Here is a 72,089-nt window from a genome sequence, read left to right on the forward strand (position 1 = left end):
GGTGGTACATGTTATGAAGGGAATATAGGCGCTATGAGATTTTATAGCAGGAGCCCTAACTTATTCTAGATAATGAGAAAAGCCTTTTATAATCAGGTATACTTAGAGCTCATGCAATGCATTTGGAAGAAGGCAGTAGGTTCAGTCTGTGGTCTTAAGTGGAGATGATTTCAGCTACCATGATCAGTTGGAGATCTATACTCAATTGTTCAAAATAGCTACATTGTACCAAGGCCATTTTAACTTTACTTAGTTTGCTGCTCTAAATGTGGCTATGTAAGTGCATCTGGAAAATAACATCCTCGCACGGTCAATCACCCTTCTCACTGACCTTCTTTGGAAGAGAATGTCCCTTCTTGGAGGCCATTTGCTGGAACCCCACCCTTCAGCATTTGATGTATAGTGTCACTTTGGACCTAGTTAAGAGGATACCAGGAATTCCAGGCTGTATGCACAAATGGATACAAAAAGCATCTGATAGGTTCTTTGAGTGGTTGTGGCAAAAAAAAAAAAGATGCATTATGATTTATGCACTGTACATTGGGAGATGTCTCATGTGAAGCCAACTACTGAAATCGAATGAATAATTCAGCAAGCAGATCAATTGCATCATCTCACTTGCCATGTTATTGCTATTTTTATGTAATTGCAAAGTGAAAAATAAATTGATGTCATAAATAAACAACTGTCATTTTATGTGATGTAGACCCTAGCATCTTAGACATATTCTATTTGGGGGTACTAGTCTGATGCATTTTATACAATTAAAAATGTAGCCTTATTAAATTATGGAGAGAAATATCTCTACATGGTATTTCAATGTCAATGTTGAAAGAAAAACAATGTAGTAGATGAAGCATCAGATTGCTTCTTCTGGAGCATGTTCTTCATTTCTGGTCTTGTTCTGGAAGACATTACTCAAGAGAAAGCTCTAAATGCCCATGAGATAGTGTGATAGTATACTTGACTCAATGCAACCAAAACAAAACAGTTTAATTCCTTTCATGTTGGCTTTAAAGTAGGTAGAGATAAACGGACTTCATCCAAAGTCCTACTTTCCTTCCCCATGAATCCTTCCTTTGTGGGGAGCAACCCGGACTGGACTGAGTTACTGGAATTAAGACTTATTCTATGCATCTGCTCTCCCACAATATGGCGCTGGGAGAGGAGAAAACAGCTTCTACGCAGCTGCCTCTTGCCAACTTGATAAGCTGCAAGAGCCGCTCCTGATTGGAGGAGAGCAGCGTACTCGGCGTGTGGGCAGCCGAGTTGGGATTGGTGGAGGAGGACTATAAAGGAGGAGAGAGACGGCATGCACCAGGAACATCTAAGGGGAACATCTATCTGAAGGAACACCTGTGCAGCCCCCGAGAGAGCCGGCCGGCGGTGTGCCGCTCCCCCGCGGAAGTGGGGAATGTGGCAGGGGGAGCGACATAATGGTGCCGTGACTCGGATATGAAGCCTAGGCAGGGTTTAGTGTCGTTCCTCCACGAAGAGGGGGAGCGACCTCCTTGAATAAGTAAAAGATAATAACAATTACCTTGTCCTTTTCATTTTATGCTTCTATAAGAAACATAAATACCACCTAGGTAAATCTTATATCATCTCTATAAATAGTCATATCATGTCATAATTAATATTGTAACTAGTACTTTCAAAATGCTACTGAAAGTCGTAAATTTCACAATTAGTGGCCTTTCCATTTTTCAGGTTTTTAAAATCAGTCTTGCCTTCCTTGATCAGAAAGGATCAAGGATTATTTCTTGCAAGTATTAATCGAACATATTTTCTGGGTGAGACTAAAAAGTATCTGAACTTCAAAATTTCTATTAAAAACTAGAAACTCACTTTTATTTACTTACTGTTGATTGAAGGATAAGCTCTAACTTGAAGTTTAGTCTTAAAAAACATGTTTTCTGGGCCGGCGCCACGGCTCAATAGGCTAATCCTCCGCCTGTGACACCGGCACACCGGATTCTGTCCCAGTTGCCCCTCTTCCAGTCCAGCTCTCTTCTGTGGCCCGGGAGTGCAGTGGAGGATGGCCCAAGTGCTTGGGTCCTGCACCCCATGGGAGAACAGGAGAAGCATCTGGCTCCTGGCTTCGGATCAGTGTGGTGCGCCAGCCGCAGTGCGCCGGCCGCGGCAGCCATTGGAGGGTGAACCAACGGAAAAGAAAGACCTTTCTCTCTGTCTCTCTCTCTCTCACTGTCCACTCTGCCTGTCAAAAAAAAATTTCTTTTAAAATATGTTTTCTGTGAAATTTATGAACTTTCTATCTTAGTAGTAACTGTGTTGGATTTAACATATTATATCTGAAGTTCTTTGAACTGCATTCATTTGAACATCAATTAGATTTCCATCAAAATTTGGTTGTTTTAGAATAGAAACTCTTTCAGGATCAACCAAGTAGGCTATCTGTATAATATATCTTGTCTAATATACTAGGTAGTATTGGTAGTAATAATAACAAAACAACCACAGCATGATTTAGAGAGCACAGGTTTTTCTTTGTCTTGTCATACTTCTCTTTATTTCATTATTTTATGAAGAATTATTTATTTTTTGGAAGTCAGAGAAAGACAGAGACAGAGAATCTTCCATCTACTGTTTGATTCTCTAGACTCCTCAGATGGCCACAATGGCCAGGGCTGGGCCAGGCTGAAGCCAGGAGCAAGGAGCTTCATCCAGGTCTCCTACATTAGTGGCAGGGGCCCAGACACTTGGGCCATCTTCTGCTGCTTTTCCTGGGTGATGAGCAGAAAGCTGAATCAGAAGTGGAGCAGCTAGTATATGAGCTTGCCCCACTATGGGATGCTGGCATTGCAGCCAGGGGCTTTACCCACTATGCCATGACACTGGTCTCTTTCATTTTAGAATTGAAAATATAATGGGGTTTATAAAGCCAAATATAATTTAAAATGAACTCTTCCATACTTCTTTTCCAACTCAGGTTGGAAAATGGACAGAACCCAAGTAGGAAAGAATGAGAGGTTTTGAACTTTGTGGGGGAAAAGTGTAGGGAGTCTGGATGCTTCTGTTGTTTCTCAGCTGGGCTGGGCTGGGCTAGGCTGGGCTATCATCATTAATGTGTAGATGTTCTTAACCGTGTCCTACAAAAAAGTCAAAAATATGCAGCCAAATGTCATTTCATGGGAAAAAGAACAAATTCCATTTGATGAGATTTCTGGGGAAGAATGAATCCAGGCTGGGTGAAATTGACAAAGTGCACTGATGAAAAAACTTTTTTACATCTGGTGCCATATACCTGCCATTCTGATGTCTAAAGGTGACTGTTTTTAGAAAGATACTATGGTTTTAGCCGGCGCCATGGCTCACTAGGCTAATCCTCCACCTTGCGGCGCCGGCACACCGGGTTCGTGTCCCGGTTGGGGCGCCGGATTCTGTCCCGGTTGCCCCTCTTCCAGGCCAGCTCTCTGCTATGGCCAGGGAGTGCAGTGGAGGATGGCCCAGGTGCTTGGGCCCTGCACCCCATGGGAGACCAGGAAAAGCACCTGGCTCCTGGCTCCTGCCAGGATCAGCGCGGTGCGCCGGCTGCAGCGGCGGCCATTGGAGGGTGAACCAACGGCAAAAAGGAAGACCTTTCTCTCTCTGTCTCTCTCTCTCACTGTCCACTCTGCCTGTCAAAAAAAAAAAAAAAAAAAAAAAAAAAGAAAGATACTATGGTTTTTACCTCAGACAAAGCAAATTATCTTCCCATTTCCTATTAAAACTCCATCTTAGTGATTAGAAAGGAAAAAGAATCTTTGCCAGTGCTAAATGGCTGAGTATTAGTAACATTGACTGAGCGAGTTGAATTCATGGGATATATTCAACACTGTGTATTCAAAGGAACATCATGACTTTGAAGCATGTATATGTATCAGATCCTATCTTGTAGAAGCTGGCATTGGTTTTATCAACACTAACCTGTAGGATGTTTGTAGCCTAGAGTGAGGTGTGTGGATAGATGGATCCAATGCTAGAGAATTCACTAGAGCAGGTGGAACACTACACACGTTCTGCACAACATCCCTCACTCAGCCTACAGTATGAATGTTTCTCCACCTTGAGGGAAAACGCAAGACCTTTATAAGAGTAGGTGGCATCCTGAACCTGTCTCCTCTCTCAGATCTGCTCTACTAAGTCACTTGAGTGTTTCATTGAACATCCTTCAGTGCGAAGATCCAAAAACATTGTTTAAAGTGATCAGTCTTAACAAGAACCAAATGATAAACACATCCATTGTATATTAGTACCTAACTATGTATACTTGTTGAATGAATGACATCGTCTTGCACATGTAAGTGAATCTTTTTCATTTAGTTACAACTCTGTGGCAACAGGGATTCTATCTGGCGATTTGGTGAGATTATTTCTGTAAACTAGTTGTAGGCTTTAGTCCAGTGGCTGAAACTTAGATAACATTAATTTAATACTTGTTGAATAAAATTTAAAAGTATAAATCATCGGGCCGGCGCCGCGGCTCACTAGGCTAATCCTCCGCCTAGCGACAGCAGCGCCGGCACACCGGGTTCTAGTCCCGGTCGGGGCGCCGGATTCTGTCCCGGTTGCCCCTCTTCCAGGCCAGCTCTCTGCTGTGGCCAGGGAGTGCAGTGGAGGATGGCCCAGGTGCTTGGGCCCTGCACCCCATGGGAGACCAGGATAAGTACCTGGCTCCTGCCACTGGATCAGCGCCGTGTGCGGGCCGCAGCGCGCCAGCCGCGGCGGCCATTGGAGGGTGAACCAACGGCAAAGGAAGACCTTTCTCTCTGTCTCTCTCTCTCACTGTCCACTCTGCCTGTCAAAAAAAAAAAAAAGTATAAATCATCATGTCATTAACATTTGTATCTTATGCATGTGGGAACTGAGTTCAGAGGAAAGTGAGGATCCACATGCCCAGGGGTCTGAGACATGGTGTTGCATCCAGCCCTTGGTTTGGGTTCTTAAACTGCATCAGATCATGGGAAATTTGCATCTTTGGACTACTCCTTTCTGATCTAAGTACGAGTCATTACTTTTAACAAACTATTTTGAATTCTTGCAGTGAGTGATGCTGAGAGAAATAGCCAAACAAACCTCATCACTATTTATTCTAGAGATTTTCTTGAGAATACAGATAATAGCCTACTTACAAGGACTCGGAAATTTTTCTGTCTTTGAGCTGGGAAATGTTGGCTACTCCTGAGCAACTGATGGCTTCTCCATCATATAAACAACATAAATTTGTAACTGAGTGAAAATTCTTTTTGCTTTGTCCACTTAGGAAGTCAAAGCCGACTGTGGAGGTGAACTTAGTGATCATATACTTATGTGTGTTTTTATCTCTGGCATCATTTTATAAGTCTAGCCCTCTTTTCTCATCATTGTGCTTTTTTACATAGTTTATGCTTTTTAAATTTTATTTAAGTTACATAGTTTTATGTATTTCATATTTACAGTTTTAGGAACATAGTAACACTTTTTCCCCTTACCCTTTCTCCCTTCCATGCTCCAGCCCTTCCTCCTCTTCCCTCTCATATCCCCACTCTTAATTTTTATGAAGATCTATTTTCAGTTTACTTAAAGATCAATAGTTAACCCTACACTAAGTGTAAGAGTTCAACAAATAATATGAAGGGAAAAAAAAAAAAAAAAAAAAAACAACGCTGTTCCTCAACTGAAGAGACAGGGGCTGTAAACAATCATTGAATCTCAAGATGTCTATTTCACTCCAATACATTACATTTCAGGTACTCTGTTACTTACCTCAGATGAGGGAAACGTATGGTATATCTTTTTGGGACTAACTTATTTCACTAAGTAGAATGGCTTCCAGTTGAATCCATCTGTTGCAGAAGCCAGGATTTCATGGTTTTTTTTAACAGCTGAGTAATATTCCATAATGTATACATACCATAATTTCTTTGTCCAGTTAACAGTTGAAGGACATGATTCACTCTTATTGTATGTTAGCATGCTATGACATACTGTCTATACTTGTATTATTTGTAAATAAGAATCTATTAAAAAAAACTCCAATAGAGGCAAAGGTTGTGAGAGTGATTAAGAGTTTAAGAAACCCTGAATTCCAATGCCAACTCTATTATTTGCCATTGGTGTCACCTTAAGTGAGTTACTTCACCTCGGTTTCTTTATTCATAACATAACATAGGATGCTAATGCTATAAGGATTTGTTGCCAGGATAAAAGGAGATGATGTATATGAGGCACTTAGCCCAGAGCCCAGCACACACAAAGCACATTATTATTTTTTTTTTATTTTTTTGACAGGCAGAATTAGAGAGAGAGACAGAGAGAAAGGTCTTCCTTCTGTTGGTTCACCCCCCAAATGACCACTATGGCTGTTGCACTGCGCCAATCCGAAGCCAGGAGCCACATGCTTCCTCCTGGTCTCCCATGTGGGTGCAGGGCCCAAGCACTTGGGCCATCTTCCACTGCCTTCCTGGGCCACAGCAGAGAGCTGGACGGGAAGAGGAGCAACCGGGACAGAACCCGGTGCCCCAACCAGGACTAGAACCCGGGGTACCTGTGCTGCAGGCAAAGGATTAGCCAAGTGAGCCACAGCACCAGCCTGCACATTATTTTTGTACTCTCTTGTTCCACTCCCTGTCTCTTCCTCTCCTACCTACCACATACACAGTGTTCTGTTGTACAGCTTCTCCTACTCAGCACTATTGACATGTTGGGCCACATCTTTCTTTGTCCTGTGCAGCAGAGGGTTTTTGGCAGCATCCCTTACCTCTACTCACTAGATGCCAGTAGCTCCCCCTCAGTTGTGAAAAGAAACAAACAAAAAAATGTCAACAGGCATTGCCAAATGTCCCATTGAGGGCAGGATGGTTTGTGGTTTGGAACCACTGCTTTAGAAGTCTGCCGCTGATGCAGACCCTTCTCCCCAGTAATTCTATGTCAGGTCAGTTTCCCAGATCAGTTGACATGCCACTGGTTTTGTTTGCTTTTTAAATCCAAACCTAGTGGTCCCTTAGGATCCTGTTCTCCTCCAATCGTGCGGTGAACACTTATTGAATATCAGTAACGGCCTTTGCCCTGAAGGAGGTGTTGTCCAGGGAGGGAGTTTGACTGTGTCTACAAACCACCATGTACAGCTCAGTGAGTGCTAAAAGCTGGAGATAAGTAAACTCCCCTACTCTGTACTGTGTTATCAAAATGATAATTCAAGACACATGCTTTGACACCAAATTTTTTAGGGGGCAGTTACATTGCAATTTATATGAAATATTATAAATGCATAAAAATAAGTAGGTAAAAATTCAATGAATCACTCTTTTGAGAAGAGTAAAATTAGTGCCTAGAAAAACTGAAACATGCAATGACTATCAGAGGCAGTGATTCATTTTTCTAGAAATAGATGATCTGATTCATAGTAAGACAGTGATAATTGATAAAAGGTTAGGGTGATGTCCCTTTCAGACGCCATTTGCGTCTTAATGCAGGACTGTCATGTGCTTATTGTAAGTGTGAGTCATATGGGAATGATGTTTGTAAAAATGGAACCTGAATACTTTCTGTAAACTAACAAAGGGAAAGCTATCAGGGCAGGAAATTTCCCTTTCTTTCTTTAATAAAGAAAAAAGAAACCATACACATATTTAAAAACAAACAACCCAGTCCTGGGTCCCTCATCATCTTGGGGACCTGCACCAGGAAACGGAAAACACTAGAGCAAAAAGAGCTTGGTATAAAATCAAATAAGATTTGGAGATAACATCTTACAGCTAATGGTGGTGATGAACATGATACAAATTAATGATAGATAGAAAATACCTTGGCAATATTCCTCATAATTTTTACTGAAAAGTAAGTCAAAAAAGCGTGACTTTGTCCAGATTTCCCTCTCTACTTTCCTCTTTGCATTGCTGGCTGCTCAACCTTCACACAGATGAAACCACCCATAAGTGTACCATCATTTTGATGTGTACGGAACCATTGTGGAGTTCATTGTTTTTACCAAGCTTGGTGCTGTTGATCACTCAGTGTTTCCTTATAAAATTTCCTCCTGATGACTACTATGCTTTGTGAAAGGTCTGTTTCCAAATACAACTACCTCCATGCACAATGGCCATTGGTAGGTTTTGAAGACAGAGGGAAAACAAGAGAGAAGACAAACTTTGCTTTTTGAGAAAGGCCTGGCATTGAGGTTCTTAAGTCAGTCTACTCAGTTAAGTTACTGAAGAACACCCATACCAGTACACAAATGTATTTGACTCTGAGTCTTAAGAGCTGAATAATCAAATTCAGGGACCAGGTGAGAAGGCACTAATAGAAACCAGAAATTCATTTTCATTGTGTTTTCTAAAGCTCAACTTTGTACAGTCTCATGAAAAGCACAGAGATACTTCCCCTGTGTGTATAATAGGGTCATTTTAAGGACACATTTGTTGGACTTGGCTCTCTTGGCGTCAGTTCAGGACAGCTAACAAAAGTCAGTTGTCTCTTACCTTCTGAACACCACCTCCTCCCCCAACACACAAATCACCAGCAAATTCCACTTGCTGAGTGTCCTCCTATTAGCATAATGGTGTGTTTTAATTTCGAGAAAAAGCATGTGTTTCCTATAAGAAAGTTGTTTTAGGTCTTTAAATGTCTCTGTCAAACACTTTCTTTTTGTTTGGAGAAATAATTACAGATCAGTACTGTTGAAACGAAAACATCAGAGAAATTGCCTGTCCCAATGTTTCTAATTTGGTGGACGTCTGCTCGGTGAATGACAAAAGTTTAGCTTGGCCATGCCAAGAAAAACATATCCAGTTTGACCATTGCAAATGCTGACTTGGTTATAAGGGATGACAGTCGCTTTCCTTTGGTTGATTTCCTCATACTCCAGGGAAAGCGTTTTCCTTCTACAAGGGCACATCTCTTTCTGCAGCTTCAATAATGGCAGACACCAGGTGAAAATGTGATGGTTTTCTTTTAATAGCATTTCCCTGCTGTTTTAAAGAAGACATTTATGTTCTTCCATGGATACTCAGGACCACTACCTTGATATCTCCCCTGTATAAATATTTCACCTTGGACTTTTCCCAGTCTTTGGTTTTTGCCATAACCAAGATGATAACTGCAGTAAGATAGTTGTGCACAACAAATAAACAAAGACATGGAAGGACAGACACTGAAATGTGATCATCTAGGTACGAGATCATAGAAAATTACTGTTTACTTATCTGCACTGGCTACATTTCTTAATCTGGAGTAGTTATTGTATCATAGGGGAAAGAACTCATATGTTTAAAAAAGTAAGTCATTCTGTCTAGGAAAAGAAAACAATGTAAATATGGTGACAGTATTCAGGCAGCACCTACCCTCTGCTGGCAAGCACTCCATTAGAATATCTCAGACAATAACCCCATAATGGGAGTGATATTTCTCCATTTAAGTTTTCTTTAAATTTTTATTCCTTTTGCTTTATTTAAAAGACAGAGGGACATGCAGGCAGAGTGAAAGAGATATCTCTCATCAGCTGGTTCACTGCCTACCTAAATGGGCCTGGGCGAGGCCAAGCCAAGAACCTGGAACTCAAGCCAGATCTAACCACATGGGTGATAGGAACCCAATTACTTGAGCCTTCATCACTGCCTACTAGGGTCTTAAGTAGCAGGAATCCAGTAGGGAGAGAGGAGATAGAATTTGAACTCTGGTATTCCAGTATGGGATGCGGAGTCCCCAGCAGTATCTTAGACCACAATGTCAAACACCCATCCCCTCCATTTGTTTAGGCAAGAACTAGGCAAGAACTTTTTGGTGCAGAGAAAGGCAACTTACTCTAGATCCCACCACTAGAAAGTTTCACAGCCAATATTAGTAGAACCCTCTAATGCTAGATTCTGTGTTTTCTCCACTTTACCTTATCCCTTAGCAAGACAGGCAAGACTCAGAGAGATTACTTTCTTTGTTCTAAGTCAGCTGTGTGTTTGTGTTTGGCCGTAAAGTGAAGGGGTGTAGAATGGAGGAGAGTGGTAGTGACAAAAATGGAACCACTCAAGCACACAGCATTTCCTCTACCTAATAGCCTTTTTGCCTGATATTAAGTTACGGGTCAGGAAAAATGGAAAAGTTCTTTCTCTGTGAAATTCAGCATAGGAAATCATTATGCAGAGGCTCTGCTGCCTCTTTCAGAATAAAATGTAACATGACACTTTGGATTTAACTTCTAGAAGTACACAGCCAAACTTTTTGCAGCCTTTCTTTGGATGATATATATTATCTTTTAAATTGTCTACACTTGAATACCTGATTGGGGATGTTCTGCTCCCAAATGGCGTGAAGTTTATACTCCAAGGCTTAGTAAAAGTGTTCTGGACCTGTTTATCAGATGCCTTGCTGGTGCTACAAACTGATGGATTTTTAGGAGGTATAATGAGTTTACACAGGTGGTAAATCTAAATCCATCAAAAATAAGTTCTCTACTTCTCTGATGAAATGGATAAAGAGAATATGAAAGGTATGCAAAATATATTTGATCTTATGTATTATTCAGCTGTGGAAGCAAATTAAAATTCTGAGTATTCATCTAAATGAATATGACAATAGCATTTGGCACGTATTAGACCAGTTCAGACATTAAAGATCAATGCCTGTTTAAGAATAATCTTTGAATTTTATTACTTTTTAAGAAAAGCCCTCATATGTGTGTCTACCAAAAGTAGACCAGAATGACACCATTTGTATCTTTTGTTTACTAAATTGCAATGTCAGGATAATAAATGCTGTGGTTGGCGTATGTGTGTGTTTCATTTCTCTTAGGGAATTCTGTACTTCAAGGGCTTTCCTCTTCAACGTTGCAGATAAAACACTACATCACACTCTTTAGTGAAAGAGACACTTTCTCCCTCAAGATGCCTGTTCAGCTGTTCCACAGCTGAAGAGCTGGGAAGACTTAAATTACATTCTTCTTCCTGCCATTAAAAAGGAATGGGGGAGGGGAGAACAAGAAACTTGCATCTGGTTCAATTTCTTTGCCAAATTCTTCATTTAATTGTTTTGTAATTTGAAGAAAACCACAAATGACAAGATGAAATTGCTAGGAATATAAATACAGAATTTAATTGTTCATGTCAGGATTTTAATTCCCAGGCCATGGTAATCTGAGTCACAGCTTTCTGACCAACAAACAAAAAAGCAGTAGAGGTTGCTGCTGAGTTTGCTGAGCCTCCGTGGTCCTACTCTCCTCCCTGAACCCCTCCAACTCCGTGGTCACAAAACAGTCTTCAATCAGAAACAGAGGAAGAGGAAAGCTGACTTTTCTTACCCCAGTGGATTCTGTTCCAACAGCTGGGATGTACACAAGTTCCTGCAACAAAAATCGTCACCCCAAACCCAGGAACCAATCTAAACTATCACCTGCCTGCTAAACACTGAATAGGTTTACAGGTTCAGAGCATCCTTGATAGCACTGAGATTATCCTAAAGATGTCTTTATTTTGAGTCAAATTAGCCTAGTTGGAGTTATTCTAGTTTTTAAGTTAAAAAAATGTTGTTACTCTCAGCCAGCAAGCTGAGTTTGTTACTGTTGTTCCACTGTCTGAAATAGCATTACAGCTTCAGATAAGCTCAATTAGTAATTATGGCATGAGTTGGTTTCATGAGCAAATGCATAATAGAATGAGTACCAGTATTTTGTAAAGTAACTGAATAGACAAGATCCTCAATCCTTTACGTTGTGTTTCTTTTCAAGTCTGTGAAGTCTCCAAATTCTAGCTTCATGGATCCTTCATGGATTTCATTCACCTGAATGTCTCTCTAGTAGAGTTCACCCATGCACCTCCCATACATATTCCTTTTGTTTTCTTTTCATCAAAATTTACCAAATCTTTATGCCAACCCCTTCAATTTTCAATTACTTTTGACTGTATTAAAATCTAACAAACTAGTTGTGGCTAAAATGTTATTGACTTAGAAGAGCTGAAGATGCCATCCAACCCAAATAGTTTTCTTATACCAGTCTTATTAACAACAGGTCATTAATGGGTATAACTCATTACTTAATAAAATATAGACAGGTCTTAAAATTTATATACATACTTTTTGCCCCAAGTAGACTACATTCACAATTTTTCCTCTTGCTGATAATGGAAAATTTGGGCAAATCTTGGTTATTTATCTAAGGTGGTATATAGTAGCTCCCAATATCTCCCAATATTTTTTACATTGAATTCCAACTACCTATTCAGAATTTTTATTTTGTTATGATAGAAATAAAAATAAAAGTTATTTTATTCCTAAATAAGAAAATAGCTATTTTGACAGCTGTAATGTTTTTATTTATTTTTATTTTTATTGATTTATTTGGTCTGAAATTTTAAGATTATAAAATACTGTTGAAAAATACTGTGGGCAGTGAATTTTGTAGTTCTGGGTTTAATGCTAAAGTCCAGCATTATGGGGCAGCAGGTTAAGTTGCTGCTTGTGATGCCAGCACCCTACTTTGGAGCACCAGTTCAAGTCCTAGCTGCTCTGCTTCCAATCCAACTTCCTATCAGTGCACCTGGAAAGCAGTGGTAATTGGTCCTCTGCCATCTATGTGTGAGATCCCAATGAAATTCCTGTCTCCTAGGTTCAGCCTGGCCCAATATCAGCTATTTTATCTATTTGGAGAGTGAGTCAGCAGATAAAATTTCCCCCCGCCCCATCCCATCACTATGCATTTCAAATAAATAAAATAAAACTTTAAACTGTTTATGTACATTAAAAGAATAGTGGTTTTTTTTTTTGTATTGTTTAGTTGTATCATGGTAATTTCCAAAGATTTTTCTATACGGTTTCACCACACAGATTTTATATAATACTAGTTCAGTAGCTGAGTTAGATCAAAGATTGCAAGGTTCTATAAGTGGCTATGTATTTGTTTCTCAATTAATCTAATGTGTCATATTGAGAATCATCACAATAAGAAATGTTGCTAATACCTACCCCATGCAGGCTTTTCATACTAGCCCTATTAAGAACCCCTTCCCTGAGAATTCTTCAGATAGAGAAAGCCAATTGATGTATCTTTGAGGATACACTTTTTTGATAGATTAATATCATCTTGAGTTATTTTTCCAACCACGGGGCATCTACTTTCATATGACTCTGTGAACTACTCACTGTCTTCTACGAGCATAGGACCCAGCAATCATTTTTGTAACCAATGATTACACCAGTCATAGTAGATTGAGTCAAGGCTAGACATGACACAGCAAAGTCATGCAGATTCTCTTTCCCAGAAATCTGTAACCAATACCAAAATTGAATAGAATCATATTATCTGGTGAAATGAGGCTATGTGTTAGATGTCAACATGTAGTCTCAGAGGGTAGTTAAATTTTACCATGTGTTCCACAGATGCATCTAAAGTGAGGAAATGAATAGGTCCACAGAGATGGAGTTAGAGAAGGGAAGAAATGGGGGCCAGTGTTGTGGCACAGAGGTTAAGCTGTTGCTTATGATGCTGGCCTTCCATATCGGGACATGATCTGCTCTCTTTCTCATCCAGCTTCTTGCTAATGTGCCTGGGAAAGCAGCAGAGGATTGCCCAAGTACTTGGACCCCTGCCACCCATGTGGGAGGACAGATGGAATTCCTAATTTGGCCTGGTCTAGACCTGGTTGTTGTGGCTATTTGCGGAATGAAAAAGGGAATTGAAGATCTCTCTTGCCCCCTACCCCGACCCCGTCTCTCTCTCTCTCTCTGCCTTTGTCTCTCTCTCTCTCTCTCTGTCTCTTATATATGTGTGTACTCTCCACTTTCAAATAAAAGAACAACTTAAAAAAAAAAAAGAACTGAAGAGAGTTCATTTCAACTTTATTTTTTAAAAAAAAGATGTATTTATTTGAAAGGCAGAGTTACAAAGAGAGAGGGAGAGAGAGGGAGAGGGGTGGCGGGGGAGAGAGAGAGAGATCCCCAGATGGCCTCAACAGCCAGAGTAGGGCCGGGAGACCAAACACTTGTGCTGCTTTCTCAAGTGCATTAGCAGAAAGCTGGATTGGAAATGAAGCAGCCCGAGCTTGAACCAGAGCCCATATGGAATGCCAGCATTGCAGGTGGCAGCTTAACCTACCGCAACACAATGCTGGCTCCTCAGCTTCCTACTTCTGACTGCATCCTGAGGGTCAGTTTCTGCCCTTGATAAGATATATCTATATTCTCATAATAAATTCCCTTTTTTTATTTTAAAAATAGTCAAGAATTAGTTTCTATTACTTGTTACCACAATGTCTTAGTGAATTCCGGTGGTTTGAGAGGTTTGAAACCTTCTCTTTGAAGTGTTGGTCTGGTAGTCTGGTACCCCTTTCTAGGTTCCTCCAGGCCCAGGGATTCAAATTATTCCTTCTGGAGGTTCCCATAGCCTAGTTCAGGGATGTTTCCTCAGCCCGTGCTGCCAGCTGTCATGAGGGAGGTACAAGGTGGGGTTAAGATGCAGCTTTCTCCCTCCATCCTAGTCTCTTAGGAAACCATCTCAACTCTTTAGAGCTTCCCAGCTTTCTTGAGGGAGGATCCAAGAGCGATGCTTGGTGTTCTCACGCTTCTCAATAACAAGTTTATATTGAGCAAATTATATATAATTTTTAACTAGGATGTTGGTTGGTGGGAATCTCTTGACAGGCATCTTCTGATGACTTTCAGTGCCAGCTGCCAATTATCAAAGCTTTGTTTTGAATAGATTTGGTTACACTATGTGTAGAAGCCAACTTTCCTTTATTATATTTCATATTTTATAGTTTGACTTTCTATTTGCTTCAATATTAAATTTGGAGAAATTGCACCCTTGGCTTCAGAAAGAAAACAGTGTAACCTACTTATCCCCCTAACCCTTGACTGCTATTTCCACTGTGATAACTTCATTTTCTTCACTGTTTTGGTAGATTGGAAATCATTGGTCCTGCATTTTTAAAACCTATCTTGAAACCCTATATTCATACTCTCATTAGCAAACATGTTGATATTCTAGGTTACAGGTGGTCATATTTCAGTGTGCAACAAAACTGCCTGAAGGTCTTGTTAAAATTGTTAGGTCCCACTCTAGAGTTTCTGATTCTGTATTTCTGGGTTGGTGTCTGATGAGCTGTATTTCTAATATATTTCATAGCGATACTGTTGTTTCCATCAGAAGATTGTACTTTGAGAATTTCTGTTCAGAACATCAAAGGAAGAGTTCCTCTTTGCCCTCCCCAAGTGTTAGTCAAATCCCCAACTTCTTATCTTCCTTAGCCACTAAAATGGTACCACCATATAAAACTCACCTGGTGAAGTTTCATTGAAAATCCTTGGAGAGTACCATGGTGCAATTCAATGACATAGAAGTCATTGTTTTTGTCTATTTGGTTATTAAAACCAGAACCAAATGATTCATTCTCAGCAGTACTTCCTATTGCAGCATTTGATATCCTTAGAAATTAAAATTCATGAAAAATATATTAATTATCAAAATAAGGATCTTAGCACAAAGATATATCTGTGGCTATCAAGATAAAACCAACATTTTGTTTATTATAGCCACTGCAAGGCTAATATGAGACTTCTAGCACTGACCTTTATGTGCAATTCAACATTTTCATGAATGAAGAAAAGAATGAGATTGTTCCTAGTTTATAAGGAGTTTCACTAACCTTCAGACTACTATATTTATTATTGTTACTAATCCACCATTGGTCTGTGACTATTTAAATGTTCTATTTCCCAGTTGTCTTACATAGATGGGAGGTATATTCAGGTCAAAAAATGACTAGCTTTTGGGAATATGTTATGAGTGTGAGAATCATGAAATAATGGAAGAAAAGAGGCTGAGATCCACCTTATAAGACTGCCTTATAAGATCACTCTCACCTTATTCCCCTTGCATTTCATCAACTCTTAGTTGGAAATCATAACTTGTTTTGAGTGATCATCATGTCCCAAACATGCACATGGCAAGGATACCAGTAAGTATAAAAATAAAACTGAAGAATCAATATTGTCACAGAAGTAGATGGAATCCCAAGTACTGCAGTCTAGAGCCATTGCCTTGACAGAAATGTGATTTACCTGGGCACACATGAGGCAAAGCATCAGGTATGGGAGATGAAAATCACAGCCAAGAGGAGGAAAGCCAACATTCTAATCAGCCTGAATGACACTAACAAGCCATGTAAGGGGCCAGTGTTGTGATGCAGTAAACTAAGCTGCCGTGTGCAATGCTAGCATCTCATATCAGAGCACCAGTTCGAGTCCTGACTGTTCCACTTGTGTTCTAGCTCTCTGCTAAGGTGCCTGGGAAGGCAGCAGAGGATCGCTGTGGGGTTTTGGCCCTTGCCACCCATGTGGGAGCTACAGATGGAGCTCTAGGCTCCTGGCTTTGACCTGGATTAACCCAGACTGTTGCAGCTCTTTGGGGAGTGAACCAGCAGATGGAAGATCTTTTTCTTTTTCTCTCTCCCTCCATCACACTGACTTTCAAATAAATAAGCAAATATCTTTTAAAAATACATAGTCACCTTGATCAGCCCTCACCCTGACTATTGATGAGCAGCTTAATATGTTATCCCTCTTAGTATTTCTTTTGTTTGTTCCACTTAATACTTTTGGTTGAATACTGTAATCAATACACAATTCTTCTTAAGTGCTGAAACTTAACTGAAAAGTGATCGCTGTTAAATATAAGAGTGGGAATAAGAGAGGGAAGAGATGTGCAATTCGGGACATGCTCAAGCTGACTTACCTCAAACAGTAGAGTTAGAAACATACCAGGGGATTCGAATTCAATCCCATCGAGGTGGCATGTACCAATGCCATCTCACTAGTCCCAGTGATCAATTTCTGTTCACAATTGATCGTAATGATAGGACTAAGAACCAAAGGGATCACATAAACAAGAATAGTGTCTGCAAATACTAGCTGATAGAATCAAAAAGGGAGAGAATGGTCCAACATGGGAAGTGAGATACACAGCAGACCCATAGAATGGCAAATGTCCTAACAGCACTCTGGCCTCATAATCAGCCCTTAAGGCATGCGGATCCGGCTGAAATGCCCATGAGAGTATTTCAGGCATGGAAAGCCAAGACACTCTGGGGGAAAAAAAAAAAAAAAAAACAAACCCTAAATGAAAGATCTCCGTGAGTGAGATCCCAGTGGAAAGAATGGGTCATCAAAGAAGGAGGTACTTTTCTCTGAAGGGAGGAGAGAACTTCCACTTTGACCATGGCCTTGTCTAAATAGGATCAGAGTCAGTGAACTCAGGGGGCTTCCATAGCCTTGGCAGCTCAGTGATTACTGATGCCATAAACAAGAGTGTCAATTTGTTAAGTGACAACAGGAGTCACTGTGCACTTACTCCTCATGTAGGATCTTTGTCCTTAGTGTGCTGTACATTGAGATTTAATGCTATAACTAGTACTCAAACAGTATTTTTCACTTTATGTTTCTGTGTGGGAGCAAACTGTTGAAATCTTTACTTAATGTATGCTAAACTGATCTTCTGTATATAAAGAGAATCGAAAATGAATCTTGATATGAATGGAAGGGGAGAGGGAGTGGATAAGGGGAGGGTTGCGGGTTGGAGGGACGTTATGGGGGGGAAGCCATTGTAATCAATATTCTGTACTTTGGAAATTTATATTCATTAAATAAAAGTTAAAAAAAAATACATAGTCACATGAGACAAATTTCAAGGTCCACAGTCCAGTTCCCAAGGGCGCAAGAGAAGCTTCAACAAGACTTCAATCCTTCATTCATTTATTCCCCCAACAAAGAGCTATTATTGAAACTCTGTTAGATGTCAGGCACTAGGCTGGATACTTGAGGACGTGAGGTGAATTAGCCAGACTTGCTTCTGACTACCCAGAGTGGATATAATTCCAAGGTGGACATAGTAAGAAGCATTAATCGTCCAGTAGGAGATTTAATTCAATTTCTGCTGCTATTATTGAGAAATATAGAAGTTTGCACAGTTAAGAGGGGCTTCCAGTATGATACAAAACTGTTTAATTTGAGGCTTAAAGAAATGAGAAGAAATTGGTGTGATTTAGGGGAGAGGGCTAGAGCCAAGGGGGAAATGATGGGAGAATATTCCAGGTAGAGGAAAGAGCAGATATAAAGGGTCCCAGGGAGAAAGGAATATGAAATGCTGGGGCTGAATTGCAGTCCCTTCTTCCTGTTTCAGCCAGGGATCCTTGTGCAGGACACATTGTCTATACCTACACAATAATCTGGCCACTCTGTACGATGGAAATTTTGCTTTTATCATTTTGTGTGATTTCTTAGTCATATTGCATACCAATTGTCCTTGACCTTCTTTAAATACTTCCTTCCACAGATTTCTATGCCCCATTCATCCTTTGTCTTCCACTAACCCACACTGACCTCCTTTCATCTGGGCCTCCGTGTGATAATACGTCTCAAGGTTCAGTCTTCAGTCTTCCTCTTCTTTTCATTCATATCCTCCCTTGCTGATCTTTCCTGAGATTTAAAGATCTCAATATGGTCATGGTGTCTTTATTATCATCCCAAGCCCTGACTTTCTCTCTGAGCCCCACATTTTTGAGTCCTAGTGTTTATATGACATCTGTACTCATGTATCAAATATACATCTCATACATGTTGTGAATTAAAAAGAACTAACCCCCCCAAACCAATCTATGCCTTTCTTATGTCCCCCATCTCAGGGAATGCCACATAACCCATGTATTTGGTTGCATTAAAAACCTAGGAGTCATCCTTGATTCCTCTAGTTTTCTGACCCTATGGCCACTTGATAGCAAGAACAAAAACTCAGCTCTACATATAAGCTATATCTCGATTCACTAGGATGTTGTGCAACAATGGATATCCACATCCAATGTCAAATAACTGATTTGAGTCCTGACTACTCTGTGCTTTTGATTCAACTTCCTGCTCATGTATCTGGGAAGGCAGTGAATTATGGCCCTTGTACTAGAATCTCTGGCACCCATGTGGAAAACCAGGATTGAGTTCTGGACTCCTGGCTTTGGCTCCAGCACCAGCTGTTGCAGGCATTTGGGAAAAGAACCATCAGATTAAAAGATTTGGGGATCAACCAGCAGATAGATGATAATTCCCCCCCCCTTCTTTGTCTCTCTCTCTCTCTCTCTCTCAAATAAATAAATAATAAATAATTCTTTAAAAAAGCAAACATAGTCCAATATTTTACCACTTCTCATTCTTTTTTTGTCATTTTAAGAGAAGCCATGCTACCATCACCTTACACCTGGATGGAATAGTAGCCATTTCACTGGTCTCCTTGCTTCTACCATACCCTCTAAAATCTGTGTTTTATGAAGAATCTTGGAGATTCTGTTTCTTACATAGAACTCTATTAATGTATTCCTATTTCAGTCAAAGTATAATTTTTACCTTTGTCTACAAGGCCATTTTTGGTTTGTCCCCTAACTACATATCCACAGTAAACTCATGTACTTATTCATATCTCAGGGCCTTTGCACCTGCTTTCATCTCAAGAAACACAATTCCCCTAGATGTGTTCACCTTGGTTCATCTCCCTACTCAGGCCTCTGCTCAAACAAGAGAGTTTTCTCTGGTCTTTTCTAATATCCTTTCTCTCCCCAAATCAAGAGATATTCCATGACTTGCTCTCATTCTATTTACAGGTTTATAATAATCTGAAATTCTTATTTATATAATTGTTTATCTGTTTCTGTGCTTATCCTCCTTCAGAATGTAAGATTCATAAAGGCAGACTTGGTCTACCTAGTAAGTCTAGCACTTATATTTTTTTTTTTTTACAGGCAGAGTGGACAGTGAGAGAGAGAGAGAGAGAGACAGAGAGAAAGGTCTTCCTTTGCTGTTGGTTCACCCTCCAATGGCCGCCGCGGCCAGTGCGCTGCAGCTGGCACACTGCGCTGATCCGAAGGCAGGAGCCAGGTGCTTCTCCTGTTCTCCCATGGGGTGCAGGGCCCAAGCACTTGGGCCATCCTCCACTGCACTCCTGGGCCACAGCAGAGAGCTTGCCTGGAAGAGGGGCAACCGGGACAGAATCCGGCGCCCTGACTGGGACTAGAACCCGGTGTGCCGGCGCTGCTGTGGCCAGGGAGTGCAGTGGAGGATGGCCCAAGTGCTTGGGCCCTGCACCCCAAGGGAGACCAGGATAAGTACCTGGCTCCTGCCATCAGATCAGTGCGGTGCGCCGCAGCGCGCCAGCTGCGGCGGCCATTGGAGGGTGAACCAACAGCAAAGGAAAACCTTTCTCTCTGTCTCTCTCTCTCTCACTGTCCACTCTGCTGGTCAAAATAAATAAATAAATAAATAAACCTTAAATAAGAGTTGAATGTATTACATTTGTCTGATACTTATAATTTATGTCTTATTGGAAGGGAGCATGTAGCAAAATGTAGTTCTTTAGATCAAATGATCTAGATTTTAATTCAATCTATAACAGTATTTGCTATGTCAAGTTACAGATTTTTTTATGATTTTTCAAGACACAACAGAAAAATACCACCTGACTTGCAGTTCTATAATAAAGAGTATCCACACATACAAAAAGATATAAATGAGGCCTAGCATATATTAGCTATTCAGCCCTGCTAAGCATGACAACAGAACTGATACTGTGTTTGCTGCTGACTAAAACTATGAGAGTAGTACACTTATCTTAGTCATTTATTCCTTTTTGCCCTTCTAGTTGTTCCTCTTGATTTTTAGTTGCAATTTTATTACCCTCTCTTTCATCAAAATTCTATTCTAGACTGTTTCTTCCATGTCCTTTATGGCTCTACTCCAGTCTATCTCTGTATAGTCATTCTCTCTTCTTGGAGGTATACACACATTCATTTGTTCATTCAGTTTAGGCATTGGCAGTTTATTGAGTGCTTACTTTAGGCCACATTTGAGACCTTAGCAACAACAGTAAGCCACTTGATTTTTCCATATTGGGACAGTTAGTTAAATTCTTATGTAAATAAGGATCAAGAATGGCATATTTCAAGCGTAGAAGCCAATGCAAAACATAGCACATACTTATGGCAAATCCTTAATACATATTCATGACTTGAAAGATGCCCTGGTATAGTGGAAATGGTAAGACTTGGAGCCACATAAATGGGATTCAAATCTGACCGCTAACATTGATTACCGATGTGACCTGAAGTATGTCCTCTGTACTTTACATCTCTTGACTCACCCTAACCATCCACTGACACCTTTTTTACGCTCTAAGATTTAGCTGTAAGAAGCCACCTCTGACCCATCTTGCTCCAGTTAGTGCCTTTTCCTTGGATTCTAGAACCTGAGTTACCTCTGACTTGGCACTTCTCACATCTGGGATTACTTGTCTATTTTCACACCCTAGTTTTAAGCTCCTTGAGGAAAATGAAAATCATATTTGTACTTTTGGCTGCAGTCACTAACATAGCACACACAGTGGCCAGTGGATATCAAACTAGTCCCAGTGAAATTTGGTCACCCCTCTTTCACACTGCACTTTTCAGTTTGCGTGCTTTGCTAATCTTATGTGTTAGTTGTTTAGGAAGCACTGCTGAGGCACTATTTGAATGTTTGACCTTCCAATCTAAAGTATCAGCTCTCCAAGGACAAGACTCCCATCTTCTCCTTGTTTATCCCTCCTGCTGACTGGTGCTCTGTTCTGGTCTGTGTAAATGTTTCCTGTCCATATTGTTGACTAAGTGTTGAGCAAGTAACTCTCCAAATGTTAAATCCTTTTAGGAGGTCAGCGAAATCCCTATTTTGCCATTTTCTTTGTTCTTCAGGGACAAAAGAATCCCCCTAGAATTTTTTCTCTGCTGTTCACTTGCCATCATCCCCAAATGACCTCCTTGAAGGCACAGCCTCTGTAGGTAAAAGGTATTTGTTCATCTTTATGAATGTCAGTCTCTTGACATTCATGGTAAATAGACAAGTTCTCAGTCTCTTGACATTCATAGCAAATAGACAAATCCCTCAGTAAATGACAATGGTCCCCAGCATCACATTAAAAGCTCATGGGGATAAACACTCAAGGGTAGTCATGGTTCAGGCTCAACTTTCAAAGGCTTTGTAATGTGCTTACCTACCAAAAAAAATGTGTGTCTTCACCTGTTACAGCCTCAACAGCAGCATTTTTAGAGTCCTCATCTATATTTAAACCTGCTCTTGCTTAGTCAGGAACAGGGATGTTGCCTGCTAGCATTTCCAAACAGCAAGATAGAGATGGCAGCTTCCACTACAATAAACACAGCTCATGGAGGCTGCTGCCGTGGTATTCACTATCGCGTAGTCTTGCCAGAGGATGCTAACTTCTTTTGCCATCAGAGTTGCCATTTCAGTGACTTTCTCTCCAGTCTTAAAAAAAGTCTAGGGGCTTAAGCCTCCCAGTGAGTCATTTTAGCAACAGCCTATTCATTATTCATGATTGAATTAACAAGTATTTATGGGGTATTTACTATGTAGCATCTGCTACTACTTGAGAAGTAGATTGGTAGAATGATTGAGAGTCCACTTGCTGAAATCAAAATATATGGGTTCAAGATCCTAATACTTATGTATCCACTGTGAAGCTTTGGGGGAACTTATTCCATCTCTCTATGCTTCAATTTCTCTATTAGTAAACTTTCATGAGTTGTAAAATCAAGAGTCAATACCTGAGATCCTCAGAACTATTGATAGTGACTGATTTTAGTATTACTCTTAAGTCTCTGGTTCTGAACACGGCATTGGTGATACAATGATAAGCAAATTTGTTGAAGCTCTTAAGAGAGATTGATGAAATAGTTACAGTATGATGTTATACAGTAGTGACAAAGTACAGTGAACACTATGGGGAATTTAAAAATTCAATTTCGTAGGAATAGAGTACAATAGTGATCACTGGAGGCTGGGAAAGGTAACTGTAATTAAAACAATTATTTTGAAAAAAATTTATTTGAAAGGCAGGGTTATAAGAGAGAGGGAGAGAGAGAGATATCTTCCATTCTCTGGTTTACTCTTCAATTGACCGCAACAGCCACAGTTAGGCTAGGTGGAAGCCAGGAGCCAGGAACTTCATCCAGGTCTCCCGCATGCATGGAGGCTCCCAAGCACTTGGGCCATTTTCCATTGCTTTCCCAGGTGCATTAGCAGGGAGCTGGATCAGAAATCATACAACCAGGACTTGAACCAGCACTCGTATGGAATGCCTGTAGAGACTTAACTGGCTAGACCACTTTTCTAGCCCCTAAAGTTATTCTTAAGACTTGTTTTTTCTACAGATATTTAAGCTTTCTGAACTGGAAATTTTACTTTTCTTAACATATTACCAAAACACCCACAATGCTAGAGACAGGGAAATAAAGACAGGTTGGTATATGGGTATCTAAATACAATTGGATAGAAGGAGCACATTTTAATATTCTGCAACACAACAGAGGACTCAAGTTCACAACCAGTTTATTGTAATTTTATAAGGAGCTAGAAGAGAGAAGTTCAAAGCTTCTCAACACAAAGAAAAGGTATATGTTTAAGAAAAGGCAAATGCTAATCATCCCAATTTTACTATTACACATTATATACATGATAAATGCAGCAAGTCGTTCACTGTACCATGTAAATAGTGCAGTTATTATGCACCATTTAAAATAATTTTTAGGCATAGATTTTTAGTGAGCAGTGAAGTTGCTGCTTGTAATTCCACATCCCATATCATAGTCTCTTGGTTTTAGTCCCAACTCCATTTCCAAGTCATCTGCCTGCTATACCACCTGAGAGATAGCAGGTGATGATTCAAGTACTTGAGTCTCTTCTACCCACATGATAGACCTGAATTGAGTTGCAGACTCTTGACTTTGTCTAGGCCCAGTCCCAGCTATTGCAGGCAGTTGAGTAGTAAACCAGCAGATGAAAAATCTCTGTGTGTCTCTCTGTCTTTCAAATAAATAAATTTTTAAAATTTTAAAATATTTGAAAAATCTCATACACACTCTCTCTCTCTCACACACACACACACACACACACACACACTCTGTATAGGATAGTTGAGTGAGGGATAATCACAAAAGAACTTGTCCAAGGCTTCCAAGCATGGGCATCAGATTTGACTCCTATGTTATCTGTTAGCATTATCTATTGACATGAGAGAGGAACATCCTAGACAGAAGGACAATCATATACCAAGATCAAATGAATGGATGGAAGTAAGCTAGGAAAGAATAGAGAACAAGACCTATAAGTGGTCTTTTTAACTTATGTTGAAGATTTTAGTCTATTCATTTGACAATGCTAATTCACTGAAGTAGTTTAAGTGAGTGGGAACCTGATTTCTGATTTCTTTGAAAGAAGTACTGTGGTTGCACCCTTGAAAATGGACTGAAAGGTACCCAAAAATAGACAATGATGGCACTGCTTAAGTGGCCATTCTAATGATCAAGGCAAAATATAGAACTCGTTTGGATTTCAGTGGTGTCAGTAGAGATGGAGATACAGAATCAAGCTCCTAATTCCTAATACCTCCTACCCTTTTTTTTTTTTTTTTTTTGACAGGCAGAGTGGACAGTGAGAGAGAGAGAGAGAGACAGAGAGAAAGGTCTTCCTTTTGCCGTTGGTTCACCCTCCAATGGCCGCCGCGGCCGGCGCGCTGCGGCCGGCGCACCGCACTGATCTGATGGCAGGAACCAGGAGCCAGGTGCTTTTCCTGGTCTCCCATGGGGTGCAGGGCCCAAGCACCTGGGCCATCCTCCACTGCACTCCCTGGCCACAGCAGAGGGCTGGCCTGGAAGAGGGGCAACCGGGACAGAATCCGGCGCCCAGACCGGGACTAGAACCCGGTGTACCGGCGCCGCTAGGCGGAGGATTAGCCTAGTGAGCCACGGCGCCGGCCATACCTCCTACCCTTAAAATACCACCTCATCCTTCCCTCAGTGAGATGGAGTGAATTATTTTTATAAACCCTTTATTTAATTTTAAATATTATCTAATTTTCTTATGGGAGGGAGAGACTACCAGTTGATGTTAAAATGCTCATCAATTATTTGTTAGATGGGTGAGATCTGCTGATGCTAAGAAACCAGGAGTTCTCCATGTGTTCATGGAGAATAGATGGAAGGGAATTGTTGAAAAAATTATGTTTTAATCTCATAAATAAAAATAACAGTATTTTACCTAAGTGTGCTGACCAGGACTTCTCCAAGGATGGATGAGTTTCATGGTAGGTGCACAGCCCTTTGGCACCAATTCAGTGGCAAAGTTCCTCTCCCTGGATGTGACCAAGATGTTCCTCCTGCACAAAGGCAGATCTTGGTTAATGTTGCACCACTCTGTGTTGACTGTTCTCAGAAAGAAAACTTCGAAAGGCAAGAGCTTAGAAAACGAGTCTTAGCCAGAATGCCTGATGGCAGGAAGAAAGCACATGGGATTATATTAGAAAGTTTCTATTGGCTACCAGGAAATGGAGACAGGAGAACAACTCTTTAGGTACAAAACACTGAAATGACAAGAGGGAGAAAGGTACCTATCTTAAGTCTTGTTGAGCACTATTATATTCTAGAATCTTTACATGTCTAGGGCTTATTTAGTCTTTGATGTTGAGGTACTGAGTAGTATCCTTATTTGTGAAATGAAGACACTTGGATTTACAGGAGTAAATAATTGCTCTAGGTGATGTGGTTGGGAGTGCAGGGATGGTATTTGAACCAAATACAATCTGGGCCCCAAACTTATCCCCTTTTACTATATGAGGGCTCTGTTTAAAGACATTGCTTTCCTGATCTTTTCCTTGGCTTACATAGACTTTCCTATAAGAACTTTGCCCTTTGTCCCTCTCTTGAAGGTAGAACCAGCTCCCTTTGGTAAAAATGAGAAAGGAAGGCAAGTAAGATCGATAGCTCTACTACTTTTTCTTTCTCCAGGACCATAGCTAAGCCCACATGAAAAAAAATACTTGAAGTGGGAACAGAAAGACATTTTGTAAGAAAGCAACAGTAAGACAAAATGGAACCTCATTTGTTGGTAACATTTTATAGTGTGAAAATTGGTACCAGGTGTTATTTTAGGGGGTCTGATGGATTGATGAAGAGGAACATTGTGACTTAAATGGGGTGGGTTATTCCTTATCTTCCTATTTGATTTCTGCCTGTGTCCCCCACATACCCAATAGGGCCCAGCCTCTTATGATAATATTCTAGTCATCAGAATCATTAGCACTGACTTCCTCACTGAGAATATTAGTCAAGTTAGGGAAAGTGTTCATATTCTCTGTAGAAAAAAAACTAATTGCTGAGACACAAGAAAATACCATAATCAGTGTAGTTCATAGATTCAGCTCTAAGAACATAATGTTATTCCAATATTCCCTTCCTTACTCCCTATCTTCCACTCCCTCCTCCCTTGCTTTCTCCCTTCTTGTCTGTCCGTCTTTCTTTCTTTCTTTCTTTCTTTCTTTCTTTCTTTCTTTCTTTCTTTCTTTCTTTCTTTCTTTCTTTCTCTCTCTCTCTCTCTCTTGCTCTTTCTTTCTTTCTCTTTCTTTCTTTTTCTTTTCTTTCTCTCTTTCTCTCTCTCTCTTTCTCTTTCTCTCTCTCTTTCTGTCTCTCTGTCTCCCTCCCCCCTCCCTCCCTTCCTTCCTTCCTTCCTTGTTTTTTTTTAACTTTTGAGATAACATTTTATTTAATGTTACAGTCAAGTGCTTAATATTCTACATAAAGACATCAACAAGTAAAAAGTAAACAAATTCTACTTCAGCATAATATGATCTCTAATAGCTTATAGCATATTATATTAAAATCCTGGCATGAGTTAAAATATATGCACAATTAGTTATGTCTCCATATTTTACATCTGAACCTCAACCATGTGCCCTTTTCCCTTTGGTATTTGTCATGCTCTACATTAATGAGGAGATAGTTCTATCTTCTTTTGCTCCTTTAAATCACATCAATAATTTTTGCCACTTCAATTTCTCATCTGTATGATAATTGTTTCAATATTATTATTAAGTCCACATAATTTTTATACTTAGCTTCATCCTAGACAATGAAATTGGTAGAAGTTACATTTTTCCCAATGTATTAATTAATATGTAACTTATTCATATGTTCTATACAAATTAGCCTTCCCTTACACCAATGATATATGTATAACATTAGAGAAACTTCCTGTGTATTAGAAAGAGACCACTTCTGCCATTTGTAGGCTGTTGCCTGACATCAGTCTCTCCATCTGCAAAGTGGAAAGCTACTATCTACCATATAGCATTGTTACAAAGATTGAGAAGATTGATTATAACTAAAATATTTAAGTTCCTAATTCATACCAGATACCATGTCAAACCATTATTTTTCATGCTTTCCTTTTTAATCTCAAGAGTTTTCCTATGAGAAAACATTACAACACTGATCATTAAATTGAAACTATGAGGCTTTGGATTGTTATTGAACAAGCCCAATTTTCCTCTTGTAGTGGAGTGAGAATTTGATCCCCCTACTGCCTTACTACAGAGCCCATAATACTGAACTTCTATCCTAAATTATTTAGTTGCTTATTTAATTCAGTTGAAAGGCTGGTGGAGAGAACAGAAAGAGACAAAATCTGCTGGTGCACTCTCCAAATGCCTAAAACAGTCACAGCTGGATAGTCTGAAGCCAGGAGCCAAGAGCTCACTCTGAGTCTCCCATGTGATTGGAAAGGATCCAACTCTTAACCATCACCCTCTGCCTTCCAGAATGCACATTAGTGGCAAGCTGGATCCTAAGCTGAGATGAGACTCAAACCCATGCTCACCTATAGGGGATGATGGAATGCCACGGTATGTCTGAACCTCTGCACCAGAAGCCTACCCTTGACCTCTTATTCTATACCATCAGTGTTACTAGCATGATTCTTGACACCAATAAATGTTCAATAAACATGTATTCCTTTCCTTTTGTTTGCAGATACCAATTATGTTGTTCCATCAAGGGTGCTAGGTGCCTTCTAGTCAGAGCTTCAATGTACTTCTCTCCCCATGGTCACCAATGCCATGTGATGCAAAACAGAAGCAGGAGAGCTGTTTGCATACTACTTAACTGAAAGCTCTATTATCCTTTACTATGCTTGCCTTGTGGAAGACAGTATTTTACATTTCTCTGGTGACTCTAGGACAGGTCAGTCATGCACAGAAATCATACAGGCCTGAAGCACTCACCAGCTGATGAGAGCTGAGAATCTAATTCCCTAGATTTTCCTCTAGGTCTAATTTCTAATTAGACTTCAGTATACAAAAATAAACCTTTTTAATGTTTCTGTTATATACCTTTATGTGATTCTGAGACTAGGTTTTCACAGGGAAGTAGGAAAAAATTGCGTTTGGGTACCTGATATTTTGGTAAGAACAAAGGCTGACATTGAGGTGAGGAAGGGGTTTATCTTGACAAGAGGAACAGCTTCTTCACAATTCCACATAGAATTCTCTCTACCCTGGCTATCTTCACTCCTAAAACACAAACAGGTACTAACCTTTTGAGATATATGAATAGCTCTGAAAGTCTGATGGAAGATATTGGCCTTTGCCTTAGGCAAATACATGTATACACACACACACACACACACACACACACACCTTTGCATCCAGTACAGGGACTTAATGGACATTCCTAAGAATCTATAGACTACTTCAGACCCCACCCCATATTAGTACTTCAAGGGTTCTGGAGACATGGTGAGACATTCTCTACAGGGAAAGATGACAATCTTTTGGGAGATGTCTTATGTGACACAGAAAGTAAGCATTTGTTTCCTAGGAACTAAAGTTGTTAGGAAACAATCCAGATCAACAGCCTTCAGAGTGGGCATTTTTATTCAAAAAAATTACAATAACATTAGGATTTCTTGCCTTAGATAATATACTAATATCACAGCTTTTAAACAATAAGGAAATAAAAGATAATAAAAAGAGAGATGTGGTATAGCAGTTATTGTAATTAAACATCAGCATCTGACCATTGAAAAGTAACTTTTTTCTATATATACATTGACAGGCAACACATAAATAATAATGATGATTATGAAAGCAAAAACTTAGGCACTTCTAAGTGCCAAGTATTATTCTTCATGCTTTAACAAGTATGTTACTCTTTCCTCCATGAAAGCTCTAAGAAAAGGAAAAGATTTTCTTATTCTTAGACAAACAGGCTCCAGAGTTCAATGGGGATTTAAAATATTCCATTGAAATGACTAAAGAGTTTGTATTACTTCATTGTTATAATGCTTTATTGGGTAAGTCTTCATGTCTCCAAGAGACTTCAAGGGACCCAACCAACTGGCCACTCAGGAGGGGGGCCAAGGATGTTTAACACTCCAGAGTTCATGTGGGTGGCAGCAAAAGGGTTGAGGATGTGAGGCTTCTACTCCTCTGGAGACATTTGTGCAACATAATGCCTTGCTTTACCCCATTGTTCTCTAGGAAAACTCTTGTTTTCCACCTCGGTTGGTATGTTGCAAACATTTTATCCCAGAGACACTGGGGGCCATGGGGAATGGAATGCTGCCCATAAGCCAGATGTTTGTAAACCTTCACTCTGAAATGTGGCACAATACCACAAACTGTCAACTTGCGTAAAAACTGAAGCAAAGACAAAAACAGAATGTAATATTTACCAGATGACATTTCTTTGTGTGTGTAATCTTGTTGGAATTTTGGGAGTATCCAACTCTCATACATTTCAAAATGGATCTTGTGTCCCACGCCATCCTACCATGCACCCCTCACCCTCAGCTTCTCCCTGCTCAGGGAGGGAGAAAGTTATAGAAGAGAAAGCCTTTGTCCTAATAAACAACAAGATTGGCATAGCCCCAGGCAGTTAGCTATATAATTAAGAGATACACAGGATGTTTTCTGTCCCAACTCAGAAAGGGAGTCCTAAAAATATTATTTCTGGAACAATTTTTGGAATTAGTGCTAAACAATGGGATATTGTGTGTGTGGCAACTTTTCATTTTGCATGAGCTGTTCGACAGTTTTATAAGCTCTATATTCATTAGCTCATCCAAAGTTTTAGCATGTATGATAAAATTAGATTCAAACAAGAATTCCCAGAAATGTGGAAGAAAATATTTTCTCTGTATGACTATTGGTATAATCTCAGTGCATACCTTGACACAAATGAACAGTTTAAAGAAACCAATAGTAGGTACTTGTTTAAAGGACTTTGGGATGAATCAAAATGGAAAAAGGTGACAAATTTAAATGTATTTGAAATGCAAGGCTTCTGAAGAAACATCAGATTATTTTGATTTTAATTTTGAAAGGTTGAGTAGCCCGTTAGTTTGAAGAGTTATAGTTGCATCACAAGTTTAGGTGTTTTTTCTGTTGAGAGAGGAAGTGAGAAACTTAACTCAGTGCCTTCATTTTGACAAATATGCATTTGTGAGAGGTGGTTCTAGGCCACCGATTTTGAGTCATATTATCCCTACCCCATTATAGCTGGTTAGAACAGAGAAACCTTGTGACACAGGGGAGCCAGACCAAAGATGAGGCAATGACTAAATCTAATTCTCTCTTTCTCTTGAAAATACAAACTAAGAGATCCAAAACCTGAGATCAGAAAATGTTGGATCACTGAACTAAAAGGCCACATTGAGATGGGAGTGGGTGGCTTTCTGTAGTCAATCCCAAACTGAGGGATTAGCAGAGAAAATCATCCCAGAGACATGGGACTTTTGATCAGTTGCACAGAGCAAAAAAGAAACATCAGATGGTGTGTTTTCAGAAAGAGAAACATGGTAAGCATGGATTCCTCACTGACAGATAGTTTTCTATCTCTAGTCCCCAATAGGCCTCAAGATAGCTCTGCCTTTTGTCTGAGCAAGCTCATATGGATCATTCTTATAATACACATGTCAGTCTCCAAAAGCACTTGGACGGTAATGGAAGCTTCCAGCACCATAAAACACAGTACTAGGAAAAGCTGGCGACTGTTTCACTTATTCAAGTTAAGAAAATGCAATGTTTAAATTTTTGACTTAACATATGGAGTTTTTTTTAAAAAAAAAAAAAACATGCTCATTTGATTAGTTTTTACAAAATGTCTCATATACCTTGGGTGGCACTGAGATGCGGCAAAATCAGTGTAAAAATGGGCTTTCTGGGAAAAGAATAGTGATTGTGTTTGGCAAAAAGCTGTGTTTAATAATTGTGTATTGAGTGGAATTTATGACATGACACAAGATCATTGAGTGTAGGGTGGGTTTGCAAATAAAACTGCTAATAGCTGCATTCCAATTCTACCATAGATGGTTGATTTCAATTCTTTTTATCCAGCTGTGTTGCAGTAAGTGAAACTGGAAGTGTTAATAGCAAATTAAATGAAATAGATACTGTACATGGGCATTATGGGAACCATAAACTCTGTAACCTTAGCAGAATATTCTAGAGGAGGAGAAAAAGATCCCCATGGTGTGTTAGTGGATAATTTGAAAGAAACTACCTTACTTTCAAGTCCCACTTTTAACTAATGGAGATTCTGGTGACAAAAGATCATGCTGCCGCTTCACTATTCTAGTTTCAAATTGCAATTAAAATGGATTTTTGCATCCATCACCTGTACTTTTCCCCTCTCCCAGTTCCTCCCTTCCCTAACCCAGCCCCTTGAGCTCTCATTTATAATGTGACCTCCCCAACCAATCAGAATGGAGAAGTCTATCTTTTTGCAAACTAGCTCACACATGAACCATGCATACTCTTGGCTGATGTGATGTGCAGGCATCTTGCTAAGTACTGCACATACTTATCTCTCTAACAGTTATAGTAACTCTGGGTAATGGAAAGTTTTCTAATCTCTTTTACTTGTGAGGAAAGTGATGTTCCCAGAGACTGGGTAGCTTGCTCAAAGTCACACAGCTTTCAGTGACAAAGCTGAGATTTTCCTCCAGATTTGACTGAACAGCTCATCATGCAAGCAACCAAATTCTTTAAATTACATGCTTGTGGGCTCTAATCTCTGAAGAACCAATCTCAGAGTCATATCAGAAGTTAGGTGCTTGGGGTCAGCACTGTGGAATAACGGATACAGCCGCCGCCTGCAGTACCAGCATCCTATATGGGCGCTGGTTCCAGTCCCAGTTATTCCACTTCTGATCCAGCTCTCTGCTGTGGCCTGGGAAGGCAGCAAAGGATGGCTGAAGTCCTTTGGCCACTGCATCTGTGTGGGAGACCTGGAAGAAGCTCCTGGCTCCTAACCAGTGCAGCTGCAGCCATTGTGGCCAGTTTGGGAGTGAACCAGTGGATGGAGGATCTCTCTCTCTCTCTGTCTCTGTCTCTCCTCTCTCTGTCTCTGTCTCTCCTTCTCTGTGTAACTCTGACTTTCAAATAAATAAATAAATAAATCTTTAAAAAATAATAATAGAAGAAACTAGGTACTATCTCCTAAATGACCAGGAACTTAGATCAGAAAGCTGTAGGTTGTCTAATTGAGAAGACAATAGCCATCAGTTTAGTCAATATGATTTTTCATGTGCCTACTAGTACGAAATGATTTTGGACAGATATTGAGCTGACATATATGTTTTTTAAGTAGTAACTATAGTCATGCATTGCTTAATCACTGATATATTCTGAGAAATGTAATGATAGGCATTCTCATGTTATCTGAACACCATAGATTTGTACCTACACAAAGTAAGAAGGCTAATCCTTCTTATTGGGGCAGTGTTATGGGACCCATGTCCCAAGTACGGTTCATTGTTGTTTCAAATGTTATTATGGGATGCATGATTGTACAAAGACTACTCAACTTCATATAAATTAATATAAATAACTTCAGAGCTCATGCTATGAGACTGTCTTATCATAACACATAACACCTATTTCAAAAAACCTAGGACAGGCCTCCCTCCTCTGAAACTCTGGATGGTATCCAGGTTGATAGATAACCTAACAATAGTTTCCCTAAACAAAATCAGAATTGTTTGGAATTACCTGTTTACCTGCTTTGTTTCAGGAATTATCAGGTAAGATAGCTCAACTCTCTCAAAAGAAATGGAGGCTGTTTTTAGAGACCCATTTTCCAGTAAAACAGAGTTCTCATGATCTGACTTGTAGTTCATTTTCAGTTGACAACATTTTAATCTTAAATGTAATTTCAATATGAAATTTAATCTATAAAATGTGCTCAAATTTTCAGCATATTAACAAGATCAGGGACAGTGCAACTGCAATTGGCCATTGGCATGGAGGAAAAGATGAGTTGTTTCCATTCTTGGCTGATCCTCAGTGAGACATAAGGTGGTGCACACCATGTTCTGCCCTTTTGAATGGAACACTGTTAGTTTTGCTGCTGTGCTAATATAGAAATGAGAATCACAATTATGCAAATAAGTATTTGCTTAATATAACAAATTGTTCTATTTTGGCTGCTTTAGCTCTGTTGTATGATTTTTTTCTTTGAAAATAAGCTGACACTGGAAATAAAGGAAATGTATAATTACCACGGGAAATACAATTTGAAGATGGCATAGGAGCCAAAATAGCAGTTGTAGAAAAGGGAATCAAAATCATTCTGATGTTATCAACTGTACTATTAATGGGGCTCCAAGGAGAGGAAGGAGTTAGTGAGTTCCCAGAGCTATTAAGATTCCATCAACCCTTTTCTTGGTTTCAGCAGTCTTGTTGTATACCTTTGATAGTTGGCATGGGTTCAAAGCATAGAGGGCACTTTGCTTAGAAATTCTCTCTGACCCATGCAAAGAAGGATGCGGATAAATGAATACCATGCCTAGAAATGGATGCCATGGCATTCCACTAACCAAGGATCCCGGCTAATTCATTTGTAACATCTCCATGTATGTTTAACCCCATTCATCCGCTCTTCCTTTCTCTCTCTTTTTTTTATCAGTTTCTTATTTTCTTTCTTTTATTTCTCCCTTAGAAGAAAACTCCATTTGATCTGGTAGCAGATGACAAACCCCCAAAGTAGTTATTTTGTATTTTAATGACAAATGTTTCCTAGGGCAGCAAGGGGGCACAGAGGCACACACAGAAAGAATTATCTGGTTGTAGCAGCGACAATGCCTGGTAAGGAGAGAGCTTGGGAAAGGTCTTCCTTCAATGACTGGTGCATTTTCTCTTCTGGGGAGAGTTTGAGGCAGCAAGAGGGATCCTCTCATCGCCCTACAAAGGCTCGCAGGGATTAGTTAAGACTGCAGACCTCCCCCTTATCAGAGTGGTCAGAATGCAGGTAACATTAGCCCTTTCTTTGTTATGCCAAAGACAAAACCCTGTCAGAGAAGGCAGTGGGAACCCTTTGTGGATTCCAGACTCGGATTGAGTTTAAAACGCCTCTGTGAATTCATAGCCCACTCCAGCCTAGAGCTACCTTATTCTGTAGGCTGTCTGGTGTTCAGGTGGAATTTGGGGCAGTGGGGGAAGGAGAATGAAGCAAGACTTACATTTCTAGCCAAAACTGTTGGGAAGGACAATTTTTGCTTTTCATTTTGATTTTATTTTTTGGGCCATCACTCTGTGAATGGCCTTAGAGATCGGGCACAGAGTAGAAGAGCAGGGTCTGGTTGTCTAACTTTAAGAGATTAGAACAGTGGAATAAAGAGGGCTATTAAGAATTGTTATGTATATACACTGGAAATGCTAACATGAAAACACACACACATAGTACATTGTGGGGGGAAAAAACAGGCCATGAATTAATATATATTATGTTTGTTTCTTAGTGGTTAGGGTTCCTGTTAAGACACCCATGTCTGACTTTGGGACACCTGGGTTCTACCTCTGGCTCCTGACTCCAACTTCCCAGACCTTGAGAGGCAGTGGCAATGTGATTTGGTCTCTGCTGCACACTTGAGGGAGACCTCTGTTGAGTTCCCAACTCCCAGATGCGACTCCAGCTCTGTCCCAGCTATTGTGGGAAATCTGGGCAGTGACCTCGCAAATAGAAACTCACACTGTGTCTCTCTCAGGTAAACTTTAAAAAAATTAGTAATGTATGTATGTATGCAATTAAAAAAAAGTCTAGAAAAAAGTAGACCAAAATGTTAAAGGAAGTTATCCGGGAATAGGGGATTTGAGAGGTTTTACATTTTTTCATCATTGCTTATCTATATTTTCCTTTCTTTCTTTCTTTTTTTGTAAAATGCTTGATATGATATTAAAGGAGAGTAAAAATTCCTGGCTCCTGCCATCGGATCAGCGCCGTGCGCCGGCCGCGGCGGCCATTGGAGGGTGAACCAACGACAAAGGAAGACCTTTCTCTCTATCTCTCTCTCTCACTGTCCACTCTGCCTGTCAAAAATAAAATAAAATAAAAAGGAGGGTAAAAATTAAAAGCAGGATCCCCAAGTCAGAAAAATCCAGCCTAGGTCCTGCCTCTGCTCATCCTGGCTGAGGAAGCTGGGAAAATCCACCACTGTTCTCACCCACGGCTTTCTGTTTACAAGCAGGGGTGGTAACAGTACTGGCCTCACAGGAAATTGTGAGAATTGAGTGATTTAACGTGCATGGCAAAGCTGTGTAAAGGCATATTCCTTCCGTGAATACGGAGTTGTATTTACTAAATAGTTGGCCTCCTTCAGTTTTGGGAGAACTGAGTCCTTAAAATTTTTCCAAGGGCCAGGCGTTTGACATAGTGGTTAAGATGCCACTTGAGATAATGCCCACAGCCCTCAGCAGAGGGCCCGAGTTCAAGTCCCAACTCTGACTCTAATTCCAGCTTTTCTCTAATGCTCACCATGGAAGAGAATGGGTGATGGCTCAAGTGGTCACTGAGACTCTGTCATCCCCGTGGGGGACCTGGGTCGAGTTCCTAGAAGATCTCTTTCTCTCTGCCTTTCTTTCTCTGCCTTTCAAATAATATAAAAATGCAATTTCAAATAAAAGCATTTTCTTTGAGTGGTACGGGGTGAGGTCTTGTGTCTTCCACACAGGAAGGTCCACCGTCCTCCAGAGCCCTGCCAGAGCTGCCAGCTTCCATCTGGTCCTTCCCCCATCCTGGTAGAGGCACAGCGTGTGTGTGTGTGTGTGTGTGTGTGTGTGCGTGCACACGCGCACATGCGCAGAGGGAGTTAGTCCTGGACATCTGGGTCAGGGCAGAATGGAAATGTACAGAAAGGGCTCCAAGATAAAACTGTGCCTGCAGAGAACCTCAAACAGCCTGTCCTCTAGCTTAAAAATTATAAACTACATCATAATACAGAAAGCTACGTAAAAATTTACAATTTAGTGAACAACTAAAAACCACTCATGTAAACTGTCACTCACATCAAGAAACAGAAGACAATTCTAATTCTAGAAGTCCTGTGAGTTGGCTGCTAACCATATATCTATCCTTTTGGATTCTAGAAGTAACTGCTACCTTGACTTTTGGGAAATTGTGTACTTTCATTTGAATTTTTCAGTTCTATGTATCTCTTAACTCTGCTTGTTATTGAACTTGCTATAAATGAAATCATTCTGTATTAAAGATAAATAAATAAAAATAATAAAATAGAATAGAATAAAAACCCCATCCTTCTGTGGACTGCCCTACATCTCAGCTTCCTCCTAGGGAACAGGGAGATAATCGTAGTGGGTCACTTGCTGAGCCATGTAAGGCAAATGAGGGAATGACTCCCAGAGACAGCCTGGCTGGGCTGGCTGCTCAGTACATATCAGCTGCTACTGTCACTAGCCCAGTGAAAAGTGCTGGCACATGACATTTAGCTCAGATTGGTGGTTACTGTTATTACAGATTATTTGGTAAAAATAAGAATAGTTCCAACACAGATCCAGTAATAACTGGGTGGCATGAGGGAAGGAACCGCCAATGTTCTTCATTCTTATGATTTGAATTCTCATCTTGACGTTTGAAATGCCACTGGTATGGTCCTCCACTTGGTTTCAGGGCTTTCTTATATTCAACCCAAGAGTGTTTTCACTGTCACACCCATGAGAGGAGGAGAAAAATTAGAGAGAGAATGGCCACTGGGGCAGTGAATCCACAGGGCTGTCATCTGAGCACGCTTCTCACACCCTGCTTCTGGCCTCACAACTCATTTTACAGCTTTGCTGTGACTGCGAAAGTCGGGGGCCTGTCACTCCTTGGAAATTCACTAAGACATGGAGGCAGCGTGGAGGTGACAGTCTGAGGCTGCACATGGGTGTGGACCGATCCCCTCTATGACGATACGTTCCTGCGCAAGCACCTTTGCTCTTCACCTTTGTCATAAGAATGAGAAATGACGTATTCAAGGGGTCTAGCATAACATCTGCATCTAACAGGCCCTTGATAGATGTGTAGATATTTAACTTGCTCTTTATTGAAAGAGCAAGAAAGAGATAGAGCTCTCATCCACTAGTTCCCTCTAGCTCCAGCTTCACCCGAGTGCATACAGACCCCGGCTGCCAGTGGTGAAGACTAAAGAAGTTGGATGCCTGCCACCCACAGAGGAACCCAAGACTGAGTTCTAGGCTGTTGATTTAGCCCTGGCCAGCCTCAGCTGTTGTGGCATTTGGAGTATAAACCATTGGATGGGAGATTGTTGTCTGTCTGTCTGTCTCTCTCTCCTCTCTCCCCCCCATCTTCCAAAAGAAAGAAAGAAAGAGAAAGAAATAAAGGGGAGAGACAAAGAAATGGATTAAAAAAAATAAAAAGAGTTTGGTGCCACGGCTCATTTGGCTAATCCTCCGCCTGCGGCGCCGGCACCCCAGGTTCTAGTCCCAGTTGGGGCACTGGTTTCTGTCCCGGTTGCTCCTTTTCCAGTCCAGCTCTCTGCTGTGGCCAGGGAGTGCAGTGGAGGATGGCCCAAGTGCAGTGGAGGATGCCCTGCACCCGCATGGGAGACCAGGAGGAAGCACCTGGCTCCTGGCTTTGGATTGGTGCAGCACGCCGGCCGTAGCGGCCATTTGGGGGGTGAACCAATGGAAAAAGGAAGACCTTTCTCTCTGTCTCTCTCACTGTCTAACTCTGCCTGTCCAAAAAAAACAAAAAACAGAAAAAAGAGTTGTTGGAAAATGTATATTATGAAGAAACTGTGTTTCAAAAGTTTTTGTGCCCAAATAAACTTGTGTTTTAATTTCATATTTTCATAAACTTTTTAGGTACCCTTATATCTTCAATTATATACCAAGCCCTGTTGTAAATTCATTACATATAATCAATGGGTTAATCCTCACAACAATCATTTGAGGTCTAATATTATATCCACTTTGCAGATAAGGATACTCAATTTCCAGAATGTTAAGTAACTTACTCAAAGTCACATATTCCACAGCTAGAATCCAAAGCTGGGCATCCAGCACCCGTGTCATATCCACTGCTCTTATCTGTTGGTGCTGTCGTGGAAGAAAGGTTAAGCATGTTCCCTAACTAGAGTAGGTCAAAATAGGGCCTGTTGTAGGGGGCCAGCGCTGTGGTGCAATGGGTTAACACCCTGCCTGAAGCGTCGGCATCCCATATGGGTGCCGGTTCTAGTCCTGGCTGCTCCTCTTCCAATCCAGCTCTCTGCTATGGCCTGGGATAGCTGTAGAAGATGGCCCAAGTCCTTGGGCCCCTGCACCCATGTGGGATACCCAGAGGGAGCTCCTGGCTTCGAATCAGCATAGCTCCAGCCATTGTGGCCATCTGGAGAGTGAACCAGGAGATGGAAGACCTCTTTCTCTGTCTACATCTCTCTGTAACTCTGTATTTCAAATAAATAAAATAAATCTTAAAAAATAGGGCCTGTTGTAGGAACTCTAGTGAGAGAGATTTTACCTCAATACAAGAAGTATTTCTAGTCAGCACCGACTTGAAGATGAGCTGCCTCTTGAGCTGGTGAGTCTTTTGTTATTAGAACTGTTTGAGACACACTGGCATTGTGGCATAGCAGGTAAAACCACTGCCTGCAGTGTAAGCTTCCCATATGGCCACTGGTTCAAGTCTGGCTGCTCCACTCTCTGAACTAGCTCTATGCTCATGGCCTGGGAAAGGCAACAGAAGATAGCTTTAGTACTTTGGCCTCTGCCGTCATGTGGGAGACTTGGAAGAAGCTCCTGGTTACTGGCTTTAGCCTGGCCCAGTGCTGGCTGTTTCAGCCATCTGGAGAGTAAACCAACAGAAGGAAGATTCTCTCTTTCTCTCTCTCTCTCTCTCTCTGTGTGTGTGTGTGTGTGTGTATATATATATTTGTGTCTTATTGTTTTTCCTGTTTCTCTCACAAACTTTTTCAAATAAATAAATCTTTTAAAAAAAAAGTAGTATTCAAATAGTTGTTGGACAGCCTCTGGAATAGAAAAGTGTTGAGAAGATTCTAGTACATGGAATACATGGAAAAGGGTTATACTAAAAAAAAAAAAACCTGTAGTCCCTTTACAATTTTAGCATTCTCTTGTGCCTAGCCTAATGTACCACAGTTGCTTAGTAAGAATCAGAGTAACAAATAACTGAATGAATTCAACAATTCCATGAACATATCTGCATACCTAACATGCTAACATGTGCAGAGCTGAAGGCTGCCATGCTTAGTGATTTTGGATATGTCAATAATAAAGGTTATTCTCATGTTGCAATTTTATATTTGATTGTTTTCTTTGCTGTAATTAAATTAAAAACCTTTGCCCACAAGAGGCAATACCTTACCTAGTATAAAGCATAGCATGTATTACAAGCCCTAAATATGCTCTTAAATGGTAGAGCTACTAGAAACATGATTGACTTCCAGCTGAATGCCCTGGATCAGAAATCCATCCTGAACCATTTATTCATTCATATAGCAAGCACTGATCACTTTCCTTAAATTAGTCCTTACTATGTGCCAGATTACATGCAGAAATATAAAATGAGAATGACCTTGTCCTTAAGAGAAGGCATTTGCCATAAAAGGGAATAGATAAATCTATGGTGGAGAAAGCATGGATGATGTCCCTGGGTCCAGATGAACTTAACCAGGGAGTCAAAGAAAACTCCAAGAACTCCAAGCCAAAAGAACTGGATAGTCAAAGGCCTGGAGGTAGTTACAGGGATGGGCACATGAAGGTGTTTGATGAATGGTTTGTTCCCTGATTACAGCTCTTCTGGGGGCTGCATCCCATACATCAGTGGGTAAGTGTGGTCCCAGCTTTGGCATCATCTAGAGACTTGTTAGGAATTCAAAATTCTGGGGCAGGCATTGTGACACAGCAGATTAAGCCATTACCTGGGATGCCCACATCCCAAATCAGAGTGCTGGTTTGAGTCCCAGCTACTCTATTTCTGATCCAGCTGTCTGCTAATGAACCTGGGAAGCAACAGATATTGGTTCAAGTACTTGAGTTCCTGCCACTCATGTGGGAGACCGATGTAGTTCTTAGACCTGGCCCAGAATGGGAATTGGGGAATGAACCAGCAAATGGAATCTCATTCTCAGTCTCTCTCTCGCTCACTCGCTCTCTTGCTCCCTCCTCCTCTGCCTCCATCTGACTCTTCTCTTTAAAATACATGGTATACATAGAGTTTGGTACTATCAGCATTTTCAGGCATCCCCTGGGGGTCTTTATCAATTCAAATAAGGAAGGATTAATGGAATGGCAGTCTGTGGCTGATTTTCCAGGGACAGTCAAAAGTGAGGACCCATTTCTGCTTAGATTTCCAAGGACCTATCATTGGGGCTATGAGTCTCCGGACAAACCAAGGAAATAGAAAGTGAAAACAAACACGAACATTTATTTCCCGAAGTTGCCAATTGCAAACAGAATTTTGCTTAATAAACCATGAAACGATTCACAGAGGTCTGTGTATTATTCCAAAGTGCAGCTGGCTAATGTAAAAGAACCTTTTCTCTTGGTCCTTTGGGTCGTATACAATTCCCAGGCATGTCGATTTGTATTTGTTTATTGGTAAAGCCTCTATCTGCTGTGTGAGTGAGTGCATTGGGAATCCCACCGTCAGGTGGACACTGTCAACAAAAATCTGCAGGAGTGAGTGAATTGCTGTGAATCCCTTTGTCTCCATAGCCCCAGCCCGAGTCATCCTTTCTACAAATGGGTAACTGCAATTGGCTCAAAATAATCCCTCTGGATATTGTCATTAGTTCTTTGCAATCTTACCCCATATCCAAGCAGAATAATTTTTTAGAATGTATATACCTGTTGCTACCAATCGCTTGCTTCCAAATACATCTTCAACATCTTCCCAATGTCATTATGATAAACACACTTGCCTTACTGCTACCAGCCCTGCATGTGGCCCTTCTGCCTCTTATCTCTGTTCCTCTCCCTGTGGTTTGTTCCACTCCAGCTACAGCACCCTCCCTTTTGTCCTCAATTCATGGCAATGGCTTTGTACTTCTCTACCCTAGGGTCTTTAGGCGGACTGTGGCCATTGATATGAATACTGTCACTTCTGCTCTTCAGCTGGCTCTGTCCAGTCCATGCTTGAGGTCTTAAAGAAGCTATCACTCCTTCAGGAAACCCACTCCTCAACGCCACCAGACCTACAAACTGGATCAGGCCCTTCTGACGTGCGCTTTCAACACTGCCTGGAGAACTTGCACAGAACCACTATTAAAAATGCCAAAAGGTAATTGTGTGCTTCACCGTCTAATATCTCTTCCCTCATGGGACATGAGTTTCTAAGACCAAGAACAATGACTGCTCTGTTCTCTATTATATTCCCAGCACTTAGTCCAGTGAGTAGCATCGAACATGTTTCAATCAATGTCCATTGAATGATCCAGTACATAAAGTAACTGTTTCCAAGGATGCAGAATTTCTGAAGCAATTTATTTAATTTATTTAAATGACGAGAGAGAGAGAGAGAGAGATTGATTGGACCTGGGAGGAAGACCATTCAAAGCTTAGGAAGCCAGTTTAAAAGAGGCAGCATTCAGGCAAATGTTATCATAGAGAACTTGTAACCTGGAGACCACAGAAAGAAAAGCCATCATTTAAGAGGCTCTATGCAGGCCCGTGCCACAGCTCAATAGGCTAATCCTCTGCTTGTGGTGCCAGCACCCTGGGTTCTAGTCCCAGTTGGGGCACTGGATTCTGTCCTGGTTTCTCCTCTTCCAGGCCAGCTCTCTGCTGTGGCCAAGGAGTGCAGTGGAGGATGGCCCAAGTGCTTGGGCCCTGCACCCGCATGGGAGACCAGGAGAGGCACCTGGCTCCTGGCTTCGGATCAGCACGGTGAGCAGGCCGCGGTGGCCAGTGGAGGGTGAACCAACGGCAAAAGGAAGACCTTTCTCTCTGTCTGTCTCTCTCTCTCTCACTGTCCAATCTGCCTGTCAAAAAAATAAAAGAAGAGGCTCTACGCATACAGCCACACTGAAGTTGAAGTCCCATCAGCCACGTGGAGGGCAAAGTGGGTCCCAACTCAGCAGTGTGGTGCAGGATGCTTCCTTTCACTTCTAGTTGGAGGCTTTGTTGACTACTATGCATAGTTCATTAACTTAAAACTTGTTCTATTAGAGAAAGAGCATTTCCTTTGCTATTACCAATGAAAGGCCTTGATTTTTGTAATATTGGGTTTTCTAGAAATTTTTCCCTATAGACAATACCAACTATTGAGGCTTAGAGAACCTGGGCAACTCAAGCTTTAGGGCAAGTGAGGAGAGCAATGAAAACAGCCTGTGCAGTGGCTTCTCTTGGGCTTTCTGTGTTTTATCTGGAAAACTATGCTGTCTGATCTATTATTACAGACTTGCACCAGCCATGGGAGAAACGTATGAAGAAAGTCATGTACTTTCAAAGGAATATTAGTGTTTTCAGCTAAAGTATCAAAACTACAACTTCTCTCAACACAGCATATGTACATGCAGGAGTACACCCAGGTCGCAAATGTGCATGCGCAAGCATGCGTGCACGTGCACATCCCGTATTTCATACAACCTCTGGTTGCCTGGAAAAGCCAAGACAGCGTCTTCCCTGGACGTACCATCCTCCAGGTGCTGACTTGACACAGATTGATCGAGATTCAACATGCAGACATTTCTGAGTAACCTGAAGGACACCCGAGAAACAACATTTTTTCCCTGTCTCTTCCCAAATAGTTTTCACTCACTGCCTCAGTGTCTGAAATTCCACATTTAGTCTTTTTTGGGGGGAAAAGTGTTGCCCTGTGTAAGTAGTCTCTGTAAACAGTAAATGTTCAGGGTGACTTCCAATCAAGTGTAAAATAACGATTAGAGAGCTTGGTAGGTAGTGACCACTCGATAAACCACTTTATTAATGAGAGAGCTGTTACAGTAGTTTTCATGTCTGGCTGCTCTTTAGAATCAACAGGAAAGCTTTTCTAAAATACAGATGTCTGGGCCCCCTCCCTGGGGTTCTGAGTTAAGTGGGCTGGAGTAGAACCCAAACATCAGCACCGATTAGTTTCTGTGTAGGCAGATAACATTAGCAACCACTGTCACTCTGACAGGAGGTGGTAGACCACACTGCTTTCTTCAAGAGCACACTTTGCCAAGGGTTTGGCCTGGACCCCAGAAGAGTATGGAGTAAGGAGGAGTGCCAGAGTCCAAGCAGGGCCTACTCACTGTTAGAACTCAACAGCTCTGTGCTTTCTCTCTACAAAAACAGTTAAAAATATGATATAAATTAATATAAATTATAAGCAGATTTTTTATCAAGTGGGTGGTTAAAATATCCCCTAGTATTTTTAACTTCGAATAACACCCTTAATAGTATCTATAAAGAGGAGAATCTTCTTTTCTGTTACCTTTTATTCACCTTCATTTAATTTTTAAATATGTAGTGACATGATTGTGGGGCTTCTCATTATGGGAGGTATCTTACAGTCATAATTTTTGATACACAACATTACTTACCAATTAGCCTGTCTTGTTCGTTTAAATTTCTTTGCTCATATTTTAATGGGAGCTAATGATGCCTTTGTTGACTTATTTAATGTTATGTAAATGTGGCTATAAACTGTGAAGAGTTTAAGCAGAAGCACTATTTTTGCTTACTCGTCAGATTTTGGAGTATACAGAATCCCCAGGAAACACACATATCAACACAATGCGTATGAGCTACTGATGAGATGAAATAATAATAACAATTTTTAAATGAAGCAAAGAAGGATGTGTAGAGTGTGAGACTTTTTATTTGCCTCTGGGTTAATTGTTGATGTGAGTATCAAAGAAGTTTCGGAGTTCACTTCCCCTAAGCTTTTTGTGTCTTTTTCTCTTTCTACTCTTGTAATCCTTCCGCACGTACCAGTCTACGACCACTTGCTGAGCTCTGGGCTTAGCAGTGGCTCTTGTTTAATTTCATGAACCTTGCTCTCAGCCAACTTCCCCTTTCCCTCGTGGCCAGCACATGCATATATGAATGGATGGATGAATATTCTTCAGATGATTAACTTGGTAAATTCCTAAGTTCTGTGGGATGGCTGTGTATCGGGTGACATTGCACTCTATAAGGTATTGTGATGTACAAGTCATTTCAGAAAAGATTCTTTTCTGGAAGATAACCGCTAACCCAGCGAACTTTAAAGCAGAGTGTTTCTTCTGTGCCTTCTGGGTAAATATAATTTATTAGCTTTTGTATTTATTTCTTATTTCTAAATGTCCCATCCTTTTTTGTTTTTCCAGCATTGTAGCAATTGTTAAAGGAGAGAAATTATTTCTAAATCTTGTCGGAGCAAGAGCCAGAGTAATTTGTGTACAATACAGTTAAAATTACACCATTAAACTTGAAGCTAATATTACCCTAATGAGTTGAAATGGAGGGAAGAAGTTGCTTAGAAAAGACAGTAAGTGACTTAGCTCTGGTTTCTCACTTCCAAGGATAATGTTCCTCAGAGCTGTGTTTTGAACACATTGTTATAGATTTAAATATTTTAATATTCATTTATTCTAATTTTTTCTTTTGATAGGTACCATCTCTGTACTTGCATTTCATCAACTCTGACTAGTGACACCACTATATTTAATATCTTCCTTGGCCAAATTTCTTGTGAATTGGGAACTAGCTTTTAGCTGCTTAAGGAGGTTTTCAACAATTCCTTTGTGTGGTTCAACATTTAAAACTCAGATACTACTCTAAAATCCTTTAATAAGGAATTACTCAACCTAAGGCTTAAACAAACATACTGGGCTACAATCTATGGATATTTTGTTAATATTTGTTGTAAATCATAATCTAGTTCAGTTTTCATTTGTGTTTGGATTTGAAATGGAAGTTATTATTGCCTAAAGTGTGTCACTTTGGTGTATATTGCAGGCAGGCAGCAATCTCTGTACCCAGGAAGAGCCGTCTCTGACAGGGAATAGGTAAACACCTATGCTGGGTAGTCAGTGTTGTGAGATCCACTTCTCGAAAATAGTCCCAGGGGCCGGCGCCATGGCTCACTTGGTTAATCCTCCACCTGTGGCACCAACATCCCACATGGGTGTCAGGTTCTAGTCCCGGTTGCTCCTCTTCCAGTCCAGCTTTCCGCTGTGGCCCAGGAGGGCAGTGGAGGATGGCCCAAGTGCTTGGGCCCCTGCACCCACCTGTGAGACCAGGAAGAAGCAGCTGGCTCCTGGCTTTGGATCGGCGCAGTGCTGGCCGTAGTGGCCATTTGGGGAGTAAACCAACGGAAGGAAGACCTTTCTCTCTGTCTCTCTCTCTCTCACTGTCTATAAATCTTCCTGTCAAATAAATTAAAAAAAAAAAATAGTCCCTTGGTGAGCTCCCAATGTCTGCATTTCTATGATCCCTGCCATCCTCTGCCATCAAGTAATCTCTAACAGGTTCCTGTAAAAGGCACATGGTATCTGGGAGGACTAGGTTGTGTGCTTTAGATAGGATAGCAGGTGTCAGTTATAAACGAAATGGGATACAGGAAAGGCAAATTTTGATACCCCTCCCAAAAGAAAAAGGAAATTGGGAAAATCTCAAGCCCAGATGACTTTTGGAGAATGATGAGACCTTATAGATCCTTCCAAAGGGACAAAGTCATGGATAAGGCCCCTGGGCTTCTGGGTGTGAGGCGTTACTTGTAAACCCGGCTCCTCTCCCCAATAAAGCCTGCTGCCCGGCAGCCCCTGGAAAAAAAAAAAAAAATTGGTGGGATGGAAATGGGGGAGGGGATTTGTATTATGTCACACTTTTACAAAGGGCTAGCCTTCCATGCGCTCACCTCTCACTCAAGAATTTACTGGTTTTTTTAAAAAAGATTTATTTATTTACTTGAAATTCCAAGTTATACAGGGAGAGAAGGAGAGGCAGAGAGAGAGAGAGAGAGAGGTCTCTTGGGCCATCTTCTACTGCTTTCCCAGGCCATAACAGAGAGCTGGATTGGAAGTGGAGCAGCTGGGACTCGAACTGGCACCCATATGGGATGCCAGCACTGCAGGTGGCGGCCATAGCACTGGCCCCAAGAATTTGCTGTTTTAGACCAGATATTCACTTGAGTGTTTTTTTCTGAATACTCATATTTGAACTCAAATAGCTTTCCTGAGGGCCTTCCCAGACCATCTAGTTTAAAGCAGCAACACCCAAACCACTGCTGTAACAAAATACCACAGACGGAGTGAGTTACACAACAGAACTTTATTTTCTCACACAAAGTCTGAGATCACGGTCAGGTTCTGGTGAGGGCCCTCTTCTTCTTTTTTTTTCTCATATTATGTATGAGAAAGAACTATCTCTCAAATATCTCTTCGTATGAGGACACTACTCCCGCCATGAGGAGCCCACCCTTGTGACTTGATCTAGCCCTAATCACCTCCTATAAGCCTTGTCTCTAAACACTGTCGCTTTGGGAGTTAGTGAACTTTCAGTGGACACAGTTCTGTCCATAACATCATGCTTTATGGCTCCACCCTGCTTCAGTTTCATCACAGAACACATCCTAGTCTGAGAGCATCTCATCTTGTTGATTTACCTGTCTGACTTTTTCTGTACTGAGAATATAAGCTACATGAGAACGAGGGCTAAATCTGTCTTCTTCACTGCTGTGAGATTCACTGAATAAAACTTGCCAGCAAGAAGCACTTTATTAATATGTGCAGGATAAATGCATAAATTCTAGTTATTTTAAGCTAGTCTCTTCTAATTAAGTTGGATATTATAAAAGCTGTTACTGGAATTAAGCTGATACCAAAATTGTTCGTCTTTAGTTATGTTTTTTGTACAACCTATCACGAGAATGTGGTTGACTCAATATTGTTTTTCCATGCAGTTCTTCACTCAAAATCTAGTAAGCTCCTGCTCTATGCCAAGCAGTGTGCCAAACTAACATTCAAGTAAGAATAAAAGACAGACATGAAAGAACCATCATGAAGAAAGGCACTGCTCTGGAAATGGCACACCAAACTGCACCTTGGCACAAAGGAAAAGGAAATTCACTCTTTCCAAGTGAGCCATGCAAGTGTGTGTTCCAGAGAGGGAAGAACATAGCAAAGCCTTCAAAGAGTTGTCAGGTTCAGAGGTTGACAGACACATTGAGTAACAAGATGGCTCACACATGGGACGATTGAGATGAGGAAGAGGAAATGATAAAGTTCAAAAGAGACCATGAGTCAGATAGCAAAGGCCTTGTTTGTTGAGGATCTAGTGTTTTTTTCCCTTGAGAAACAGGAAGCCATGGAAAGTTTGAGAGGAGGAGAGGGGTCGTCTGCTTTGCTTGTCTCATTAAGGCAATGGTGCTTGTGATTCTGAGTGTGTAGGTATTTTCCTTAAATTTTCACATACCTCTGATTTCTGACTCTGTCTCCTACCGGTTTTCTGGTAGTCTGAGGGTCTTTAGTATGAGAGAGTGCTAATGACTTCACTCAAACCATCCTCACTGCTAAAGGTCACGGCCTTCAATTCAGGGGTACATTTGAATTTTTAACCTGCCAACAAAGTACAATTTTATGATGAATGAACAAACAGCAGTTGTCAGAAGAAGGTGCATCCTGGATGGTTTCCATGGTTGATAGCATTCACAGGTGGGCTTGGGCACACATTGCATGCATGGCTGCCCAAAGGAGGGGTACACAAGATAGACCAGCACCCCCTTTATTTCCTCTTTGAATCCCAGGTCTGTCACCAGAAAGCCATATGACCATGAGCAAGTTCTCTGGGATTTGTTTTCCTCAATTCCACAGTGAGTGATGAAAGTCTGTATGTAAGGTTGGGTTGTGAGTATTAAAGTGCCAGTGGCTGTGGAGCACTTAATGTAGAGCCTGCCTAAGATTAAGTGCTTGCTAAATAATGACTACTTATCATTACTACTTATGACAACTGCATTACTGTGGTTTTTCTAGTTAAAATGACATTTCTGCATTTTTCTTTAAAAACTCAGATATTATCTTTTGTCATCTACAAAAATTTAGATGATGATGCTAACACATTTGCTGTGAATATTAAAGAATGGATCCATAGCCCTATCTTTGTTATATTGAATAGTAATAGGTCTTTTATCCATGTCAGTCTTTTAGGAATATTAGTATATGTTTAAAATATCTCTGCCTTCTTTTTAAAGGCTTCTTTCTTTATTTATTCATTCACTTATTTATTCATTTGTTTGAATGGGAGAGAGAGAGAGAGAGAGGAGAAATAAAGTGAGCATTTTCATCTGCTGGTCCCCAAATGGTTGCAGCAAACAGGTCTGGGCCAGACTGAAGCTAGGGGCCAGGAACTTCACTCTGGTCTCCCACATGGGAGGCAGAAGCCCAAGCACTTGGGCCATCTTCCACTGCTTTCCCAGGTGCATTAGCAGGGAGCTGGATTGAAATCAAAGCAGCTAGGACTTGAATGGGTGCTCTGAAGTGGGAAGCTGGCATTGCAAGTGGCAACAACCCACTCTTCCACAAGGCTGGCCCCACACCTATGCCTTCTTACAGAAAAATATAGGAATTTGTCACTGTGAATCTAAGTACTGAGAAAACAGTGCAGAAGTATGAGGAAATGGGGAGAAAAATTAGGTTGATGGAGAAGAGGAAAGCAGAAAGAATATTTTCTAGATTAGTAATTCTTGATTCTACTTGCTAATTTGGCCCCATAACTGAGGGAGTGCTAACAGTCCCCAGGCCTTCCTCATTTCTTCCAGAAATGATGGTCTAGGTTCATCTATACATGGAAATTCTAAAATTAAAGCAGAATTCAAAACTGGTAGGTCTCCAAGTCAAGAACTTTGTGAGACGCACTTTGAAATATGTATATTCAAGACATTAGGGACACTGCAACACAAGTGCACTAGAGAGAGGGAATTCTCAATGATGAATGGGCTTTAGGAGAGCTCCTTAGCACCAGTATGAAAATGCAGTTCTGTCAGTAGGGTCATTTCATAGGAGGATCTGTATTGGTGCCTTTTGTCATATGCTCACTGGGATCTCTGATACCTCAAAGTTCATGAAGCAGTTAAGAAAGCCCTAGATCCCTTTTCACATGATATCTTATTCTGTTTATGGGTATTAATCCTGGATGGTGGTGGTTACGGTAGTTGTGGTGGTGGTGGTGGTGGTGGTGATGGTGAGTGGCTGGGGAAATTTTCTCACATAACAAGTTGAAGCAATATGTTCTTCATTGACTAACTTATGGTTCATAACTGAGTAATCAGCATAATCTAAATATTGTAAAATGAAATATTCTTTTGGGCTTAACAAATGCTTGTTAGGTTGAAACCAATCAGTAGGAAATGACTTGTGTTTGTTAGTGTTTGAGAGGAGAGACCAGATTCTTTGCACATTAGCATTCCAGTTGGTGCCAACATAAACCTCCAGACCTCCAAGTCACAGAATGTGTTATTGTTTTCATATGAGTGAATCTGGAACTGCTTCTTAGTTGTATTTCCATTGCCCACTTGAAAAATGGAGCTCCATGTTTCCACAGACTCTGGTGACAAAAGTAACAAAACAACCCTTTTGGGATTGAACTCTCAGGAAAGGACATTCTTCTTCAAATTGCTGCAGTCCTGGCTATTGTTTTTATGCAGTCGTGGAGTTGGAAGAGGGTAAAGGGCACAGATACTGATTTGACAGTCATGTAAGCTAAAAAGATTTAGTTATGGAGCTCGACTCACACAGCAGGAGGCCCTCGCTGCTAGTGGAGGAAGCTCTTCCAGGAAGGACATGGTAGTTTAAGTCTTTTTAGCATTTTTCTAAGAGCATCATAGATGATATTTTCTAGAATATCGACCTTTATGTAACACCAGTTTTCCAGGATCTCAGAGCAGGTTATTTCTGTATACAGAACCTTAGGATGCATATGCTGTAGAAAGAGAAGTGGTAATATAATCTGCATCTTGTACTTAAGAAAAATAATACCATTGACTCTCCAGACTCCACTATACTGCCTGAAGTGGTGGATCCCATGGGGAAGAAGGCCAAGAATCAAGGCATCTGTTTGCTGTCACCTTCCCTTTGCGAGGAAAGTAGAATTGAGTGCAAGCTGGGAAGGTCAATAAACCAAAGTTTGAACCAACACTTCCATTTACTACCCATACCCCAGAGAAGGTTACTTAATCCCTTAACTCTTACTTTCATAATTTGTAAATTGGCCCAGTCATTATATGTGCCACCTAGGGTTATAGAGAGAATTAAATTTCAAAGTACATACTGAGAAGTTTCAGTTAAAATGGTGGAGTAAAGACTTTGAAAAATTATCTCTTCCATAAAAGCAGTGGGAAACTGGTAAAACTTACAAAAGTTAATTTTTTAGAAAGTTAGAAATTTACTTGGGCCGGCGCCGTGGCTCACTAGGCTAATCCTCCGCCTAGCGGCGCCGGCACACCGGGTTCTAGTCCCGGTTGGGGCACCGGACTCTGTCCTGGTTGCCCCTCTTCCAGGCCAGCTCTCTGCTGTGGCCTGGGAGTGCAGTGGAGGATGGCCCAAGTGCTTGGGCCCTGCACCCCATGGGAGACCAGGAAAAGCACCTGGCTCCTGGCTCCTGCCATCGGATCAGCGCGGTGCGCCAGCCGCAGTGCGCCGGCTGCGGTGGCCATTGGAGGGTGAACCAATGGCAAAGGAAGACCTTTCTCTCTGTCTCTCTCTCTCACTGTCCACTCTGCCTGTCCAAAAAAAAAAAAAAAGTTAGAAATTTACCAAAATATTGCAGCAATCCAGGAAGCATTTTTTAAAAAACCACTACAGTTCAGAACAGTGGTCCTTGTGGCAATTTAGGTTGCTCTGTGCCCAGACTCAACCCATCTTCCTAATTTTTGTAAGTCTTGAAAACCAATAGGCTACATTAAAAATGAAAACAATAGTGTGGCAGTCACAAGTGGACAAAATAGAGTGGAATTCCCTCAAAGCATCATTCTCACAGAGTTATTGTTGTCTGACTTGTCTGGTGTTTCTCTGGAAAACTCCATATGGAAGCCTGTCTTTATTTAGTCAGGCTAGGCACTTGCCATTTGAAAAGCCTTTTACCTGGAGGTATTTGTTGAAAACAAGTAGAGGTAATTGATTAACATCATGACTGTCTGAAGAGGTAGATAATAATGGTAGTAAACAAGAGACTCATCAAAATACTTGAAAGGAAAATTTAAGTACTGAGATGTTCATAAGAACCTTGGAAAGTTCTGACATATCGCAGGGAATCTAGAAAGCTGTATGCAGACATAGGACTTTCTGTATATTCAGGAAAAATTTAAGATGGACTAAATTCTAAATATGGGTTACTTTGCAGTTCTATGCAAGCAGAAAGTGAAAATGAAGGCAGAGATCGTAAGTACTGACTTAAGTGTTGAAAACATATCCACCACATATACAAACTTGCATCTGCTTTATTTAAGAAAATAATCTGCTGTTTTTCAGCCAACCATCAGCCTACCTGGTCAGAGACTTCAGTAATCATATACAACAAGGAATGCAGAATTCACATAATTGGTTTAGAAATTACTAAATAAATAAAAATGAAAAAGATAATTGGTTTCTAGAGTTGACATAGCATATTATTGAAAATATCCAGGTTTAAACTAAAAAATTATGAAACATGCAAAGAAACAAGAAACTATAGCCTACTTATAAAAAGAAGGGAATCAGTAGAAACTGTTCCTGGAAAGTCCACATGGTGGACTTACTAGAGAAAGATGTTAAATCAGCTATTTTAAATATATCCTAAGGAATAAAGAATGTCACATTTAAAGAATTAAAGGAAAATATGAGAAATATGTAGCTCAAAATAAAGCACCAACAAAGAAATAGAGTTTTTAATAGAAAATGCACAATAAATTCTACATTTTAAAGGTGCTGTAACATAAAAACTCATTTGAGGGTGCAAGAGCTGATTGGACCAGGTTAAAAATTAATTAGTGAATTGAAGCATTGGTTAATTAAGATTATCCAGTCTGAGTAACAGAAAGGAAAGATAAGGAAGAAAAAATGAACGAAGTACAAGAAATATGTGGGATAAACTCATTATACCAACAAATATGTAATAAGAATTCTAGAAAAAGAGAGTGAAGAGAAAGTTACACAAAGAATAATGGAAAAAATAATGACTAAACATCCCAAACTGAATGAAAAATATTAATCTATGAGGGGCCAGTGCTATGGCTCAGCAGGTTAGGCTACTGCCTGCAGTGCTGGCATCTCATATGGGTGCCAGTTCGTGTCCCAGCTTCTCCACTTCCAATACAGCTCTCTGCTAAGGCCTGGGAAAGTCTTTGGGCCTCTTCACCCACATGGGAGACGCAGAAGGAGCTCCTAGCTCCTGGCTTTGGATTGGCACAGCCGGCCATTGTGGCCAACTGGGGAGTGAACCATCATATGGAAGACCTCTCTCTCTCTCTCTCTCTCTCTGCCTCTCCTTCTATCTCTGTGTAACTCTGACTTTCAAATAAATAAATAAATCTTGAAAAAGAAAAAAATTAATCTATGAGTCTAATGGATTCAACAGACTCTAATAGGTTAAACCCAGAGATCCACACCAAGACCAAGACACACATCATAGTCCAATTTAGAAACATTGAGACAATGAAAGAATCTTAAAAAGAGCATAGAGAAAAAGGACTCACCTTATACAAAAAAAGTTCAATAAGATTAACAACAGATTTCTTCTCAGAAACTATGAAGGTCCAGAAGACAGTGGGATGGCATATTCAAGATGATGGGGGGGAAAAGACTACCAGGTATGAATTATATATCCAGAAAAAAATATACTGTGAATTTGAAAGAGAAATAATGATAACAAAATTTAAAATCTGGTAAAAATTTTCACTGGTAGACCTGCTCCATAAAGTGTGTCTCTCAGGCTGAAATAAAAGAATACTAGACAATAACTTTGTTCATATGAAGAAATAAAGATTTGTGGGAAAGATAGCTACTTAGGTAAATATAAAAGATAATATACATATATTTTTGTAATGTTTACTTTTGTGTGTTTTAAAAGTCAACTTCATAAAGAATAATTACACCTGTATATTTAAAGGCACACAAAGTATAATCATCGAATTTATATAATAAACCACACAAAGAAAAGAATGAGAGTTTTCTAACAGCAATGTTTTTATGTACTAATGAAATTAGTTTGTTATTTATCAAAACTAGATTGTTAGAAGTAAAGATGTTAAATGTAATCCCTAGAATAACTACTGAGAACATAATTGAAAAATAGTAGTAAAAGAAACAGAAAGGTAATTACAAAGATACATGAGGGGCTGGCGCCACGGCTCACTAGGCTAATCCTCTGCCTTGCGGCACCGGCACACCGGGTTCTCGTCCCAGTCAGGGCGCCGGATTCTGTCCCAGTTGCCCCTCTTCCAGGCCAGCTCTCTGCTGTGGCCAGGGAGTGCAGTGGAGGATGGCCCAAGTCCTTGGGCCCTACACCCCATGGGAGACCAGGATAAGTACCTGGCTCCTGCCATCAGATCAGCGCGGTGCGCCCTCTGCAGCGCACCAGCCACAGCAGCCATTGGAGGGTGAACCAATGGCAAAAGGAAGACCTTTCTCTCTGTCTCTCTCACTGTCCACTCTGCATGTCAAAAAATAAAAAAAATAAATTAAAAAAAAGATACATGAGGAAGTGTCTTTTAAACCAAGAGGGCAGTCACTGAGGAGAGGAGTAACCAAAAAAAAGAGACATATCAAATAAATAGCAAAGTGGCAGACGTAAATCTTACCTACAAATTCGCAGAATGCAAATGAGTTCCTAATTATTATAGTCCCAAATTGAAAACTATGTGAAAACCCATCAACAATAAAATGCATAAAAATTTTTTGTATGTTCATACAGTGGGCAGCAATGAGAAAGAGCAATCTACAACTACACATAACAAATCAGATGTATCTTAACACAATGTGGCGTGAAAGCAGCTATATATGAAAGAATATTCTGGTATGCTATGTAACTTTGTTTATATAAAATTCAAAACAAGAAAAACTATTCTATACTTTCAGAAACCATAATGGTGACTGCTATTCAGAGAATTATTATTCACTAGAAGTGAGGAAAAAATTTTGGGGTGCTTAACAATATTCTATTTCCTGACCTGACTGCTAGTTATATAGATTTATTTAATTTCTGAAAATGCATCAAGCTGTACACAAATGATGTATATATTTTTCTTTAAACATGTTACTCCAACATTCTCAATACGAAAATTGCTTCATATAAAGAACAGAGCCAGGGGCTGGTGCCATGGCTCACTTGGCTAATCCTCCACCTGCAGCATCAGCACCCTGGGTTCTAGTCCCGGTTGGGGCACTGGATTCTGTCCTGGTTGCTCCTCTTCCAGTCCAGCTCTCTGCTGTGGCCCGGGATTGCAGTGGAGGATGGCCCAAGTGCTTGGGCCCTGCACTCGCATGGGAGACCAGGAGGAAGCACGTGGCTCCTGGCTTCGGACCAGCAGTGTGCCAGTCTCAGCGTGCTGACCTTAGCGGCCATTTGGGGGGTGAACCAATGGAAAGGAAGACCTCTCTCTCTCTCTCACTGTCTACTCTGCCTGTCAAAAAAATAATAAGTAAAATAAAAGAACAGAGCCAGGAAAAATATATACTTAGCCCCACTAACCCATTAACCCAAGATAATTATAGTTAATATTGTAGATTATGCTCTTCTACTCAACATTGATAAATATAAAGAGGACATTATTTTTCCTATAAAATTATATTACCATATTCTCAGCTTAATCGTTTTTTTTCTTAGCCATATGAAACATCCATCTTCTCACACTAAGATATAATGTTCAATTACTTATTCCTACAATATGTTCAGTCTTGTGAATGTAACTTACCTAACTGGTTCCCTTTTGTTGGGCATTCCAGTTTGGTCTTTTATGTGGAATGTTATCATATGAATCATTGTATTTATCTTTCTTTATAAAAAATGGCTAGAGTAGAATTTCTGGTTAAGAAGAATGCATTTGTAAGCCTTATAAGGTCCTTGATATATGTTTTAAAGCCATCCTTCAATTTTTTTTTACTGATCTGTACTCCCATCAAATTTTATGGAAGAACCCATTTCCATTGCCAAGACATAGAATTATGATTCTTATTCACATTTTCCATTTGAAAGGGCCAAATAAGTTAGATTTTGATTTATTTGTGCTTTTTATTACTGCAAGAGTTGAACATTGTTTTCATATGTACATCATCCATTTACATTTCTTGGTTTGTGAAGTTCATGTTCACATACTTCATATATGTGTAGAATATCAATCTGTTTACTTTATTTTTCAAGTATTACTTCCCAATTTGTTGTTTGCTTATCAGTCTCTTTGTTTTGATTGCAGGCCATGTCCACCATGATTTTCCTATAGATAAGTGATTTACCTAATTATACTTTTAAATTTTTTTAATTTATATTCTTTATCTGTCTAGAATTTTTCTTGGTATATGGAATAAGATAGGAATTTAGTTTTCTGTTTTCCAATAAATAACCATATCTCTTCACTTATTTATATCTAGCAATGATATATTATAGGAAGCATTTATTTACTTTAAGGACTAAGGAAGAGAAATTTTAAGATCTTGGCAAATCATAAAATTCAAGCAAGTAGAGCTCTCTGAAGGTTTAATATTTTATTCAACATACTTGAAACAAAAATTTCGCACATCAATAAATGCTACAGGTTGTTTACAAACTCCTTCAGCCTTTTTGTCTTCTAAAATATATGTGAAAGATGTTGCAACAGATCTCCATCTTCCTACCTGAGGAATGCTAAACCATTGGTAACATTCCTTGAATCTGAGTCTAGATGAATTTGAATACACCAATGCAAATATAAGTCCAACAATTCATTTCTGTCACAGATGGAAGGGCACCCATCCCCCAGGTCCTGTGCTGAGTTCTGGGGCTACAGTGGTAACAAGGGTACATTTCATCCAGTCCTCCTTGGTGTTATACTTAGACCTGCCTACTGATACAGTGACTGAGTTCTTTCTACTCTTAGCTATTCTTATATGAGATCAGGTATATGGTATACACATACATACATATGTATACATATACAGAGCAGTTAAAACAAAGTAAACAATCTGTTTAAAATTCACAACTAATTATTATGTAGCATAAATGAATATGTTGACCATCAAATATTCAGCAGACTAAGGAGTCTATTTGAACACAGTCCTAAAGGTGACTACTATATTTATATCGTTTTTTTATTTGCTTTGTAAACTATGATCACCAGCTCTTTGTCCATATCATTATAACCGTTGATCTAAGCCAGTCTTCCTTACTATTGGAGGAAGAAAATGAATGGAAGGAGGATGTGGAAAAGGGCAGAGCAGAGAGAAGGAAGAAGAGGAGGAGGAGGGCAAACCTCCACTGGATAGAAGTAAGAGGTTTTGTAACTCATGTAGAGGAAAGAGGTATCACTGCCACACCTGTGTACTGCGTGGGTATATTTTTCTTGCCTTCATCTTTTCTTCCCCACATGACTTCACTACACAGTGGCAAAGGCGGCTTCCAGATGCTCCAGGGATTCAGCCTTCGAGATGAGTACTCTCCCCAGGAAATAAGAGCACTTCTCTTCTACTAGATCTAGCCAGTTCCCCATGTATGCATCTCGTTGTCCCCGTAACAGCCTCTTACACATGCATAAACCAATCACCATGGCTAGAGAAGAGGGGACTATTCCCAGTGGGCAGGTCTGTGTCATGCACCCATGGACAGATTGAGAGTGGAATTCATGTTTCTGCTGACAGTTTGGTTACCAGCATGAGAAGGATATGTGTAGCCAAAACAGCTTGAGCAAACGAATAGCTGGTGGGCCATCTTGCTACCTTGTCTGCAAAAACAAGAGGAGCTCAGCTAAAAAGAAACTTTAGAAAGTGAATTTATTTTAGGCACTTTCTTTCGAGGAGGATAGACCTGCCTTCCATTTCCTCCTTCCTACTAACATTGGAAAACTTGTAACGTTTCATTGCATTTTGTTTTGCCATATGCCATTGACTGTCACTTTTCACAAGTTAAGAAACATGTTATTTCTTTGTTTATTTTGTCAGTCTTTGGTATTCTCAGGAGAGGAATTACATATCTGTGTTTCAGTGGAATAGATTTAATCTGTTTGTCTTGTCTCTAGTCTCACCTAACTCCTTATATTTCAAAGGTTTTCTCTTTTCTTCACTTGGTGAGCAGGTGAATTTATCTTATATCCTGGAAAGTACACATTTTCACAAAAATCATGTTGAGGAATGGAAAACACAGATTTCTGAGTGTAACATCTTGAGAACATTCTAATGGAAAAGGAAGTTGTCATAGCAACCTTGCCTCTTACTGCAATATTTTTTGGAAATTGCTTGGTCAATACAATTAATCAGTGAATCTAAAGGAGCCATGCATAATCTTAAAGTTCAGGCTTTGCTGTCATTCCAATTATCCTTCATCTGTAGAGCCCCTTGTTAATTCTCCCATCAAATACTAAGAGTCTTATACATCACATTATACATCCACATGTTTTCCACCTGTGGTTGAAGCTGTGTCAAGTCCTGACCATTTCTATCTTCCCAAATAACTTGCCTGATTTTGTGGTTTGCCTTCTGGTCAGTCATGGGGATCAGATTAGGTATCCTGGTTATGTTGCAAAAGAGGAAAGCAGTGGGCCAGCAGGATGCTTTCTTGGCTGTGTCACTGGTGTGTTTTTTAGAAAGTCATTTGTTTGTTGTTAAAATCTAAGAAAATTTAGACACTGTCCATTAGACTTCTTTAAGTTTCATCTTTAAATTGCCTAATTGTGTATTTGCTAGTTTTATCATGTATGTTTCAAATTCTTCTCGGCCAACTATATATGAACATGCTATAAACTTCTCATCACTAATAATTAAATGCATTAAGACTTTCACTGGCTGTCTTTAAATTTCTCTGGCTTCTTTCCCCCTTTCCTTGTCTTCCTGAGCACATATTATGGAAGACTAATTCTAGAGGATGCTAATGAGTATGATCAGAAAGTGAGGCAGGTGTGACCCTCTCCTGAGAATAATAAACCATAGAGTACCACTTGGGAAGTGCCATTTGGAACTACATAACTGATGTCAGCATTCTTTTGATTTAGGCTTTCCTTTCTTATCTCTTCTCCTCCTGGAAAGCTATGAGTTGCCCCTCAAGATTTCCCAGAAGCCATCATGCAGGACATCAGTTGGGGAACAAAAATTAAGCCCCTTGAAGCATAACCTCATAGCATCTCTCTAGGAACTGGTCTCAATTCGGATCCCACTAAATTCTTCTGAAATTTATCTAAAAGTGTAAAGTGATGATGACATATTCTTGGAAGTAAGGATTTATGGAAACTTTAAACCTCAGCACCTGTAGGTTCCATAGTTTTATTGGTATATTGGAACACTCTAAAGAAATCCAATTCTTTGTCTCCCCTTTAATTCATGGTAACTGCAATAACAAATCAGTTATGAAGTCTGCCACAAATATTTTATTATTAGTCTCTTTCATACTTTGGTATAAGGTGCTTAAAATCCTGCTGGAGAGTTAATTCTTGATTTGGTATGTTATTATTGAAACTAAGTTCTCCTATGTTCTGAGTTGAGACAGGTGTTGGAAAAAAGACAAAAACATGTAAGACATGATAGTTGTCCTCAGGGGGAAGGTAAGAGTAACACAAATGAATGCCTGATATGTAAGGTAGTATATTGTTAACAACCAAACTGAATATAGAGTAGGCCGTTGACACTGAAATTGGATAAGGCCAGAGACATTTTGAATGTCCCAATAGGTATGATTTTATCACAAAATACATGAGAAGAGAACAACATTGATCGAGATGTGAATGCTGATTAGATTTGAATCACTCCGTGGGTACCAGAGGGGCTCCTTCATAGAAGCCCTCCTGAGATCCATCCCCAAATCTCTCTTTTGGCCAAATGACCAGTAATTCTAAATTGGACACTTTTTAAGATTAGCAAATGGGTGAACCAGAATTTTAAATATGTCACTTCCAGCTGTCTACTGCAATCATGCCAGTGGATCTCTTGTACATGATAAACATGAATAGTTAGAATAGTTAGAAGGGCACTGAAATATTGGTAAAATAGGGAAATCAGAAGAACACTATACCAGAGGAAGATTGAAAGGAATGAAGGAAGTCACTGGAATTGAAAGTATAGTGTTGTTTCAAGTTGGAGCTCCCCCTTTCATCTCAGGACAATAATATATCATCTCCCAGTGTTTTTGTCCCATCTTCCCATTCATCTTCTTAATCTAGATCCAATGCCACCCAATATAGTTGTGAACATTGCATACTGCAAAAAAAAGTCTTATCTAAGGGAATACAATTCACACAATAGACATCTTAGATTGGTCAAATTATCTGACAACTTTTCCACAGATGACATTGAAGGATACACTATGAAAAAAAATCCATGTATTTCACTCATTTTCTCATCTTACAGATATATTCCATTACCTTGAATCATGTGTATCCCCCAGAAGTTCATATGTGAAATCCTTAATTCCTGAATGTGACAGTGTTAGGAGGTGAAAATGGATGAAAACACATGGAGACAAAATGTATTGAAGGAAGAGGTGCTTTATAAGTTCACAGAGCTACCATAAGGGCAAGTGGCGATGTTTGCTCTTGTTTTTTTACACATGAGCCCTAAATCCTTTCCCAGGATTACTGAATTAGGCTCAGATGTCTACCTAATTTTTACTTGTTTGTTTATTTTATTTGAAAGGCAGAGAGACATACATCTCCCATATGCTGATTCCTTTCCCAAATGTATGCAGTAGTGGGGGCTGGGCCAGGCCAAAACCAGGAGCCAGGAACTCAGTGCCCATCTTCCACACAGGTGGCAAAGACCCAAGTACTGGAGCCATCACCTGCTCTCTCCGAGGGCCCACATTAGCAGGAAGCTGGAGTTAAGAGTAGAGCTGAGACTGAAACTCAGATACTGTGGTATGGGATGCAAGCATTCCAAGTGGCATCTTGACTGCTGATCAGTCAAGTTGTGGTCAGTCATGGACACGTTAGGGAGGGGTCAGTAGCCCAGACTCTCTGGGCTTACAAAAGAAACATGAAGAAAAGGGAGAATAGCCCTTTACCTTTATGAATGGGTGCTGTTCCCAAAAGGTTGTGAAAGATCAAGCAGCCTGAGAATCATCTATGCCTAAACAGCTATTCTCATCTGGTAGATAACAAATACCTGATGCACTGCAGTGTGGCATAGGGCAATGGGGACAGCATTGGCCACTCTGTGTTGCTGCTGTGGCTCACCATCGATGAGACCGACATCCTCGACATGGTTACAATTTCCTATGCTTTCCTTGGGTCCCTTGCTGCATCAGCCACTGCCCTGGTGTTTCTCTGTTCTGTCTGAGGAGGTCCCAATCCAGTGGGAGTTCCTTTATTCCACTTGACAATGACGCTAACTTGAGGTGTTGCCTTAGGGGCTGAGTGCTGCTGTGTTCAGGACAGTCCTTTATTTCTGGGTGTCCCAGGGCTCAATTTTCTTTTAAATTTCATTTTTCATTGTTGTCTATATGGAAGTTGGCAGCTGTGACAAATCAGCCATGGAGTCTTACTAGGCTTGTCTTGACCCCAGCAAAAACAATATTAATACGGACCAAACCCCCTGATATCCGGTAGTGTTGGAGTCATGCTCACTAATCTAGAGTTCTGGCCATTACAGAATCACCATCACCACTACTTATGGATTATCACTTTTCCAAGTTTTGGAGAGACAACATGTGATTTCCTGTAAAATAGATCATCTTTAATAGTCCAGAATGTACTTTTAAAAACCGAAGAGGCTTCAAACTCCTTTCCAGTTTCATCAATTTTGAATTTACCATAGATGTTCAGAAATTGCTAAGGGAGGATTTTAGGTAATAGGATATTGGGTGGTAGAGATTTGCAAGATGCTAGTTTTCCTAAAGTTACAGGATTCTTTACTGGTTGGTATGTTTTGTTTGGGGGCAGGGTGGTTCCTGGTGAAGACCTAGAATGGAAAGGAAGATCTGATTTCTCACTAGAGTAGAACTATGATAAAGGTTCCAGGGCTTTTGATTTGCCTTATTGGGCCCCGTCCATAAAGCAGTGAGCTCAGTGACTATTTGGAGCTACCCCTGTCTTCTGAAGGGGAGGGTGGCGCTGTGTCTCTGGAGGAAAGCCACCGCTGAACCCATGTCTGCAGTCCTCAGGAAGCAACCCGCACTGGGCAGGCCTTACAGATGTGTTCCTGGCTTCTTTGACCGAGGCTTCGTTTCCCTCTCAAGAAGCTGCACCTCCTCACTCACTGGCAGAAGCCCCGAGCCCTCTGCCTGGCCTTTGCATGTGTTTCCACCGTGGCTCAGGGCGCTGTGTCTTCCCACTGGCAAGCGAGGCTGTTTAGCCACCAGAAATGGCTCGGAGGAAGGTGGGGGTGTGATTAGCTCTAAATGAAGTTCTAAACCACTGGTACATGAAATGAAACTATTTTTCTCTCTCTCTTTCTTCTTCCCCTTCCCTTAACCTGCTCTGCTGATGTAAGTGGCTCTAATTTACTTTCCCTGAGAAAACAAAGCAGAATAAAATGAGGAATGGCAAAAAGATGCCTTTGCGAAGGGTAGTGCTTCTGCTCCTGATAAAAGGCAGTCATTTGCTGCTTTCATGGTGTCAGTATTAATTTTCAAGCAGTCAAAGCCACCGCTAATTTATTTACAGAACAATCTCCTTGCCCAGGAGCTGGGCTGGTGAGGCAGTGGTTTCCAGCCTCCAGCTTTGTTTGTTGACAGGCTGATTTCCCACAAGGCCGTTTCCACCTGTGTTTCTGTTGTTTTTAGTGCGTGTCTCCCTTTCTTCTCCCCCGCCACCGCCTCCCTGATGGCTGCTGAAGGCCCTTCTCATCTCCGGTCTCTCTCATCCACTTCCTCCCTCCAGCCCCAAGGACTCCTGGCAGGGCTTTGCAGTCATTCTGCACTTGGAATCTCTGCTGGGGAAGTCCCAGGGGGCACTGCATTGCTTTCTTTCTTTTTCTCCACCCCACCCCCCTTTTTTTTGTTTCAAGGACGAGATTCAAAAGAGCCTGCTACACACAGGTTGTAGGGTGCACCTTCAGATGTGCCTTCAAATAGGGGCTGAGCAATTTGAATATTTGTGCTCTTGGAAATCAGTCTGTAAAACTGTCCCCAAAGCCTATTAAATTCTTCAAAATCGCTCAGCTTTGAGGGCTTCATGACGGAGTCCAATTTGGGGCCCCGGTATGGCACTGCACTGCGGAAGCCCCCATCCCCAAAGACGCCTACAATGGAAATTATCTGGTGGCTTATTTGGCCCTAGCTCCTTGCATATCAAAGGGTGGGAGGGAGGCGTCCCTGGAGCAGGCAGGAGGCTTGCTGCATGCCAGAGCCTGGCAGGTAATGCATTGAGATGTTAAAACACACTTTCAATGCCTGCACACGTGCCTGCCTCTCTGCTCCTCTACAGGGCAAAGTGTTCAGGAGCAAGGCCTGTTTGAAAGTCCATGGCAGTTCTACTTGGACATGGAGTGGAAAGCAAGTATTCAATAGCCCATTTTCCTGATGACACAATTGCTACATCCATGGGAAATGTATCCAGACCAGAACAGACATCACAGCAACTATGAAACCTGCACTAAGTGTTGCCACCTTGGACCTTTGATGTCCTTACTGGTTAAGAAGTACCAGAAGTGGAATTTTAGCTAGGAAATGTGCCTTGGTTCTACCTTCTCAGTCTCGGCACGGGACGGGCAAATTGTTCTGTGCATCTTTGTTTGCAATTGCAGTTTTTTCTGAATTCAGAGATTCTTCTTGTTTGTTTGGGTTTTAAAATACTCATCTCCCAAAGGAAGGCGAAGGGAAGAAAACACAAAAACTTTGTCCATTTGCAATCACACAATTATGCTGTGGGTAATCTGGAAAATTATAAAGAACCAAAGGCCTGGCAAAGGGAATTTTGTTTGCTTGGGTGGATGAACAGAAGAGTAAAAGTTAAGAAATGGCCTGTGGTTTCCATCCCTCGATAATTAGACAATTAAGCTAAAAAAGTTTCACTTGGTTAACAGACTCTCTCTTACCTTCTTTCCTTTCCCACAAGCCCCTGCTCCTTTCTCCAGCCTGCTGCCTCCCACGTCTCTGTGATGGGTTTGCACACATGGGGGATGTGTGACTCCTGGAGTTTGAAACTTGCGCGGATTCTCAGTTCTCAGTCCTGAGCGTTCCGTGACCAACAGCTCCCCTATTTATTTTGGAAGCGGAAACAATGCCATTTCATTGCCTGCATGCAGAACTCCAAGATGCCTGAAACGGTTTCACTCAAACTTCCTCCCACCTCACCTTTGGGCTGAGACTAAACAGGGAAAGTTTGGGCCCCAAAGGACAATTTTTTTCAGAGAAGTTGGGAGCAGGGAGAAGCTGAGTCGAGTGATGAAACTCATCTGACAATTGTCACCTGCCCTCTCTGCATCTCCATCTCATTCTCCCGCGTCTCCCGGGGCTGCCTGGCTTTTCTTTCTTCTCAGTCGTGTTAGCAGTTTCCCATCCCTTCCCCTGTCTGCTTGTCCTCTGGGATGAAGAGAAGGCTTTAAACCTGTAAACTGTATACATTTTCTCCAAAACCAACTTTAAACCCAGTGAAAATTGGCTGCAGAGGACTCGCTTAGGGAAGCAGCAGCGTGCACCCCTGTGCTACTAGAGCCCCCGTGCTGCGGGATGTGGGCTGCAGGCTGCTTATGCATGCAAGCCAGCTTGGGGTGGCTGAAGACAAGTTTTCTGGTGGATATTTACACGAAGATTTCTCTGCAAAACCGAGCCTCCTCTCCCGCGCCCCCAGGGGCTCCTGCTGCCCAGAGTCCTTATGGACAAGCTGAGCTTGCCTGTAGCAATTGAAGGTCCCGGGGCAGAGATGCACTGACAGAGCTTCAGGTCTACCCTCTCAGAGAGATGAGAACAGGAACTTTCTCTAAGCTCAGTTTTGGTTTCAAAATCAATTCCACAGATGAGACAGAAAGTTAATCTGTGTCACATTTGGCCTTTGCTTGTCCCCTTTCTCCGTCACAGGTGAGTTTCAGTTCCGGATGCTTCACAGGGTCCCCAGGACTGCAGAAGGTCAGCTGTCCACCCCCTGTGCGGGATGTGGCCTGTGTGGCCCGTGGGGACAACTCCTGCTGCTGGCTGCCGAGTCATTCCTCCTTTCCATCTCCTTGCTTCAGCCCTGGAGATGTTCCTAAGGGCCTCGGTGCCAGCTGTGGGCAGGAGAACTGTCTGAGACGCCTCTTATCACAGGGTGACAAGGCTCTCTCTGGGAGGCTGTTTCCATGTGATCTTCCCTGCTCCTCACTGGCAGGTCTCTTGCCAGGAACCTTGGGGCATCCCAGGCTCTGCCCTAAGAAGCACAAGATAGAGCCCTCTCGGGGAACCTCTGTGTTTCTGCCATACCACCTGCTCTCATCTCTCCGCTTCTCCCTGTGCAGGATCTTTCTGGTTTCCAGAGGAGGCCAAATTCTTCTGTGGTCTCCTTTCTCTCATGATCCCTTTCCCAAACACAATGTCAGTGCCTGGTATTCTCTATGTTTCTAGCTAAGGCTGTTGGAACACAAAAGCCTGAAATTTTTTCTTAAATTTGCCTTCTGTTATAGCCATGTGAAAAATCTGTGAGGGCTGGCATTGTGGCACAGTATGTTAAGCCACTGCTAGGGATGCCTTCACCCCACATCTGAGTGCCTGGTTATATCCGTGGCTACTCCACTTCCGATTCTGCTAGTCAGCTTCCTGCTAATACAGCTGCTAAGCAATAGACAGTGGCTCCATTGCTTAGGTTCCTGACACCTGCGTGGGTGACCTAGATGGAGTCCCCTCAGCCCGGGGTTATTGTGAGTTTTTAAGGAGTGAACCAGTAAATGGAAGATCTTTCTCTCTGTGTGTCTCCCACTTATCAGCCCCTCTGCCTTTAAAATAAATAAATGAATAAATAAATTAATGAATTTTTCTTAGAAATTTCTGAGCTCTTTCTCATGAGTAAATATTTACATTTTAAAAAGCTATTTGTGGGAAAATTATGAACAAAAAATTATACCTATTTTTTTCCTTTTACTCTTTTTCTTATTTTGTTCAGATTTGGGAACACGATGATTCTCCCCCCTACCTCCCTCCCACCCATGCTCCCTTATTTTTTCCTCCTGCCTCTTCCTTTCTCATTCTTATATTTTTACAGAGGTCAATTTTCAATTAATTTTTATACTTATAAGACTAACCTTACACTAAGTAGAGAATTCACTGATTAGTATGAAGAAAAAATGTAGGCAAAAAGCAAAGCCAACCAACCAAACAACCAAACAAAAAACATTGTTCCTTGACAGTCGAGGCAAGGGCTGTTCAAAATCATCCTATCTCAAAGTGTCAGTTTCACTCCTGTAGAATATATTTTAGGTACTCTGTTAGTTACCACCGATCAGAGAGACCATATGGTATTTGTCTTTTTGTGACTGGCTTATTTCACTAAGTATAATAGTTTTCAGTTGTACCCATTTTCTTGCAAATGACAAGATATTTTTTATTGCTTTGTAGTGTTCTATAGTGTATATATACCATAGTTTCTTTATCCAGTCTTCAGTTGATGTAATCTGGGTTGATTTCATATCTTAGCTATTGAAAATTGAGCTGAGATGAACAATGGGGTGCAGATCACTCTTTCATATGCTGATTTCATTTCCTATGGATAAATTCCCAGGAGTGGGATGGCAGGGTCATATGGTAGATGTATATTAAGCTTTCCGAGATACCTCCATATTGTCTTCCACAGTGTCTGTACCAGTTTACATTCCCAATGACAATGTATTAAGGTTCCCTCTCCCCTCTTCCTCACCAACAGTTGTTGTTTATTGATTTCTGTATGAGGGTCATTCTAACAGGGGTGAGGTGAACACACATTGCGGTTTTGATTTGCATTTATCTGATAGCTGGTGATCTTGAGTATTTTTTCATGTGTCTATTGGTCATTGAATTTCTTCTCTTGAAAAATGTCCATTCAAGCACTTTGCCCATTTCTTGACTACATTGTTTGTTTTGTGATTGTTTACTTTCTTGAGCTCTTTATAGATTCTGGAAGTTAATCCTTTGTCAATTTCATAGTTTGCAAACTTTTCCTCCCATTCTGTTAATTGCTTCTTCACTTTGAGTGTTTCTTTTGCAGTGCAGAAGCTTTTTAGTTTGATGTAATCCCACTTGTCAATTTTGGCTTTTTTTTTTTGCCTGTGCTTCTAGAGTCTTTTTCAAGAAGTCTTTCTCTATGTCAGTGTCTTGAAGGGTTTTCCCAATGTTCTCCAGTAATTTGATGTTATCATGTCATAGATTTAGGTCTTCTATCCATTTTGAGTGGATTTTTGCATAAGCTGTAAAGTAGGGGTCTTGTTTCATGCTTCTGCATGTGGAGATCCAGTTTACCCAGCACCATTTGTTGAAGAGACTGTCTTGGCTCCAGGGGTTGATTTTTGCTCCTTTGTTAAAGTTAAGTTGGTTGTAGATGTGTGGATTTATTTCTGGAGTTTCTGTTCTGTTTCATTGGTCTACACATCTGTTTTTGTGCCAGTACCAGGCAGTTTTGATTATAACTGCCCTGACGTCTGGTATTCTGAGGCTTCCAGCTTTGTTTTTATTGTTTAAGATTGCTTTAGCTCTTCAGGGTGTCTTGTGTTTCCATATGAATTTTAGCATCATTTTTTGTATGTCTGAGAAGAATGTTGCTGGTATTTTGGGATCACATTGAATCTATAAATTGCATTTGGTAGTAGGGAAATTTTGAAGATGTTGGTTCTTCCAATCCATTAACATGGAAGATTTTTCCACTTCTTTATGCCTTCTTCTATTTCTTTATTTAATGTTTTGTAATTTTCATCGTAGATATTGTTAACAACCTTGATTAAGTTTATTCCAAGGTATTTATTTTTTTTTTTTACTAGTTATTGTGAATGGGATTGATCTTAGGTCTTTCTCAGCTATGGCATTGTCTTTGTATACACAGGCTATTGATTTTTGTGTGTTGATTTTATATCCAATAGTCACTTCATGGAGTCTTTTGGGTTCTCTATATAGAGAATCATATCATCAGCAAATAGGAATAGTTTGACTTCTTCCATCCCTGTTTTTATCCATTTTGATTTCTGTTTCTTACCTGATGGCTCTAGCTAAAACTTCCCGTACTATATTAAATAGTAGTGGTGAGAGTTGGCATCCTTGTCTGGCTCAAGATCTTAATGGGAATACCTCCAAGTTTTCCCCATTTAGTAGGATGCTGACTATGGGTTTGTTATGTTGAAGAATGTTTCTTCTATACCAAGTTTGCTTAAGGTTTTTGTCATAATTTGTAAAGTCAACAACAGGAGCCACTGTGCACTTACTCCTCATGTAGGATCTCTGTCCTTAATGTGCTGTACATTGAGATTTAATGCTATAACAGTACTCAAACAGTATTTTTCACTTTGTGTTTCTATGTGGGTGCAAACTGTTGAAATCTTTACTTAATGTATACTAAACTGATCTTCTGTATATATAGAAAATTGATAATGAATCATGATATGAATGGAAGGGGAGAGAGAGCGGGAAAGGGGAGGGTTGCGGGTGGGAGGAAAGTCATTGGGGGGGGGGAGCCAATGTAGTCCATAAGCTGTACTTTGGAAATCTATATTCATTAAATAAAAGTTTTAAAAAAAAGAATTTTTTGTCCTTAGTGTGCTGTACATTGAGATTTAATGCTATAACTAGTACTCAAACAGTATTTTTCACTTTATGTTTCTGTGTGGGAGCAAACTGTTGAAATCTTTACTCAATGTATGCTAAACTGATCTTCTGTATATAAAGAGAATCAAAAATGAATCTTGATGTGAATGGAAGGGGAGAGGGAGTGGGAAAGGGGAGGGTTGCAGGTGGGAAGGACATTATGGGGGGGAAGCCATTGTAATCCATAAGCTGTACTTTGGAAATTTATATTCATTAAATAAAAGTTTAAAAAAAATAAAAATAAAAAAATTTAAAAAAAGAATTTATGGGAATAAAAAAAAAGGTTTTTGTCATAAAAGGGTATTGTATTTTGTCAAATGCTTCCTCTGCATCTATTGAGATAATCATAGGGTTTTTGTTTTTCAGTTTGTTAATGTGGTTTATCATATTTATTGATTTTCAGATATTGAATCATTCCTGCATACCAGGGATAAATCCCACTTGATCCAGGTGATGATCTGCTGATGTGTTATTGGATTCTATTGGCTAGTAATATGTTGAGGATTTTTTCATCTATGTTCATCAGGGATATTGGCCTATAGTGCTCTTTGTTGTATCTTTTTCTTGCTTAGGATTTAAGGTGATGCAGTCTTCATAGAAGAAGTTTGGGAGGATTCCCTCTTTCGATTGTTTTTAATATCTTGAGAAGAATTGGGATCTGTTCTTTAAATGTGTGGTAGAATTCGGCAGTGAAGCCATCAGGACCTAGGCTTAACTTTGTTGGGAGGGTCTTTATTATTGATGCAATTTCTGTCTTGGTATGGGTCTGTTTAGGCTTTGTATGTCTTCATGGCTCAATTTAGATAGCTTGTATGTATCCAGGAATCTATCCATTTCTTCTAGGGTTCCCAGTTTGTTGGCATACAATTCTTTGTAATAATTCCTGATTATTCTTTTTATTTCTGTGGTATCTGTTGTTACATTTCCTTTTTCATCTCTGATTTTGTTGGTTTGAGTCTTCTCCCTCTTCTTTTGGTTAGTTGGACGAATGGTGTGTCGATTGTGTTTATTTTTTCAAAAAAAAAAAAACAGCACTTCATTTCATTGATCTTTTGTACTGTTTTTTTGTTTCTTTTTTATTTCTTCTTTAATTTTAATTATTTCTTTCCTCTTAGTAATTTGAGTTGCTGTTGTTTTTCGAGATCCTTTAAATGCACTGACAGCTCATTTATTTGGTGACTTTCCAGTTTCTTTATGTAGGCACTATTTGCTACAAACTTTCCTCTTTTTTTTTTCTTTTCTTTTTTCTTTTCTTTTTTTTTTTTTTTTTTTTTTTTGACAGTCAGAGTGGACAGTGAGAGAGAGAGAGACAGAGAAAAAGGTCTTCCTTTACCATTGGTTCACTCCCCAATGGCTGCTGCGGCCGGTGCACTGCGCTGATCAGAAGCCAGGAGCCAGGTTCCTCCCCTGGTCTCCCATGCAGGTGCAGGGCCCAAGCACTTGGGCCATCCTCTACTGCACTCCTGGGCCACAGCAGAGAGCTGGACTGGAAGAGGGGCAACCGGGACAGAATCCAGAGCCCAACCAGGACTAGAACCTGCAGGCGGAGGATTAGCCTAGTGAGCTGTGGCACCGGTGCAAAATTTCCTCTTAACACTGCTCTTGCTATATCCCACAAGTTTTGATATGAGGTATTGTCATCTTCATTCATTTCCATAATTTTTTTTTATTTCTTTTATGACCCACTGCTCATTTAGGAGCATATTGTTCAGTTTCCACTTATTTGCTTATGTTCTTGAGATTATTGAGTTGTTGATTTTGAACTTCAATCCATTGTGATCAGAGAAGGTGCATGGTATGATTTTGATTTTTTTGAATTTGCTGAGACTTGCTTTATAACCTAGTGTGTGGTCTATCCTAAAGAAAGTTCTAGGTACTGCTGAGAAGAATGTATTCTCTACCACTGTGGGGTGAAACGTTCTGTAGATATCAGTTAGGTCCATTTGGTCCATAGTATCTATTAGCTCTGTTGTTTCTTTGCTGATTTTCTGCCTGTTTGATCTACCCAGTGATGAAAGTGGGGTGCTGAAGTCTTCTGTTACTATTGTATTGGAATCTACGTCTCCCTTTAGATTCAATAACAGTTCTTTTAGATAGCTAGGCACCCTGTATATGGGTACATATACATTTATTATTGTCACATCTTCCTGTTGTATTGATCTCTTAATCATTACATAGTGTGCTTCCTTGTCTCTTTTAACAGTTTTAGTGTTAAAGTCTATTTTGTCTAATATTAGGATGGCTACACCTCTCCTTTTTTTTCCCCCATTAGCACGGAATATCTTTCCATTATTCCACTTTCAGTCTACGTGTATCTTTGTTATTGAAGTGTGTTTCTTGTAGGCAGCAAATAGATGAGTCTTGTTTTTTAATCCATTTTGCTAATCTATATCTCTTAGCTGTAGAATTGAGGCCATATACATTCAAGGTAACTATTGATAAGTAACTATTTGGCCCTGCCATTTTTCCATGCATGTTCCTGTCATTTGCTTTGGATTTACTTTTTACTTTTGCTGGGGGATTTTCTATCTTCATATTGTTTCATGATCATGGCTTTGTCTCTGTGTGTAGCACATCCAAGTGGTGACAAATTTTTTCAATTTCTGTTTGTTTTGGAAGGTCTTTATTTCACATTCATTTATAAATGAGAGCTTTGCAGGTTAAAGTATTCTGAGTTGACAGTATTTTTTCTCTTAATATTTGAACCGTATCTTGCCATTGTATTCTAGCCTGTAGGGTTTCTGATGAGACATCATCCGTGAGTCTAATTGGAGACCCTCTGAAAATTATCTGGTGTTTCCCCCATGCACATTTTAGAATCCTTTCTTTATGCTTTACTGTGGATGGTTTGATTACAATGTGTCATGACAAAGATCTTTTCTGGTCATATCTGTTAGGAGTTCTATGTGTTTCTTGTAATTGGACATTCCTTTCTTTCTCTATTTTTCTGTAATTATTTCACTAAGTAGGCCTTCTAGTCCCTTCTCTCTTTCCACACCTTTAGGCATTCCTAAGACCCATATGTTGTCATTTGATGATATCCCGTATGTCTCCTATACTGTTTGTAAGTTTTCTAATTTCTTTTTGTTGTTTTTGGTCTGACTGTAAAATTTCCAGATATTTGTCTTCTAGCTCGGATATTCTTTCTTCTGCCTCACCAGCTCTGGTGTTAAGGTTTCCACTGTATTTTTTGTTCGATCTATTGAATTCTTCGGTTCTAGTATTTCTCTTTAAGGTCTCAATTTCATGAGAAAAATTATCATTCATAGCATACTTAGTTTTCTTTGGTTTGCTGAATTGCTTCTAATTGGCTTTGAATAATCCAATGATTAATGTTTTGAATTCCATTTCCAGTGTTTCCTCAATCTCTTCATCTTCACATTCTAATATTGAAATGTTGTAGTGTTCCTTTAGGGGACTCATAGTGTCTTCCTTATTCTTGTTTCTTGACTTTCTGCATTTTTAGGCATTTGTAGAATGTGGAGTTTTGTTTGTTTTCATTCGATGGCCTTTATCTTTGATCTGTGCCTCTGTGGCTTAGTGGGACGTCTACACTTTCAGTGAATATCAAGAGGAGTGTGGTGGGTGTGGCCAGGGAACTCTGTTCAGTGTTCCAGGATGGGACGAATATCCAGGGTAACACCTCTGGTTAACTGGCTAGAGAGGAATGGTCACCTCTGTTGGTGCAACCACCCCTTTTCCTCCAAGCTGAGGAATGCCCAGTTGTTAGTCCCCAGTGTGCTCAACACTCATCTGTACCACTGTATGAGCTGCACACATGTTCTGCAGAGTCCTTCCTATGAGCATGGTTCCCTCTTCTCTGAGCTGCTCTAGGTAAGCAAAGAGCTCCTAAGAGTGTGGAGAAACACTCTGTGATTGCCCGGAACCCAGCTACACCCTGCCTCTTCTCACATAGTCACAGTGTTTTCTCAGTCTCAGCTCCCAGGCCTCTCAGCATTGAGGAGTACAGTGGGCCACTCCACCCAGCTAGCCCATCCTGTCCGCAAGGATACTAAGGTGTTCCCAGAGCCACTGTCCATGGTTGTTCCAGCCTACTGGATGGAGTCTGCTCCTTCTAACTAGATTTGATGTCAGTGGGGAACATGGGTTTTTCTTTCTGGTAAGAGCTATAGTTCACAGGCGCACAGAATACCTGCCAGTTGTAGCCTCACTCACTTCA

Source organism: Oryctolagus cuniculus, chromosome 6 (genome assembly GCF_964237555.1).
Source record: "Oryctolagus cuniculus chromosome 6, mOryCun1.1, whole genome shotgun sequence".
In the NCBI taxonomy this organism is placed as follows: Eukaryota; Metazoa; Chordata; class Mammalia; order Lagomorpha; family Leporidae; genus Oryctolagus; species Oryctolagus cuniculus.